General features: G+C 34.1%; 1 protein-coding gene across 1 annotated transcript; it reads left to right on the top strand.

Moving 5' to 3' along the window:
- Positions 1 to 20,208: 20,208 nt before the first annotated feature.
- Positions 20,209 to 36,345, top strand: LOC128552671 (uncharacterized; the record flags this gene model as incomplete). Its single annotated transcript, XM_053533714.1, has 9 exons — positions 20,209 to 20,359; positions 25,294 to 25,558; positions 25,987 to 26,106; positions 31,006 to 31,227; positions 32,106 to 32,309; positions 33,301 to 33,544; positions 34,777 to 34,926; positions 35,592 to 35,658; positions 36,221 to 36,345. Coding segments are annotated over exons 5-9 (747 nt in total), but the record flags the coding sequence as incomplete, so codon positions are not given.
- Between the last annotated feature and the right edge of the window lie 35,744 nt (positions 36,346 to 72,089).

A 72,089-nucleotide genomic window follows, 5' to 3' on the forward strand; every position in this document is an offset into this window, starting at 1 on the left:
TATTGACAATGAGGCCCGTATGCTGAAAAACAATTTGCTGTTCACTGGTCACCCCGAAATGATTGGAGACGATTGCATGTCGATTGTGAGTAATTTATTGAAGAATCGCCTCAAGCTGGATACCAGTGATATACATATTACCAAGGCCTATCGTGTAGGTAAAAAACAGACTGGTCGTTTCCGTGCGGGGGTCAAGCCCTACCACCGGGCAATCTTAGTATCGTTCAGCGACCCATTTGTTACCGATGCTATCATTGAAAAAGCATTCCTCTTGAAGAACACGACGTTTGGTATCTCACGGGATTATCCCAGAGAAATTCGGGAGGCCAGGCAGGAACTTTGGTCGGACTTTAAAAGTGCCAGGGACAAGTACGGCAAAGGAAACGTTAAGCTAAAATTCCCAGCGGCATTGGTAGTAAATGGTAAAACGGTGAGGGACCTCTTTCCTAACTGGTTCGAAGTATTGCGTGGTTCTCGCAATTCCGACGTCAAAGCACGCATCCATGAGAAATTTAAGCGATCTGTAGAGGAGGCATCGCTTGCGAGCTCATTTTCTCACGAACCTGACATCCCTGAGGAGGATTTAAGCGACAGCGAACCGGAGCCTAGTAAGGAGACGGCTTCGAATCCGAAGACAGGTCTGCCGTCACCAAACTCAGCCAATTCACGGCAAAATGCTGAAGCACTTTGCGAGGACATCCCACCTTCGCAAGCAGGGTACCTGTTGAATGTACATCCTCCTCTTAACCAGCTTGAAATGTCTACTCTCAACGAGGACGAGCCGGCGCCGACGGACAGTGGTAAATAGGGAGGTGCGGGTATTGTGTACTTATGTGACGAATGCCTAAACTTACCAAGTTGTTCTTCGTATACTGTTTGTAAACATATAAATTTAAAAGTAATTGCCAGAATAAACGAAAATGTTGAAAACAGTCGAGTGGATTTAGAAAGTGGTGAGAATCTGAATTTTGATCAAAACCTAAATATGGATTTAAAAGATGGTGACAATTCAAATATTGTTCAAAACTTCAATGTGGATTTAAAAAGTAGTGCCAATTTGAATACTGTTAAAAACTTTAATGTGGATTTAAAAACTTGTGATAATTTGAATACTGTTCAAAACGCTAATGTGGATATAAGAAATAGTGAAAATTTGAATACTGTTGAAAATTTTAATGTGGATTTAAAAGTTGATGGCAATTTGAATACTGCCCAAAACTGTGTTAAGGATTCAAAAGATAGTGACAATTTGAATATTGCTCGAACCCAAACTAGTCTAAAAATTGGTAGTTTAAATGTCTGTGGGCTAAAAACTAGGGTTAAGTATCCCGAATTTGTAACATTAGTCAAACAGTACTCAATTTTGTGTCTATCTGAGACTAAGGTCGATGAACATGATATGTTTAACATCCCTAATTATACATTTTTGTCAAAACCAAGGTCAGAAAAGTTTAAACGTAAATCAGGCGGTATTGGTTTTCTCATACATGACTCGTTAATTCATAGAGTTAAAGTTCTAGAATCGAACTGTGAATACATTTTTTTGGATAAAAGTTGGTAATTATATTCGGAACAGTGATTTTGTAATCGGTTCTATGTACGTTCCTCCAGAGCAGTCTAGATATTTTACGGAGGACGAATTCTTTGAACTTGAAAATGACATATCAGTAAAGCGTAGCCAATATGACTATTTGTTGGTCACGGGCGATGCGAACGCTCATACGTCTAATTTACCAGATTTTGCCGAGTTCGATGACTTTTTGTCTGATTTTCTTGACGTTGATGAGGAAACGCTTAGTTCTTTTAATGAAATCAATAGTTTTCAAAAAATTAATATTCCCCGTAATCGTACGTCGAAGTGTAACAAGGTGAACAAAATAGGTCGAAAATTACTGGATATATGTAAAAATAACAATATATTTATCGTGAATGGGAGAATTGGAAATGATAAATTTATTGGAAAACTGACATTCAGGGATAGCTCAGTAATTGATTACTCTCTTTGTTCATTAAATGTATTGCCTTTGATATCTAATTTTGAAATTATAGAAGTAGACCCACTTTTTTCCGATGGTCACTCTCTTTTATCAATGACAGTAACATGCTCTCAGTGCTTACCAAAGCCCGTTGAGCAAAATGAACCTATTCAGTTCCAGCCGTACAATAAACCCCCAAAATGGCGCGAGCCTAATAAAGAAGCCTTTATAAATAATTTGAATATGCAAATGGTAAATAACATTGAAACAATGCTTAGAAATCCACCAGAATCTGATTTGAAGTCATATATTAATGATGTAACTAAAAAAAATTCTGAAGTCTTCTCTAAATCAGCTAATATGAGTTTCCCGGTTCGCAAAGACGTCCCCCCACTGAAGCCCAGCACCACAAACGGAAAGTTACCCTGGTACGGGCCTCAATGTAAGAAAGCCCGTAACCGGTATAATACTGCTCGTAAAACTTATCAGTTACATAAGAATAACATAAATAAATCTAGACTGAAAGCTGCTAGCAGGTTTTATAAACAGACTATGAATACATATTTAAATAAACATCGCTTTAGAAATGAACGAAAATTGCGTGCAATGTGTTCAAATAAACCGAAGGATTACTGGAGATTTCTCAATAGTATTTCACGCACGAAATCCGAAAAAACACCGAGTATTTCAGATTTTTTACGTTTTTTAAAGACTCAAATGCGTCAAACCTCGACGAGAACGATTGCGATGTGTCTGTAGGTGGTCATGATATTAACATTAATAATAATTCTATTTCAGATAATTCGTGTCTCAATCGGTCAATTACTGAGGCAGAAATAAATAAAGTTATTCTTAAAACTAATAATGGTAAAGCTGTTTCCCAATTTGATTTTATTAGTAATGAATACCTAAAAACTACACGTAATATAATGGTCCCGTTGTATTGCTCATTGTTTAATATTATTCTGAACTCTGGTATGCTGCCCGACACTTGGTTAATAGGTTCAGTTAAACCAATATACAAAAATAAGGGCTCTCCTCTTGACCCTGCAAATTACAGACCTATAACTATACTGAGTTGTCTTGGAAAAGTCTTTACAGCAATATTAAATAATAGAATATCTGAGTTTTTATCTGATAATAATCTACTACATGAAAATCAGGCGGGCTTCCGTGCAAAATACTCTACGACTGATCATATATTTACTCTCCATTTTCTCATAGAAAAATTGCGTTCTAAAAAGAGAAAGCTGCTCTGCTCGTTCATTGATTTTTCTTCAGCTTTCGACTCCTTATGGCGTGTGGGTCTCTGGAGAAAATTGTTCGAAATAGGCGTCACTGGTAAAATTTTTAATGTCATTCAAAGTATGTACTCTGATATCAAATCTTGTATAACAGTGAATGGACAAACATCAGCTTTTTTTCCAAGCTTCAAAGGGGTACGTCAAGGGGAAAATTTGTCTCCTGTACTTTTTTCCATTTATTTAAACGATTTGGAATCTTTTCTCTTAAGACCTAACAATGGTATCTTAATTGATATACACGAAAACGACGCCGTCCGTTTTCTTAAAATTCTTATTTTGCTTTATGCAGACGATACAGTCATTTTAGGCGAGGAAGAAGTTTCTTTCCAATCATGTCTTGATAATTTTTACCTGTACTGCCAAACTTGGAAACTTAATATAAATTTCTCAAAGACAAAGATAATAGTTTTCGGTACAAATAAACCTAGCAGATATTCTTTTAGCATAAATGGTCAAATTATAGAGGTAGTTAAGGAATACAAATATTTAGGGGTAGTTTTTTCTGCTTCTGGGAGTTTTTTGTCTTGCAAAAAACATATTGTCACACAGGCGAATAAGGCTATGCACCTGTTATACATGAGAATAAACAACCTTGACCTCCCCATTGATCTCCAAATAAAGCTTTTCGATCATACCGTCCTACCTATTCTTACATACGGAAGTGAAATTTGGGGCTATGAGAACATAGACTTAATTGAGCAAATACACGTTAATTTTTTACGTAAAATTACAAAAACGAGAAGAAGTACTCCCCGGTATATGTTATATGCGGAGCTAGGTCGTTACCCCATAGATATTATTATTAAGTCCCGAATGGTTAAATTCTGGAATAAGTTAATCTTGTCTAATGAAACAAAGATATCAAATATATGTTATAGATATATGATACAGTCTGACCATGTTTTTAAGTGGACTAATTTCATAAAAAAATGTTTTAGACAAAACGGGTAATTCATATCTCTGGCATACTCAGGAAAATATACGGGGATGTAATGTCCATAAACTTGTTAAATCAACGTTAACGGATCAATTTAAACAGGAGTGGTCCTCAAAATTAGAAAACTTCTAATAAAGGTAAAATGTACAGTTGTTATAAAGACTCTGTTGACCCGGAGAAATATCTTACTTCGTTACCTAGTTTATTAAGACTGTCCCTGATGCATTTTCGTACCGGCAACCATAGGTTCCCTATTGAAACCGGCCGCTGGGCCCAGTCATTTGTCCCACATGAAGAGCGCAAGTGTCGACTATGTCACTTTAACAGTCTTGGTGATGAAATGCACTACTTATTAGAATGTCCCTTCTTTTTTGATAAAAGATCAAAGCTTATACCAAAAAGATTCTATCAAAGGCCGAATATTATCAAGTTTAAAGATTTATTATCAAGTACAAGGGGATCTATTTTGACAAATCTTGCTTACTTTGTTAAAGATCTGATTGAACATTTTAGAAGGTTTTAACAAATTGGGTTAACTCACGTTCTTTTTAAATCCATTATCCATAGTAAATGTGTATCGCATTTTCATGAATTAAATCATTCTGAAATAGTATTTTTAGCCAATCAAATCGCGCGACTGTAATTCATTCATATAAGTAGATCGTCTAATACAAAGAAATTCTCGTGCGAAAGTACTTCTGTAGTCACTCTGTACTGAACTTAAGAAAACATTGTAAATGGTATAACTCTCTTCTCTTTTGTTAAAGGATTAATTTTCTACAACAATACCCATATGACATGTTAATTGATAAAGTGAAAATGTTTTTATCATGTATTACTATTTAGATATTCCACAACCGATTGTCCATACCCATAATATATATTGTTTTTCTATAATACTTATTTGCTCACATGTTATTGCAGAATACTTGTATTTTGTAATCTGTGTCTTCAAAATAAAGAAAATGTTCTGTTCTGTTCTGTTCTGTTCTGTTCTGACAAGAGCCCATCGCAAATGTACACTCGTTTACTTTTCTTTTTGTTGTTTCCATGCTCTAATTGTCTGTCGGTATTTTTAGTTAAGATGCAATTTATAAGTCTCCGGCAAAATGTTGAGTAAATTGCCCCCTTATCAAAGTATGTCGTTATATTTTTTATATGTATTCAATTTAATATGGATAGCTGAAAACGAGAAGTACTACATTACAAATCAATAAACGAGCATATTTTTGAGGATTTCAGGAGTTCTGATATCATATTAATTTCTAGCTCGGCTCTTATTGTATTAAAAATGAACTGTCGAATTTGATAACATTTGTAGATTATAAACCCGAAATTATCTTAAATGAATAAGAAATAGTATGTCATCCTTAAATCTTTATATCTAATATATCCACTGTCTGAGGTTGTTCATTGTTTTTTTTATTATTTGTGAAGTAGCTAGAGTATCATTTCTCTCCGATATTAATATTTCATAGATCTAAGCGGTGTCTGTTCATGTATTATAATAAGATGATAGTGTCACTTATGATGTAACAAATGTATTATACAAAGTCGTCTGTAAAACCATCTCGTTTTGATCTCGCGAGATAAAGGTTGGCGGTGTTGTGCGAACTTACTGATTTGTAAAGCATATCATAATTCTTTATCTTGTATTCTACGCTTTAGAATAAATTTAAAATGCTTGAGAAAGCCATTAGTAATTCGAAATACCGTATCAGTATTATATATGTATAAAACTAGTGTATATATAAAATTGTCACATATATTTCTGTATAGAAAAGCATACGCATTTTAAGATATTTGAATAATGTACTATTTTATCATGCTGTACGTATGAAAAAAAAAACATAAATAAACTATCTGACTTTAATCATCTAATTTATTAAGGACGAAGCGCAGCAAGTTAAAACATTTTTTCCAGCTAAGCAATTTTATCACTATTAATGAGTTGGATGCATTCTTTTTTCTCCGTAACAAATTTTAAGTCCATTTATCCTCTTTTTGAAAGAGTTTATTAGAAACGGTGTAAATAGCGCATTGTAATGATTAAAATGTTCGAGCCTTGTTCCGGGCCTAAAGAAAATTGCGTTTTCATTTTTTTTTCGAATAAATAAGTTTTGAAAGCTATGGTTTGAGAATGTATGACTGCAATCAAGGACTTTAATATATACGTCAATTCTTGTCTTTGCGATTTTGTTATATCCCACAAAGTAATAAAAAGGTATCGTTCTAAAAAACCAAATCAATTCCTTTATTAACTTTTTAACATAGTCATGAATATTATTGTGTGATTGAATCTAGCTATATAGTTGAAATAATGTTGGAAAACGGCGTTCAGCTCCAAACAATGATGTGATAAATATTTCGCAGCAAATATGGCATGTATTTTACACATAGATAACTATTCAAAAAATCATATTTCCTTTTGTTTAGTAAATTAACGTAAATTAAATATTCAATATATATTGCATAGTTTGCATACAATGTGAAGTCAGGACCTGCCATGATCAGTGGACCAAAACCATTTCTAACTTGTCATTGGTCTAAATGTTTGAAGGGCGGGTACTAACCTCCAGTATCTGATAAGAATATTGATTTTTTTATAGTGGGCGGGCTTAACAGCTACTATTTATCGATTCGCGCATAATTTATCAGATATTAGAGGTACCGAAATACAACTGTAGTTTCAATTTTCATAGTTCTATTCGTTATCTTTTTTAATTAGACCAATCTTAAGGTAATAAAGTTAATATTTATATACAGTGTATATACAAACTGTTTAGAGGTAGTTTACGGCTTTTATATACGTCAGACGGCTTTTATATACGTTATATTCGTTATAAATGATATAGTAACGAAAATTCATAATTTATGAATTAAGTTAACTTCTATGTTCTCTTTTAACATTTTTAATAATTATAGTAACTAGTAGTAATAGTAGTAGTAATAATAATAATAATAATAATAATTATTATTATTATTATTATTATTATTATTATTATTTTCATCATCATACATCTTTATTTATAAATGGTAGCACATGAAGATATAAATCAGTACAAAGTACAAGTCATACATCTTATTTTTAAATATGGTCTTCTGAATAACGGCAACAACCCAATACAATTTACACTATCACATAACCTAATTAAAATAACATTCATTCTTAGATATTTATACAATCAATAAGTCAGGCATAATTATATTATAATGGCATAGTGATAATTAAGCTGATATTAACATAGAGATTCTTTAGACGGTCAACTGTAAGATATACTTTTTTTTGGAATTACATTTGATATCTAATTCAGAATGTAAATTTTTGTTATACATGGTTTTCAGCTGCGATCTTATAGAGTTGCACATCGAAATGTCAGCACGGTACTGCCTCTGTTACCAGACTCTCAAGATTCCAGACGACAACCATTTTTTTTTTGCATTTTAAAATGTGATTCAAATGCAAGTTCAAAGGAGCGAACCCACTTGGATTTCTACGGAATAATACACTATCAGTAAAAATGTTACATAAATAATGTCTTTCTGAGTCAGTGTTTTAAAAACATATCAATACTGAACATTTTTATAAGTACCATTTAGGTATGTAGACTAAGAGAGTCATATAGGAAAATAAAAATGCCTGTGTCTATTCGCAGAACTATTAAGAAAAACAACATGTAAAATGACAGATTAATATACAACTGATGTGACGATAGTTTGGCATTTCAGATAATGAAATAGACTGCTATGGTATTGATGTAAAGGGTAGCTGTAAACATTTACTTTTAATAGCTTGAAAATTATGAATATATTTATCGATTATCGATCTGCAGTTACAGACGTATCACTCAAAACGAACACGATGCACTACCACACGTACTGGGAAACAAATACTGACACTAAAACGTTAAGGAAAGACTCATTTTATAGGATGCTTTCCAGGTCCGGTTCCAGAAAAATAAGGGGCGCCAGCATGTCATCGGCGGGATATGAAAGGGTACCCACAACTCTCTCCTGAATTTATTTGAAATTAAGGTATGAAATGGTGGCTTCTGGTGCATTTTAAGTGCAACACTATTAAGTATACTTAACCCCTCAACCGACTGGGGTAGGAGGAGGACACGAGCCTTCTGGGACCGGCCCTGGATCCGAATCTGTTTTCACTGATTGCCATTCATTACCAACTTTTAGTAACATCTCGAAACCGATAAAGCGGGACAGATCTACCTATCATAAAAATCAATAAAACCAATAATCCAATATCATCGCTACCGGACGAATTCGTTGATTTCCGTACTAACTGTTGTTGTTGTAGTAACACGGGGGGGGGGGGGGGGGGGGGGGGGGGGGGGGGAAATCGATAATTAACAGCTTTGGTCATTATCTGATGCATTACATATTATACATCGAACACATAGATTTACTTTCTTTTTAATACATGAAACATCATGCTAACGTATATCTATGTACAGAAAAGAAATATTTACGCACAAGAAACTGTCTGTAAATAAAATAAATATTCAAGAATATGAATGTTTTATCTAAAATAGTTAGAAAGCGTAAATACTTCCTCTATACGCGCTTTCTTTCACATATTATGAACATTAGAATATGAGCTTTTGTTTCTAAAATATTTTCAAAATTCTGAATCACTAACGTTTTTCGATTTTCATCGTTAAAGGTAGTAAAAACAACAAATTCTCATGTATTTCCATAACATAAAGTTTGTCAGTAATTAGTTTCGAAGCCTTCATAAGAAATATAGCTTTTTTTTCAAGATATCTAAAAAGTATTTTTGTTGTCGAACGATCTGGAAGCCGGTCGCTTTAAAGAAAAAGAAGTATAGAAATAAGACTTATACTTTTAAAAGGAAATACTTAACCATGCTGGACACGATTTGTTCTTCCTTTGCAATCAGTGTAGATCATGATGAGCCTGCACATCCGTGCAGACTGATCATGATCTGCACTGTCTGCCATTCAGCCAGTAACTTTTTGGTATGCAACCCTTTTCATAATTAATAGTACTGTCCAATTTGAAAGATAGACAAGTTCATTATTGTAATTTAGCATGGTAAGGATTAAGTTTCTTATATCGTGCCTAAATAGAAATATCATATTTGCGTGACTTGAATAAGTACTGCTGACAAATACTACTACCATAGTATACTTTAACTATAAATATACTGTTACAGGGAAAAAAACACATTAAATAACAATAACTTCGTCAATATCTCAATTTTAGAATAGCAGACTTAACTAAGTAATAACATAAGATTTTTCGTGAAATTTGGGCCAGGATCTTTACTCAGTAAATATGTACGGAACAACTCTATTAACGATGTGAATTCTAAAATTGTACTGATTCTTCCTACTGTCATACGATTCATAAAATAAGGGTAAAAATCGTAAAAAAATTCCTGAAAGAAAGGGAAAAGACTATATAAAGACAGAAGAAAGTGAAAGACATATATTACAACGCAAAAACCATAAACCATAAAAATACCTATCACTTATAGTAAGTGGGGTAACATATCTTTTATGACCCGCCTTGAAACAACACTGACCGGATATTGTTTACCCCTAGACAATATTGTAATACACAATAAAAGTCAAAGGGTAATTTTAAGATATTTGTTACAATTAAATTATTTTATGCTTAAAGACACTGATTCTGGTATGCCTGGTATGTTGCCTATGGAGATGATAAGGTCTGCGTATTGGCGATAAGGGCCAATACACAAGTCAGGACCATTGGTAGACTTGCTTCTGTTTATCATAATAAGCTACTGTATAGCTACTGTGCAGGTGATATTTCTCACCTTTATAGCAAATCAGTTCTCACCTTTATAGCGAGTTTAGAAAGCTTGATTGAATTAGGGCTAAATAAACAAAGTGATAAGATACAACAGTGTTTTATCATATTTTTAATAAAGTAAGTTTTTTAACAATTACATCTCATTATTGCTGTTTTTTATTATCAAAAATATAAATAATGCATTCAGGCACATAACTTTTAGAAGTAATAAATTGTGTATTTTGAACAATGATATATCTTTATTGCTGGATTTTATTATACATAAAAGAAAGTTAACATTATTTAGACAACACAAGAGGAATTAAGCATTTTTAATATATAACATCCTTCTGTCTATATACCTTCTTTATCTATTAAAAATGCAACTGAACGCTTCTTTAATTTCTAATAAAATCAGCAATTATCTTTTTTTTTCGTTTTTATTTTGTTACTTTTGATAAAAGATCATAATCATTGAATAAACAAACTTGTAATTTCTCTTATTAAGTTTTGAATAATTATTTTATAGTGAGAAATGCTTTGCTATAAGAGTTATAATTTAATTGGCCAGGACATTACTCAACATGACTGAGCAATCAAAATTAGTATCTTATCAATTAAAATAATTTTGTGTACATGCTGAAAAAAGACTAAAAAAACAAAAGCATTTCAATTAATAAAATGCAAAACACAGGAAATAACCAATTTACCTGTAGTCAATAAAATATATGATTCTCTGACAATAATTAGGCTACATGTCAAGTCTACAGGGGTTTTATGGACCCTTATCAGACTGGACCAGACAGGATCTTGTATATTGGGGATTAAAAAGTCTGGTATTTGGGGGGGGGGGGGGGGGGGGGGGGTCACTTATATAGGAGATTTTCTTTGCCTTTAACACTGATTCTGGTATGCCTTGTATGTGGCCTATGGAGATGACAAGGTCTGCGTATTGGCGATAAGGGCCAATACACAAGTCAGGACCATTGGTAGACTTGCTTCTGTTTATCATAATAAGCTACTGTATAGCTACTGTGCAGTAAATAAATTGCAGGTGATATTTCTCACCATTATAGCAAATCAGTTCTCACCTTTATAACGAGTTTAGAAAGCTTGATTGAATTAGGGCTAAATAAACAAAGCGATAAGATACAACAGTGTTTTATCATATTTTTAATAAAGTAAGTATTTTAACAATTACATCTCATTTTTGCTGTTTTTTTATTATCAAAAATATAAAAAATGCATTCAGGCACATAGCTTTTAGAAGTAATAAATTATTGTGTATTTTGAACAATGATATATCTTTATTGCTGGATTTTATTATACATAAAAGAAAGTTAACATTATTTAGACAACACAAGAGGAATTAAGCATTTTTAATATATAACATCCTTCTGTCTATATACCTTCTTTATCTATTAAAAATGCAACTGAACGCTTCTTTAATTTCTAATAAAATCCAGCAATTATCTTTATTTTTTGTTTGTATTTTGTTACTTTTGATAAAAAGATCATAATCATTGAATAAACAAACTTGTAATTTCTCTTATTAAGTTTTGAATAATTATTTTATAGTGAGAAATGCTTTGCTATAAGAGTTATAATTTAATTGGCCAGGACATTACTCAACATGACTGAGCAATCAAAATTAGTATCTTATCAATTAAAATAATTTTGTGTACATGCTGAAAAAAGACTAAAAAACAAAAGCATTTCAATTAATAAAATGCAAAACACAGGAAATAACCAATTTACCTGTAGTCAATAAAATTTATGATTCTCTGACAATAATTAGGCTACATGTCAAGTCTACAGGGGTTTTATGGACCCTTATCAGACTGGACCAGACAGGATCTTGTATATTGGGGATTAAAAAGTCTGGTATTTGGGAGGGTCACTTATATAGGAGATTTTCTTTGCCTTTAATGTGATTGTGTGCAATCTTGAAACTAAAACAAATAATAGATATCGCATTTTTTTAAAACGAATGATTAAAGAATATACCAAAAACATTAATGTACCATTAATTTAAGAATACAGAATAATATATACAAAGTAGGTTCGGAAAGAAGCAGAATTATCAGTTCATCAAGGCTATCTTTCAAATTAAAGTTTGGTCATATTATAAATAACAGAAAATGATTTTTTTTTTGTTTCAAAATTATTAAAAAATCCCATATGAAGAAAAAAAGATGACCGCGTCGGAGATCGGACCCGGACCGCCGCGGCAATAAAAAAAGTCTCCTGATCGTTCAGCAAAAGTAATATAGGTATCTGGAAATTAATCATCGCTATATTTCTTAAGAATGCTTTAAAACTCAATTACTGACTGACTATATTTTACGGAAACACATGAGAATTAGTTGCTTTAGGTATTTTTTGCGATGAAAATTAAAAGCATTTGTATATTAAATGCGAATTGGACACTAAATCCTCCATAGCGTCATTTTAAACGACAGCGGATCTAGGTTTCGGCGTTTCTGAGTTCAACAATTAATTTGTTTTAATTTGTCTAATTACAATCTCAGTTGATTTTTTTTTGTCAATGTGAAGTTGCCTACAATTCATAGGCTTTGAGCTATAACAATTTGTACCGACAAAGTCAGACTAGCAGACGACAATATTTTCCGTAACAGCTTCCGAGTACTTACGGATAACGGCGGAAAAAGCCGACAGCTATTCACGTGCGCACGACATCGACATCTTATCTCCTGCGCACGACACTTTATCTCCTGTCATGGCCCTAACTTTATGGCAGCTCGTTTGACAGATGCTAAAGACATTGAAACTAAAATAAATGCATGTGTTTGCATTAGTCAATTCTGGTGACGCATTTTTACCAATAGTAATGAACGGATGGTATAATAAACACATGTACATGTACATAGTATAGTACACTTTGTATTAAGTTTCTTTTGCGCTGGTTCGGTGATATTTTGGAATCTTGCAGTTAATATTTCAATATAATTATGGATGTTAACAATTAATATATAATTTAACAAAAATCCGTTAAGATATAATTATTTCAATATTCCACCATACTAAAGTTCCTGACTTTTCTTTATGGGTTTTTAAAGACACCATGAAATTTTATCCACTCTAGTGTGATTGCTGATTCTTTGTCCAAATCAACTGCAAGTCGAAAGATTTCATATAGCCGGAAATTAAATAGACATGCCCATGTAGGCGTTCACCCACATATTTACGCACATGCGTTTAAAATATATACAAGTGGACGTCTATATTAAAGCGTGTACGCACAGTCTAGCTGCACTTGAATATACGAGATCCAGCTGGCTTACGGAAGGTCGGTGGTTCTACCAAGGTGCCCGCTCGTGATGAAATAATGCTCTGAGGGGCACCTGGGGTCTTCCTCCAACATTAAAGCTGGAAAGTCGCCATATGACCTATCATGTGTCGGTGCGAATATACGCGTGTATTTATACATTAACAAGAATACGCATAAATACATACGCACACGTATGATTTGACGCACGCAGGTGTAATTCTAGGTGCTTGAATATATTCGCGTACACCTATATATTTACCATGGTACGCGTATAATTTTATGCTTGCACGCTTTATTCTGAGTGCTTGTATATTTACAAATATGCGTGCAAATATGGACGTGCACGAGTAAATTAATATATAAGCATGTACCTACATACATGTATTTACATTTGCACATACATTTTTATTGATGTTTAATGTCGTGGGAATGAAATAAAGCTATTAAAATACTAGTGAAATACAGTTTTGACGTTGTCGTCGTTTTAAGTCGGATTCACTTGGTCAATAATAGATATTCTAGCATAAAACTGCTGTTCTTGTCAGTTTTTGGGGATGTTTTAACAAGAGAAAAAAAACATGTGTTAACAGATTCTCGCGCTCAGGTGATATTATAACACCTTTGCATGTCCTATATGCGTTCCGTTGCAAATTGTTAACGTATTACGGCCCCAAAACGGTATCGTCAACGTGAAAAAATAACGCAGATATTCCTGGCAGAAATTATACAGACATAACCATGTTCGCGTGCACTCACATATTAACGCACGGGTGGACAGATTGACGTATTATTTTTAAGCGTGCACCCACATTCTAGCTGCACTAGATATACGCGTTTACTTATACATTAATAAGTGTACGCGTAAATATCTACACACGCGCATAATTTAACGCGCGCATGCGAAATTCTATGTGCTTGTATATATATATACGCGTGCGCATACATATTTTCCATTATACGCGTTTAATTTTATGCATGCACGCTTTATTCGGAGTGCTTGTATACTTACAAATATGCATGCACATATGAACGTGCACTAGTAAATTAATATACTCAGCGTCACTGAAAAGTTACCACCCTAATGACCCTTATATTTTAAAAATCGCATTGAACTGTGTTAAATGCATAACACGACGACCTCTCTGACACAGCTGAGACGTCACTAGTGTAAAGATTTGTCAAATTTGAGTAACTCCGTTTGAGGCACGGGTTGCACGTGCAAAATGACTTTTTCCAGCAATGTCGACATGTACGAATTTTCTATCGCAAATAATTCATCGCACTTGAAAGTTAGTCGACAGACTAAAAGGAATACGTTAAAAAACCTAGAATATCCTTGCTAAGAATGCCACGTTTAAGGCACGATCAACGCCATCAGGCCATTGGCATGGTTGACGCCGAACTTTCATGTCGTGAAATTGGACGTCGTATGTGTTGTTCTCACCTGGCAGTCATGAAATGGGTTAGGAAACATGATCAGACAGGGCCTATGAGTAATAGAGCGCGCACAGGCCATGAAAAAGTGACGTCGATATTGTATAAAATAGTAAAGAGGTATATATTAGGTGGTAACTTTTCAGTGACGCTGAGTATATATAAGTATGTACCTACAATTTTGCAATTACACATAATTTTTATTGATGTTTTGACGTCGTGTGAATGAAATAAAGCCATAAATAAACCAGTGTAATACAGTTCTGACGTTAGCGTCGTTTTAATTCGGATTTACTTGGTCTCTCGTAGATATTCTAGCATAAAACTGCTGTTCTTGTCACTTTTCGGGGATGTTTTAAGAAGAGAGAAAACATGTGTTAACAGAGAGATTAACGTGCTGTTATAAAACATTTTAATATATGCACGTTCCGTGGTAAAGCGCAAAGGTAGAACGGACCATAACGGATAATTCAATGGAAATGACGTCAACGTGAAAAAAGCAACATATATCCCTGCGCATTTCGTTGAAATTAAATGACGTTGAGGTAGAGTATATTTATTCATTCTGCATTCGTTTTATGCGCTTTATGCTTAAATAGCTTTAACTCATGTCCATTTCGTGTAATAACATATTTAGAACACCTCGAGATTCTGCATACGTTGTAACACGAAAAACATGCGTTATCTCCACAAAGAAAGAAGAAATGTTTATGTTTCAGCATAACAAATCTTGCATGTGATAAAAATTCTTCCCACAGAGCATTTCATGTTATTATTTTATTCAAATCGTGTAATTAAGGGTGATATAGTTTACTGAATACATGTTTCATACTTAAAATGACATTTACCAAGTTAATGTACTAAACTTGTCGCAGTGGGTTAGACTGAACGCCGAACACCATGTCTTTGTTGTAGGTATGGGTTCGAATATAGGATTCAAAAACAATAGAAAATGATACGTACTAATTTAATTATAATTGCTAATACACTAAAAATCATCTTGGTTTCGAACCTACATGTTATGCGCATTCTGTGAATGTGTGTCAAACACTCTTACTAATAAACTGTGCAGTCTTTGTTAGATTTTCTAAAGTGAATCATCAGCCGAGATGATCCGACTACCAGATCAATCTTAGTATATGAAATCGCCCAAAAGGTCATTTTTGAAGGTGAAAGTGTATTTTACCCCCAATAGAATTTTTTTTTTATTTTATGCTACCTAATGAAATACTGTATTCTATCAGTTAAATATTCATATCTCATGAAATCTATATTTTCACACTGTGAGAGATATTAGCTCCGACCCTTCATACATTGTGTATGAATTTTAAATTATTTGCTTAAAACAGGATGAAAATTATTGTCGCACTTTGTTCTTTATAATATATTTCTCGATTTATTTAAGGGAGCCTAAAAAAGGGATTAAATTTATAACACTTTTGCTTTTAGACACAATGTCTTTAATCAAATCGTAATGGAGAAGATAGTGCGGATGACGCCTCGACCGAGGACCGATCTCACGAGCACGCGATTTGTAGATTTGCGCTGTCCCTTTTGAACTAAGCAGGCGGGCTACATTTTCTTGCATAACTATTCCCTAGGGAAAAAATTCCTACAGGAAATATTTCCTATAGGAACGCATTCCCATGGGAAATGTTTCCCTAGGGAACAGTTTCCTACAGGAAAGTATTCCCATGGGAAACTTTTCCCAAGGGAACAATTTCCTATGGGATTCCCAAAGGAATTCTTTCCCATGGGAAAACTAAATTATCTTTTTTTTTACAAATAAACTAGCCAGTGCCATAAAAGTATTTTTATAAAACAGCTATGATGTTTTTCTAATAGTTTATATGAAAATAAAAAAATAAGGTTTTCCCATGGGAAATTCCGATGGGAAAGATTTCCCAAATGTTTCCCATGGGAAAACGTCGTCCCATGGGAAAGCCATTTTCTCATTGGAAATGACCGTTTCCCATAGGAAATCGGCCATTTCCCATGGGAAACAGAATATTATAATAGCAATATTTATTAAAATAATAAGACTAGAATGATGAAAGTTGTTGGCTGGTATATGGTAGATATGGGCTATCATTCAGTACTATTTTAAAGTTCAAAGCCTTTGTAGAAGTACTTGACGTTTTTGCCAATTATTGTCCGTGGCAAATTAAAATTGGCGGCAATTTATTGTTAAAAAAGATATTTTAGTATGTTCTTGTCTGTCATAGCCATATTGATCTATTAAATCAATGAATAGTTAAATAAGTTACAATACATATTCTATATTTTGTACTTTGCTGTACATGTTAAAGAAATAAAACTTATCATGTGAATTTGCTTTGCTTTTATATAGCCTGGCCTGTCTCACAAATTTAGATTATACATTACTTTAGAAATACTAGATTTTTTTGCTACAGAAAAATAATGGAAAAAAGTGAAAGTATGCAGGACTGTTCCTCTTGATAGATATGTGATTTTTCTATGCCAGCTTTTTCGCCCATATGTATCCTTGCAGTCATAAATGGTGGATTTTGTCCCAGTGTCTATCTGTTCATCCGTCAGTTACAGGAAATGCCCACTGTTTTAACAGTGAAAGTACAAAAAAATAATGAAATCTGTGGGCAGGTTCTTGCCAGCAGTGGGATTTCATATGCCCTGCAATGAAAACGTTGCCTGTTGGACATTTTACCCGTAAATTAAATGATAGATAGATAGATAAGATGGGATTCTGATAGGACATTTGCCATGCCAGCCTTCCCAGCCCAAAGTGCTCATTTCTGAATTGCATAGATTCCATTTTATTTACTTTCACACATAACACATAAATGTTGTATTCATATTAATCTTTTTTTTTTCAATAAAATCTATCAGCACTATTGGACAGGTTGATAGGGTGTGGACGTCCATTCTAATAAGAACAGAGCAGAATATACTTTTTTTACAAAGTGTTTCATCAAGTTCAAATACATCTATATATACACACAGTCAGTTGAAAAGAACATTGTGACATATAACATTCTCATTTCGTAATATTGTGTTCAAGTGAGGATGGCTAATACACCTAGGTATGAAGTAATATAAGAAGCAATGAACTCATTGGGTGGGGCTGAAGTTGAAAAACTTGGTTTTGTGATTTTTATGATGGGTCTTCATTGTAATACATGACTAAGTTTGGTTTACATTCAAAGTTGAATAGTTCACAATAGATTATTATAATACTATCTAGATTTACTGTCTGTTATTGTTTCACAACTTAAATATAATCAAATTTATTTTAACGGGATAGTTAATTTAACTACTGTTGCAGTAATTGCCAATGATTGGAAAAGGGTGTAAATGTCAATTATGACAGAAAGGAAGTTTATTGTCTTTTTGGTAAAGGTATAAGTTATGGCTTTACAATCAAACAGGAGGTGTGAAAAATGCAAAAATTTGCATAGACACCTTATTTTTGAATAATTAAAGGTGTGTCTATACTTATTTAACCAATAGGAAGAATGAATCAATAAATTTGAATTAAAAATGGAAACTATAAGAAGCAGACTCTAGTTTATTTATCCATATAGATCTGATAATTCTTTCAAAATACGCTTTGTACCACACTACTGGAGTCTATGCTTTAGTCATTCTAATGATGGATCGTGTTAAGTTTGAGGACAATAGGTGTTTAGTGAAAGTGAATAAGAAATGGGTGATACGCACTAACTTTTCAATGAAATTTAGACACCATGTTGTTAGTGAAAAAGAGGATGGTTACATTGTTGAAATTACCAGGTCAAGTGATGGTGCCACCGGGTAAGTGAACTATATAATAATGGTTAATCTTCAACTTGTTAACTGCATATGATTAACAGTGTTTGCAAATAGGCCTAATTAAGTATTTGAATGAAACATATATGCTAAAAACTATATGCTCCCCAGGTTTTAGAGGGAGCGCAGCCCTCTGTGCGCCCCGATGCGGATGCATCATATGTACCATTGCTCTACAATTTAAATTTTTCGTGACGTGACAATTTATACGTTATAAATTATTCAAAACTGTTAAATCTTGTAGTATGCAACCCAAAGTTTTTCTTACACTAGATCTCAGGGCCCACACTGGGCTGAAAAAAGTTGGAGCCACCTTTTTTCTCGGGAACGGTAGGGAGGGTGCTGGAGAGGTTTCCCTTCCCGCGGCGCGTTGAAAATTTTTGTTACTTCCCATAAGCAAATGGTGATATTCTAGCTATATAGGGGGACTTTTGAATGAAAGTGGGTATACCTCTAAAGCAAGTTTTGTATTTTAAAATGTTGTTGGATGTTTGAAGCAACCTGTCTGAAATATTTTTCCATTACAGCTTCTTTTTGTTGTGGGCCTACTATGTAAATGCATGGCCCGGGGGCTGTGTTTTTGGTGCTCTGTGCTTCCGAGAAATCTACCCTGATACAGGATTACATTTCAAATCCATTCCTAACTTTTAAAGACATTAAAAAAACTTGGCAAACACCTTTACTAATTACTTACTAAGATCACAGACACGGTCCAGTGTATGTTTTTTTTTTTTTTGTTTTTTTATTGATTAATATAAAAAAACAACCTTTTTTTCACACAAATATGCTTTCTATAGGTTAGTCAAATGAAAAAAAAAAAATGATGACAAAAATCCGGTCACAGTGTCGTGTATGATATTGTGACCGGATTTTTTGTCATCATTTTTTTTTTCATTTGACTAACATATAAAAAGTATATTTGTGTGAAAAAAAAAGGATTTTTATATTAAACAAAAAATACACTGGACCCGTGCCTGTGACTAAGATACTGACGGTGGCGACAACGTTAAAAAATTCATCTAACCATTCATTATTTTGCCGATTTATTTATTAATTATTTGATCCATGGAAATTAAAGGCATCAATCATTTAATCTGCCGTAATGACAACAAAACAAAACGATTATTTTAACCCGATAATCGGTTGCTAATTGATTGCAAATTGCATCTTCTCGCGTGTCAAGATGTTTATTACACATTGTTATATGTAAAGTAAACGCAGACTGGGTAGTACTATCCCGAAATAAGTTAATTTTATAAGGTAAAATTATCGGAACCAGTCAACAGTTTTTTAACATAATTTCTCGGAGGTTACGATTTAGAACGTCTGAAACAAAATTGCGGTCCAAATTACGATTTTCGCCACTCGCGATTTTTCTTCGCCACTTTCATCGCAGATTCGCCAAATGGCTCGAGTGGCGAACGACAGCGTGGGCCCTGGATCTATACTAAGACACTAAGTAGGAAAATGGCGCGAAACACCACCCCCAATTTTATTTTGCTTTTATTCAACACTGACAATATTCTTAAAGAAAACCTTCTAACTTTTAGTCAGTATCGTGTAGGCTACACTCAATACATGCGTACATCTGAAATATGTCAAGAAGAACAGCTATTTAGTGTGATGAGACCTAGATCTATTTATATGTATTATGATTCTTACATACAGTTGCATAAAGTTATTTCCCCTTAGCTTAAGACTTTTTTCAAATTCGTTGCTATTATTATCTTTGATGAAATACGGATGAATATTCCTGTTAGTAATTTGATAAATCAATATATAGATCTATTATTTTATAAGAATGGTTATAGAGGTATGAACTGATGCATGTCAGTGTTTTTCTTGTTCACTTCAAATTTTTAAAAAGTGGGTGGGATAAGGAATTTGAAAATTATTTTACATAAAACTATTTTTGGCCCTGTAAAATCTTATTGTATTCTGGTACCTTTTCTTCCATGTCAGTTAACAGAAATGTGGAAGTAGGCCAGAATGATGACTAACTTAGTAACTAATTTCTACTTCTACGGGTTCAGGCTGGGCACAGGTGTCTGAAATTCTTTCAGTAAGACCATAGAAGTCTGTCTTTACAAAAAATACACCCTATACGTATATATATATATAAAACTATATATAGGGGGTATTTTTTGTAAAGATAGACTTCTATGGTCTTATTGATAGAATTTCAGAGTCCTGTGGGTTGGGGAAGGAATTAAATTAAATTTAGCTTTTTATAGCTAATATAGCTATCTAGTATATGGCTAAAAATTGAACAAATGAACTGCACAATTCCATTAATTACTCTTAAATTGTAAGTAGGTGCATATTAGTTACTTGCATATTGACAGAAGTTGGCATTTGTAACATAAATTTCAGAGAAATAAAATAAATTATTTACTGATGCATTTTTTTCAAAAATAATTTCAATTTATCCTTTCATCGCACAAAGTAAATCATCTGATAAGTACACAAAACAAACATTATTTTTCTAATTTTCATCTCTTCTTTCCTAAGCTAAGCTTTCCTATGATCAGAAAGTTGTCATTTGTGAAAGATCTGTGATATCGCACAACATGTTTTATAGCTTGCATGTATAATGTGTAACCAATCCAAGGGAGGTGAAATGAATTGAATGAAGATTTAATCTTGCACATTTTTCATTGAAATTCCATGCAATAATAGTTTCAAATGATTTCCTCCTACCAGCTTAATGCACTATATAAACACACAAGTCTCTACGAGCGATATATTTTAGTTATCCCCGGTGATTTCATTCCGGATAGCGGACGTGTTCCTGGTTTTTATCACTTCGTTTGGCAGCTGAAATCGCCGGGGATATTTGAAATATTTCGCTCCTAGAGACTTGTTCTGGGTATTTCAAAGCAATTTATGGGGTCAGTTTAGTATTTATGGATGGCTTTAAATGTTTCAAAGGTGCGATCATGCAGGTAGCGGCTGCAAGTGTATAAACTCCGATTTTGAAATATTCCACAAGTTTGCCGAGTAGCTTCCCATAGCGTTACGCTTGCATAGTTCACCTTTTCAATGTAAATGACACTATGACCGGATTTTTTGTCATCGATTTTTTTTTCATTTGACTAACATATATAAAGTATATTTGTGTGAAAAAATTATTAAACAAAAAAATATACACTGGACCCGTGCCTGTGTATAAACACTGCATGGTCATCACACTGTTGTTAGGCTAAGACAAGTTGTTTTTGTGTTCAGTGTTTGTGTCAACAATAACTAACTGACATTAATTGCAATCAAACAAAATTGTGCATACTTGTAACATAAGATAAATTATCAAAATTCTTAGAAATTGATCTAGTAATGGTCAGACAACTACCATTAAGGGATGTTAAACTTTGATTCTATTTACATTAGCCTTAAAGTCACTCTAGCTGTTTAATACAGGCTATTGTGGTTACTTGCATAACTGGGCTTAATTCTCCAATTAAACAAAGCAATTAACAATAACTGCATCGGTAAATGTTGTACTTGCTTGATCAATTCTGTGTAGAAAATTGTGTGGAATAGATTGACACAGTGACAGGATGCTCGTGTTACAATTATGAGGAAGGGTGAGAAAAATATACATTTCTTTTGTTCACTTTTTAGCCATGTGTAGCTATATAAGCTAAATTAAATACCTTACCCAACCTGGGGTTACACCCAACAGTCAACAATTAGTATAATTCAGAGAAATGAAATTTAGATAATGCAGAAAACTAGGCAATAGCGACATCAACACTTTTAGCATGTAGCGAATGTTCAGACTTTAATGAATTTTAAACTTGCTAACAATTTGAACTTTAGGCATATAATAAATATTTGAATTTTCTTATGTTTGAAGTAAGAAGAAATTTTCAAACCTGTCCCAATCACCAATAGGAGAATTTTTTTTACCAATAGGGGTTCACATAGTTTATCATATTTTTAGAGATGGCAACAAATATTTGAACATTCGGATATTCATTCATTATATAAATATATTCGTTTACTGTTTCACTATTCGAACTTGTCCGAATAATAGAACGTTTCGGGACAGCGTGGTAACTTTTGACTATGGCTGTCTCTGTCACCTACAAACTTATTCTGCACATTTCTGTTTGGAAATCCCACATTAAATCGTTTAATTTCTGAATCAGTAATTTAGTGTTATCAGCAGTCTGATATTATTGAAACCGACGTCAGGGCAGAAATAACTTCGCACGTGTCACATCATATTTTCATAGAATTAAGTCTTTTATTTAATTTTATGGATTAACTTCAACCCATATTAAGTTTCTACATGAATATTAATGTTTAAGTGAGTCTGACCAGTATTATAATTAAGTGACTTTTGGATTTTTAAAATATTCGTTTTCCTAATAGTAAAATGCAGAAAAGAGTAGGGCTTAGAGGGATGACATCTAGAAAAGAAGTCATCCAGATGGGCAAAATGAATTAAGGCTATATTCGAACATTCCAAATAAAACATCAGAGAAAAAGTCAAATGAAAGGACCAAAGTGTTCCTTTATCTCGTTTTTTTTTCATTATAAATACGCCCTAATATTGCTTCTATCTTTGTCAGACATGTCATTTTAATGCAGGTTGAAAATTAGGGCATGTAAGACAGATGATAAGATTTTGAGGTATTTTGTTGATCAGTTGATGGCCAAAAAATGATATATTCGAATTTTCGTTTCTAAGGTTAATATGATATTATTTATGTATCTAATTTTGCCAGTTAACGACAACAACATTAAATCAAGCATCAGTTTGCATTTTTAGCTCGACTATTCAAAGAATAGTCTTGCTATTCTACTCACCCTGGCGTCGGCGTCGGCGTCGGCGTCACACCTTGGTTAAGTTTTTGCATGCAAGTACATACAGCCATCAATTAAAGGCATATAGCTTTGAAACTTATTTTTTCTTTTTCTAGGTCCATAACCAACCTCTCTGGGACAAGTCCCATAACTCTGACATGTATTTTGAGCAAATTATGCCCCGTTTTGGACTTAGAAAATTTTGGTTAAAGTTTTACATGCAAGTTACTATCTCCAAAACTAATGCAGATATTGATTTGAAACTTCACATGTGTCTTCGGGCTTATAAAACTAGTTAATAGCAGCAAGTCCCATAACTCTGACTTTCATTTTGGGCCAAATTATGCCCCCTTTTGGACTTAGAAAATTCTGGTTAAAGTTTTGCATGCAAGTACATACAGCTATTTCTAAAAGGCATATAGATTTGAAACTTATTTTTTCTTTTTCTAGATCAATTACCAACTTCACTGGGTCAAGTTCCATAACTCTGACATGTATTTTTAGCAAATTATGCCCCCTTTTAGACTTAGAAAATTTCGGTTAAAGTTTTACATGCAAGTTATTATCTCCAAAACTAATGCAGATATTGATTTGAAACTTCACATGTGTCAATTTGGTTTTAAGTCTGTATCCGGTTGAGACTGTACCAGACCTGGGTCCAATTACAATTATAATTTAATGATGGACAGTCACATACTCAAACTAAGAGTTAGTTAATAGCATCTGTTCAGTTGTATCACAGTGCCCACATTATGTCATGGATTTAAACATCGCACTGCTTTCCATCAGACAACTCCAATAAAGTTAGATAACTACTGGTTGTATTAAATTTTATTGTGACTTTATCAAATTTAAAAAAAAAGTTTGCATACCGACCAACTGTATAATAGGGGTAAATAACTACATAACAAAATGTTATATTATTTGAAAAATTGTTTTCTGTACAACTTGATGTCCCAGATTTAGAAGGGTGTAAGTGTTAGTTACACCCTTTTATGAATTATACATTTTTTGAAACTACATATCAAGGGGCATTATGCTATTAAAAAAAAAGTTTTTGTTACAAACTGCTGTGTTGACCAAATTCACCAATAAGAAAAGGGTGTAAGTAAAAAAAGTTCAAAATCATAGTAAAAGAGGGGCGTATCTGCACGTAAATGGTATACCAGAAGGGTCCACTTAAACCCTTATTATTTCTAAAGAACTAGTAGCCTAAGGGCATATCTATCATAGACAGTGTTTATCGTTTTGCTGAAAACTATGATTTTCCACTAACGCCCTTCTAATTCTGAGGCATCAAACTGTATTATAGTTGCAGCTTCATAATAATATTGGATTGAAACTCCTTCTCATCAAACGTTTACTGTTGTAACTAAGAAAGCTTTTAATTGAAATTAATTCAAATTATGGCATTTATTTAAATCAAAATGCAACAAGTTTAAAATTTTGCATTATTAATGTTAATATTGCCCTGTTAAAATTTTAAAACATTATGAATTGAGATAAAATCTCTGTCTCTTAAGGTAGCTCTGCAGATAAGACTGAATTTTTCAACAATGTAGCATTTGATTTAATTTTAACAACTTCAGAATATACCTAGAAAATTTAGCAAGTCGTGTGCTTGATTTTTTTGCTAGACTGATTCGAACAAATATGGACCATATTTTGACTTTAGATAAATATAGCAACAGTGTTATTGTAATAATTTAACTCACAGGTTGCGATTAAATTATAAAATGATTTTCATTTCTGAACACCGAATCCAGGCTTTATTCTGTGTTTTCTGGATAAATGACGTTAGCCATCACTTCCGTTTTATCAAACATGCAGAACTACCTTAATCTCAATATCATTACAAGTTAATGTACCTCACAGTTGTGATATTTTCAAAAAGCATTTCTACACAAGTGTAAAGTTTGTTTTATTGAATTTCAGGTTGGCTCACTTCCGCTCCAAGGACCTCTCTAACTCATACGCATTGCAGACTGCTCTAAATAACAGCTTTGTCGAGAAAGGTCTATTATGCTACTTCAGAGCAGAGGAGCTATTCATGTTGAATACAATGTTGGATGATGAAATGCGTCTGAACAATGAAGGAGTAAAGAAGACCCTAATAACAACTGCAGGGTACCAGGAGGGTGATCCGGAACTCTATTTCTTGAATCCAGACCAGGTGTTTGAGATGAGAAGTGGAAAGCTGGTATGTTTCAAAACTTAATACCATTGATAAACCTGAATTAGAAAATGTATTAATGAAGTAAATGTTTTCAATCAGGATTTACTGAAATTCATTTCATGGCATCTGTGGAAGTTTAAGTTTAATGTATTCTTTTCAGAAAGTAATCTGTATCTGCCTTATATGAAATCAATAGTACAACTTATTCTCCTTGGAGATAATTTAAGAAGTCAATAACTACCATCAAACAAGTAGTTAAATGCTGTTTTTAATGGATTCCTGAACTGCCATACCATATACGGAAAGTATAGATCTGCAGAGAAAATGCAAACGCAGTTATTTTTGGTTGTATGGCTACATGTTAAGAAGACATGACATTGTAGACTTATAAAAAGTCGCTATATGTTGGTAATCATCTCTTGTTTGATAAATGCTATGTATTATGTTTTAAGGTTGATCCAGAAAGTACATCCATGATCTGGATACCAAACTGGAATGCTGTAAGTGCAGGCCTACCTAGAGCAGAACTGTGCCATGTGATACAAGTGCCAACCTCTTTGGGACCGTTCCAGGTAAGCATATTTGTATTGTTGTTGTGGGTCACACAATTTTGACTGTCTCCATACACACAAGTGTACAATTGTGAACACATTCCTCAGTTTTCCAACCTGATTAAAGGAAAAAAATGACATGCATTGCTGTAATTGTCCACAACTCTGGTGTGTTTCTGCGCTTTATTGGCAGTCCGCAGGTGATGTCTGTAAAATTCTTGTGACCAAGAGATCTATCAAAATCATATCAGCAATATGTCCTCATTCGTAATGACTGTATAAATCTGTTGGAATTCGTTATGCAGCATACAATGAATTAGTTAATTAGGTCAAAGTTGATCTCAGGTGGGTGATTTTTAGGCCCACTTGGGCATCATTTTTAAGATACAACCTTGAAATTTTGATGACATGTACAGTTTTGCACAACAATCCTAAAACTGAGTTTCAGTGACCATAATTGTGACATAGAGACCTATTTTCTTAAAAATTTTGCACCAACTTGGCTTTTGAAAAATGTAGCTCATACTACTCAGGTGAGCGATCCAGGGTCATCATGACCCTCTTGTTGATTATGCACTAGATCAGAAAATGTATCACATTTAGTTAGAGTTACATTGCTACATTGTACAAATTTGGCAATGGTCTTTAAATTTCTAATTTGGGTCCCCTCCAAACTTAACATCACAATTTCAAATGTGATGCAACACGTTTTAAATTCATTTTCAACATTTGTTAACATGTATAAGTTATAATGAATCTGTATTTTGCATACATTTATATAAAATGTAATGAGCGCAAAAACTGGATAACTGACATTTTTTTCAAAAATCATTTTTAGCTCAAATTTTCGAAGAAAAAGTATAGGTATTGCACTCGTGACGGCATCGCCGTTGGTTAAAGTTTCTGATAAAGTCAAATATCTCTGTTACTATCAAAGCTATTGACTTGAAACTTAAAATAACTATTAACTATCAAAGTCTACACCAGGAGAAACAATCCCCATAACTCTGATTTGAATTTTGACATAATTATGCCCCTTTTTAACTAAGAATTTTTTGTTAAATTTGTTGATAAAGTCAAATATCTCTGTTACTATTAAAACTTTTGACTTGAAACTCAAAGTTGTTATTTACTATCGAAGTCTACACCAGATGACACAATTTTCATAACTCTGATTTGAATTTTGACAGAATTATGCCCCTTTTTAACTTAGAATTTTTTATTAGTTTTTAATAAAATCAAATATCTCTGTTACTATCAAAGCTTTTGGCTTGAAACTTAAAATACTTATTTATCATCAAAGTCTACACCAGGAAAAATAATCCCCATAACTCTTATTTGAATTTTGACAGAATTATGCCTCTTTTTAACTTGGAATTTTTTGTTAAAATTTTTGATAAAGTCAGGTATCTCTGTAACTATAAAAACTTTTGACTTGAAACTCAAAGTAATTATTTACTATCAAAGTCTACTCCAGGAGACACAATTCCCATAACCTGATTTGAATTTTGACAGAGTTATGTCCCTTGGAACTTTTTACTGGCAAAGCTCTAATTCAGAGTCAAGCACTGAGAAAAGTCGAGCGCGCTGTCTTACGGACAGCTCTTGTTTTGCATATTGTAGACCAAAATGATGTCATACATACCCACTCCCCATTTATTTTTTCATATTTTTCATTTAAAAAAACCTTTTTTCAGAAGTTTGCAAGAACCTGCTATCTGCAAACCAATTTTTAATAAGAGCAAAAACAGGACTAGTGAACTTGTTCCTGCAGCTATGATTTGTTAAAAGGCAATATAACAGATAGGTAAACAAAATAGTAAATTTTCAGTTTTATTATAATCTTAACATTAAGTGAGTTTGAACACCAATCAGTACTGCTTAATGATCTTAGATAGATTTTTTTCTCAAAATATTTTTGTTATACTTATGTTATTCAAAGCTAACAAGCGCCTTGTACTAATTTGCCTAAGTACACGAAATAGCTAAATGCAAATCTCTGTGATTTAGGGGATAGTAACAAACTTCTCTAAGGAAAAATGTTGAAAAAAATGGTTTTTAATTTTCATATACATTAATTATATGATTGATACCTAAAAGACCAAATCCTACATTATTCTGACTTTTAAGAGAAACTCATTTCTGTTTAATAAAAGTTTCACAAGATAATTGTTTCACTGGAGGAAAGTTTGTATTTTAAATGAATATTTTTTTTGGTAAACAAAGAAAAAATCAAAACAATGAAGGGTGCTTGTGAATCTGTTCTGTTTGACAGTGAGACGTCTACAGCTATGGGCAGTTCTTGATGACACAAAGTCAGTAGATTATTTTTCAATGACAACAAATGACAAAGTTCTTAATTTACAGTTCTAAAGTTAATGAAATTTTACACAAAGTTTTTTAATCAGTTCATCACTGTTTGTCTAGTCTGTGTGTCTGAGAACTATTCTTAACAAGAGCTGTTTGTATGACAGCTAAAGCTCTGCTATTCGAATTGTTGTCCCAGAAGCAGAAATATTATCACTGATGTTAAAATATCTACAGAGTTTCATTCTACTCACCCTGGCGTCGGTGTCGGCATCACACCTTGGTTAAGTTTTTGCGTGCAAGTACATACAGCTATTACTAAAAGGCATATAGATTTGAAACTTATTTTCATTTTCTAGATCAATTAGCAACCTCACTGGGTGAAGTTCCACTCTGACATGTATTTTGGGCAAATTATGCCCTCATTTTGGACTTAGAAAATCCTGGTTAAAGTTTTACATGCAAGTTACTATCTCCAAAACTAATGCAGATATTGAATTGAAACTTCACATGTGTCTTTGGGGTTATAAAACTAGCTGATAGCACCAAGTCCAATAACTCTGACCTTCATTTTAGCCACATTATGCCCCCTTTGGACTTAGAAAATCCTGGTTAAAGTTTTGCGTGCAAGTACATACAGCTATTACTTAAAGGCATATAGATATGAAACTTATTTTTTCATTTTCTAGATCATTACCAACCTTTTTGGGTTAAGACCCATAACTCTGACATGTATATTTGGTAAATTATGCCCCCTTTTGGACTTCTGACACCAGTTTTACATACAAGTAACTATCTTCAAAACTAATGCAGATATTGAATTGAAACTTCACATGTGCCTTCTTGGTTATAAAAATAGTTGATAGCATCAAGGCCCATAACTCTGATATGCATTTTGGTCAAATTACATCCCCCTTTTGAACTTAAATTCTTTTGATATTTAACATTTTGGGTAATATTTTCCAGCTTCTGGAACAATATTTCGAATAGTTGAGCTTGGCTGTCTTACGGACAGCTCTTGTTTTTTTCCAGCTGATCAGTTCTGTTATTTTTTAAGTATGATTATAATTAACAGTAAATGCTATTGACTTTTGTGTAGCAGAAAGGTATTTAGTTTGTAACTGTAATTTCCTATCAACTGAAATCCTCTCAAAATTGGTAAAATGATTGCTTATATTTTGACAAAGCTCACTGTCTTTGCCGTTTGCCAGCTGCTAAAAGGGCAAATATTAAAGACTCAGTTTAAGTAAATTTCACTGGTACCACCAGTTATTAAGTTAATACTCTAAGAAACACGTCAGAGAAATTTGGATAGCTTTGACTTATTAAATTGTTGGCAAAATTAGATAAACCAGGTACACTGGACGTTATTAATAATACCCGGCCCAGCCCAGACCGGCCCAAACACTACACTGGACATGTTATTGTACAAAATTGCTCCAGTTCACGTAATTTAGCGGGGAAGAGAATAGGGGTGAACTTAAACTGCGTAGCTATAGCTGCTGCTGTTGTAGGGAAGTGGTAGAGTGTCTGTCTTAGGTGTGAGAGGTCCTGGGTTCGAGTCCCGGTCAGAGTTTAAATATTTGCATTTTGCTTTCCGCATGTTTTTGCTGTTATTAGACTGTTCCAGATGTTCTATATTTTTAGTGAACAGTATCATGGATCATTATTGAACAATCCAGATCACAGCTGATCTGTTAAATGCACCCAAATAGAAAATATTCAATATATTATGTCCCTTTGATGTTTCTGCTTTCCATGTTCAAGAAGAGTTACATTCTCTTGATCACAATTTTCTTTTACATGAAAATCTTAAATGCTCATAACCCTACGCTTCTGGTTAAAATATTGTCAGTATATCTATTTTTGAGAAATATATGTACATTCCTTCATTTCAAAGCTTTTTAACTTCATATCTATGCTTTGAAAAAATTTGGTACTATCTCTACCAATTGTAACTGAATGTAGGAAAGTGAAACACACCCCACTATACAACATAGTATCTTTAATCATGCAGATGCTCTCCGACCACACTGGTCATGAGTGTCAATTTTGATATTTACTCTTTTTATTATCTATTAAAAGCATATACAAAGCTTTTTTTTGAGCTAGGTTGTGCAGTTATGCATTAGGGAAGTGCACATAGCTACTTTTTGCACACACAAAAATGATAAAAGAATAACTGAAATAGCTAACTTAAAACAGTCACACCCCTGACTGGTATAAATTCATGTATTTTCAACTGTTGGAAAATTATACATTATAAAATAAACACAAATTAAAGTAGGAGTTATTAGTTTTTTGGCTCTCCTGAAAAATTATGAAAATGTCAGTTATCTAGTTTTTGCGCCCACATGATGAAAAGCTGTTAAAAAACTAAGCACTTTAGAATTACTGCTGTTCTGAATTTTTCTCATGATTATTTACAAATACATCATTTGAAACATTTAGGTATCAGTAAACATATTCATAATTTAACATTTTAATGTGACTGAAAAGCTTTTCATCTTACAATCTGGTTCTTTTTCACCAGCAGCAAAAATTTCCTTTTACCCTTTACATATATAGTTTAGTCAATTAAAGTATCCACAACAATTTTGTTACTTGTTACAGGTGTTCCTTGACAAAGCCAGAGATGTACTGTCTAACAACTTCGCTTCCAGCATTGCTAGCATGGGCCTCAATGCTAATGTGTTTAGGTACTCTTGGACAATGAAACATATCCGTCACTTCAATCTCCCCAAATGTTGTTTGGGGTTCCCAGTGTTGGAAAACGCTAGTGGCTACATGTGGCGCTTGGCTAACTGGATGCCAGGAGACACAGATCTCTTCAAGGTAACTGAGCTAATATTTTGCAGAACTTTATATTTCATCAGTATATTGTCAGCTGCATTTGTGCTATATGAACAACAACCACAGCTGCAAACCCAGGATTATATAATGATATTTATCACATTGTTGACGTCGCTGAGTGTAATAAAGCCATTACTTAAAAAAATGAGTATAATTTAGGTAAAGTCATTGTTTTAAAGGCAAGATAATTAGATATGTAACATATCTTAAAATACATGTACTGTTGAAAAACAGCCTTAAATACAAAACAAACAGACACTCATGAAGGTACATAGGGTGTTCACTCAGTGTAATATATGTTGCACTAAAACAAACAAATTTATATATATTACGTTTTATTAGTACTTGCTTCAGGTAATATGCAGATAACCTGTCCTAATGAACTTTTGTCTGTAAAGAGAAATTATTTTATCCTGCCAAGATGGTTTCAACTATTTTAACCATAGTCATTTTAATCCTTTTGAAATTTTTCTTTAGTAATCACACAGTCTCCGCAACACAAATTTCAAAACATTCTTTTGATAGATGTGTGTGTATAAAAGTTATATAAGTCAAGCTTATATTTTGTCAAAAGATGTGACAGTCCCATTTTAACACAAATTGTTTTGATTGGATGAAGTCGGGCTTCTAAGAACTACATACATGTAAATGAATTCTTTCGAACTCAACACACAGAGACATCATAAAATGACCATTCGTAACAAGGTATCATATCTCTGACTTTTTCTGTTGTCAACTTTTGCAAAGCTTTTATGTGTATTAGACAATTGTGTGAAGGTTGTTAGCAGACTGCAGCCCATGATTTACTAGAACATTATTTACTAACTTCAAATACATAGAAAATAATTGATTTTCTCCAGATGCACCTTACCCTTCCTCATACAGAGGCTTATATCATCATCCATGCCTTTCATCTGGGACGACCCTACCAATCCAGAAGAAGTCGGACAACTGGCTGTTGATCTTGGCAATGGTGCAGTGAGAGGGAAACTGACTGAAATGCCGCAGGTCCCACTTACCGGTTGTCTGGTGACAGCCAATTTTGATCTCACTTCAGTTGCAAGGTTAGATCTTTATTATTTGTTATTTTTATTATTTGTTTTTAGTTGTATGGCAGAAATTCCAGAAAAAGTTTATTACCAACATTCATTTCAAAATTACATGAAAAATGTAAAAAGAAAATTTCTGGATGTTTTACAGACAACATGAATGTTTGCTTTGAAAAGAAAATGTTTGCTACCTGTATCCCAACCTACCCATACTTTGCCTGATCCTAAATTCTTTTATGGAGAAATTTTCTTCAACTATTTCAACAAATAAAGTGCAAAACTGCATATTATGACTTAAACATGGTATACACTGATACTATGAAGGCATATCCTCCTTACTTGTCTATTGTATTAATTGTTCATTATGTAAAAGTCACATTTATTGAAAGAATATTTTAGGCCTTAAAGGTATACTAGACCCAAATTTCATATTTGAAAACATTAAAAAAATACTACCAGTAGTCTATGTAAACATAGATTAAACATTTTTGTGTATTAACACTGCTATGAATTTTGTTAAAAATAGTACCACTGTATACATGTACAGCTGAAAGTTTTTTTACACAGTCAGCTGTTACTGCATGACTGTTACTGCATGACATTTGGTTATGAATTTAGCTAAATATAGACAATTTATTTATATATTTGGTGAAGTTAAATATAATTGATGCATTTGAAGTAAATATCTAAATAAAAGATATTTCAATGAAAGATGAGCTGTATACATCTTTAAATGAATAAGTAGTAAAAACTGACTGATGCTCAGAATATTTGTTTAATCTTAGTTTTAAGAACACATTTTTATAAACTATTAACAATTATAATGTTGGTAAGTAAATGCTCATATGCCTGACTGCGCAAAAAAAAACTTAATTACTGTAAGATTTAATACAGGACTGGTGCTTTTTGGACATAAAAAAGCGTTTGTAATATTTTCACTTGTTTGACATATTCATGATCACAACTGTTGTTATTTGGTACAATATGTTAAGTATGTCTTATACAGGTATAGCAGCAGGCTCTGCATCTTGAAGATGAACCCAAAAGTTGGCCCAAAACAACCAGGGGTAGCGAGTGAATTAGAGGCCCTAGCAGTGTCTGCGTCAGCTGCGTTGCCCATTTTATTACAGACTGTGTACACAATGACACCAGGGGAGATACACGCAACCACACGAACATTAATGGACACCGTGCCATGTGACCTCCGTGTGGTGGAAGGTCTGTCAGTGCCACTGACAGCCGCGAAGAAGGTACTTTAATATAGTAATTTAATAGGAATAATGTTGGTTGTAATAAAAATTTTTTTTAAAGAATTTCATATGACAGTTATTAAAATATGATCCAAGCGGTTTTCCAATTGTATCACTATTATCTGATAAGATAATTGTTAGTCACAATAAATATGTAAAAGCATCAAACATTGATGTGGTGTAATCAAAATAAATATAGTGAATATTGAAAATAGTAATTATGACTGTTGTGTAACAATGGAAATGGTTAATCTCAGCTGTCACTTGTTCCTGGATCACTTCTGAACGTTTATGGTGCATGTGGTGCACTTGTAAGATAGTCTAGTTCAGATGTAATGTTTGTGATCATATACATTTTTTTAAGGTTTTAGACCCTTAATAGAGTACTGCCTTTTTGAAGAGATTTCAATTTCTACCATGAACCGATTTTGACTGAGAAGTTCAGGGGGGCGTTGGTTCAAGCCCGACTTTGACCAATTTTTTCCCCTTATTTTACTTTTTGTAGTAAGTTTTTAATTGTTACAATATTTATAATTCATTTATTATACAGAAGTAGAAAATTTTTATTTGATAAGCGATATCTTGCTGTTTAAATTGAATTTAGAAGGGGTAGAGTGAAATCTTTAAAAATACTGAGTAACATGCAGTAAAAGTTCTCTATTTTGCCTTCATTCTTAAGATTATCTATTGTGGAAGAAATGTAGGTTGGTTTTACTTCTGCCCCAATGTTATTTTTGAATGCTAATGATGTTTAGGTACTCATTTTTGAATGAAGTGAGCAAAATTCAAAACAGACCTTGATTTTTAACGTTGGAGTATGAATTCTGTCTCATTCATCTGTTTACTTGAGGCACCCCCAGAGAAACGATATTGACAGTTTTATTTTGTGTTTTACCAATAGTTTGGTGTTTCTTGTATTGAAATAACGAAAAAAGGAATTCTGCAAACGTTTTGGATAGGGTCATCACTTTGAAATTTGTCTCTACTTGAGCTTGAGGAAATATCACGAATTATATAAATTGACAAAAAACAGCACAGTAAAAGTTGTTTAAAAATTGCAACACAGTGCAAAACATAGTTATCTTTAAGAATATAATAATGCCAGTGCAAATGCCAATATTTAAACCTAACTTTCTGGGGTCCAATACCTTAAAACCAATACTTTCGTATACAAACATTTTGATAATTATAGGTTCACAGATTCTATGTTCAATGGTACATTTTAATTTCAGTTACTTGAGAGAGCAGGAAGATCTGAATTACTTCCGGATGTACAAGTGTACCTGGAGCAAGTTCTGTTTCCGTACATCAGTGATACCATGCCTGGTAGTGACAGTGTGCCCAACATTATTATTGAGAAGATGTTAAACTATGAGGACCAGGTAAGCAAGAGATGAATATGGGGAACTAAGCTGGACTACAAACAAAATGGAATTGGGGGTTGAGAGAGTGGGGGCAAGACATGAAAGTTAATTTCACTTGCAACCTGTTTAATATGTGTACTGGGTATAAATTCTTTCAATCTTGAATGAAAAAATATGTAAAATAATATACAATTATTGCCTTTTGGTGAGGTCGATATGTGGATTTATCGACCTGATAAAAGCGATAACGACCGAGGTCTATAAATTCTCATATTGACCATGTAAAAGGCAACAATTGTTTTATTATTAAATCCAGACTACTAATAAGTATAAACATTACATACAAATTTGGTCATTTTTTGTGGTAAATTGTGTATTACGTCGTATTGTTTTGACGTCAAACCGTGTTGACATCACAGTTGGCGGTCAATATGTGTTTTTGGCTGTGCCTTCGAGTCAACTTTTTATCATTGATCATGTGACTACATCTAGACCAATGGATAGGACTATAAATTTAGATTTAGTAATAATGGTTGATGTTAGAAGTAACCCCCTTAGAAGTAACATAATGAAAGAGCTTTTTTGTGAGCTAAAACTGCTTCTCTTAAAATTTTGATTAAATCTGTCAATGGATTTCCTTGTTTATGTACAATGACATAACATGTACATACATTACTTTTCAGATCTTCCAGAACACTGACTTGAAAGGCGATGAGATCAGGGTCATCAGGGCATTCCTCGTGGAAGTCTGTGGAGTGAACGACTCCCCACTTGCCAGGCTTTAGAAAAGAAAGATTTGGACAACCTTCTAAAGTAGTCAAAATGAAGGGATCGTTAGTTAGGGGCCCCTGTACTTGATTTCAGTAGCTTGAGAGAGGACCTCAAAAACACAATTACAACTTGTAAGTTAAACATGTTTAAAGAAAATTAAAATGATTTAATAAGTGTATTTAAGATAGATAAGCACAGTAACCTATCAATCAGATTAAGTAAACATTTCTGCTGAGGATGTACACCTGTAATTTCAGAGAAAAATGTTGAGAATCCAGGAACACTGAATATCATTTGTATTTGGTGATATACATATATAATAAAAAAATGCATATGAAAAAAGGCTTGCAAATTGATACTTAATAGAATTGAATGCCTGTTGTTTCTGTCTATGTACATGTATTTATTTAAAATAGAAAAAATGTTCAAAACAGATTAAAATTTTTTTTACAGGGTTGGAAATGATTAAGACTAAATAAATTCATACAACTGTGAGACTAAACATTGTCATTTATGAGATGTCATGAATTGTATTTTCCAGTGATGTCCAGGGAAGGTGTTGAAGAGGTGGTAGAGGAAGCTGGTGTAAACATTGCAGGAGATGAAAATATAGTCACTGAAGCTGCCACGGATGCAGTCAGTCCAGAGTTACAAATTCAGAGAAGGGTATACAAACGGCGTATGCCAACTTCACGATCTAACCTGAGACAGACACGCATCAGAAGCAGGAGAAATTAGTGTGTGTTTTATGTTAAACCAAAATTAAGACAAATATAAGATATGATTCGATAAAATGATTGACAATAGTAATCTGGCCAGCGGAATAACAGTGTGAAAAAAAACAAAATGACTAGGATAATTTGACTTAAAAGTTTATTTGCTGTTGTTATAAATTTATCATAATACAGAACAGAGTGAAAAAATAACATCTGCATTTGTATCTGACATGGACTCATGGGTAATTCATATCAGTACTGTGCCGTTTCCTTGTTTTTTTTTCATTTTTTAGCTCCACTACTTGGAGAATAGGGGTGCCCAGCAGTGATGTTGAAGTGAGCTTTCTGGGTTAAAGTTTTTTGGGAACCTTTGTTTTGCTAAGTTACAACTGCTTATATCTTACAGAGTTTTCATGTTAACATTGTTCAGCATGTGATAAAATGTGCAGGGGCTGAACCCCATTACCTCTTAGGTCAAGGTAACCAAGGTGTTATACTTTGGTTATTTTTTAAGATTACCTTTGTTTTTCTGTTTTATCTTTTTTACCATTGCCTAAATTTTACTGTAACTTCAGATAAAAATTGTAAAGCATACAAAGAACGTATGTGCTTGTCAAGATCACTAAGGTGTTATACTTTGGTCATTTTTAAAGTTTTTGGCAATGTTTATCTGTCATATCTTTGTTACTATTGCTTATATCTTTCTGTCACTTCACCAAAAACATTGTTCAGCATACACAGTATGTGCAGTGGCTATGCCCATTATACCCAAAGTAAAGGTCATCAAGTTGTTTTGAATTATTTTCATTTTGATTTTTTTTCAAAAATGTTTCTAGACAAATTTTATACTTTAAAAGTTTATGACTTGAAATTGGAAATATTACTTTAAAATCATCATTTGCATTGTTGCCTTTTCATAGTTTTTTTGGTAATCTTTGCCTTCTGAAAATAACTTATGGTATCAGATAATGACTTGAGACATAAAATATGCTTCTATCATTATCTTCTGCAATTGCAATTACTCTGAATTTGTATTTTTGACCAAATTATGCCCCTTTCATACTTAATTGTTTTGACAAGCTTCGTTTTTTCTGGACATAACTTTAGTACTATGAAAGATAATGACTTCAAAATACATCTTTGTTATCATCATCAGACTTTGTGTTTTGCACATAACTTTGGTATAGGTCTCTTATTGAGACAAACTCATTTATTGTCAAATTAACAAATAGTGGAGTGTGCTGTCTTACGCACAGTTCTTGTTCAAATTAGTTAATTATAAAAAGTTCTTATCAATTTATATTTGTTACTGTAATTTTAAGTAATTCTATATTTTTGTTTCATATAAGTTAATTGAACAATTTGACATTTCTTGCTGTTTAAGATTGTTAAAGTACTTATTTGAAAATAGCCCATTTTTTTTAATTGGCAAAATAACAGTCTCTCACTAGGTTCACCAAAGTTAGGTTCTGTAAATAAAAATGTATAAAAAATTTCCACTGTTTCGGCTGTTTTTCGAAGAACCCTGAGTCTGAACCACACACGGTCTTCTATGCACACAAGCTTTCCCATTTGTTTTTACCTGCAATAGATTTATCTTGTTTCCAGATATGTAATTTTTGTTTAAGTTTTATCTTTGCTGTAATTTTTGAATGTTCATATGCTAATATAATAGAATAAAAAGGACAGCATTCATTTTATCTCATTTCTGTCTTAATTTGGAGAATACAGTACACAAGACGAAATGGAAAAAATGGTAGTAGGCACAGTTTTGCAGTAACATAGCAACTGTCCCTCTTTACAGCTAGTACCTAGATACTTCAGTTCACACATCAGCTATTGGAAGTCTCGCCATTCATATGTGCTCAGGGTTGTGTACAAGGATATAACATGGATGTTACTTGTGTCTGAGGAAAGGCGTCGAATTGTAGTCAAAAATTTTACGCATGTCTCTCTTCCCCCCACCCCGCTTGCACAATTTTTAGCTCACCTGTCACGTAGCGACAAGGTAAGCTTTTGTGACTGCTTGATGTCCGTTGTGAGTCAACATTTTGTTTAAAAAATCTTCAGAACCATTGGGCAGATTTACACCAAACTTCACAGGAATTATGCTTGGATGGCCCCTTTTCAAAAGTGCCAAAAGAATTTAATTCCGTGCAGAACACTGGTTGCCATGGCAACCGAAAGGAAAAACTTTGAAAATCCCTTGTCAGAAACTGTTAGCCGGATTTAAAAAATATTTTGTAGAAATGATCTCTTGGTGACCCTATTGTAAATTTCAAAACCACTGGGCAGATTTACACTAAATTTCACAGAAATGCTCCTTGGGTGCCCCCTATCAATATTGCTCAAAGAATTGAAATCCATGCAGAACTCTGGTTGCTATGGCAACCAAAAGGAAAAACTTTAAAAAACTAGTCCAAAACCACAGTAGCTAGGGCTTTGATATTTGGTAGTTTAGTTCAAACTATCCCCCTAGGATCAAATAAGGCCACCCTGGGGGTCATATGGTTTACATATACTTATATATGAAAAACTTTGAAAATCTTCTTGTCCAAAACCTAAGAGCCTAGGGCTTTGATATTTGGTATGTATCGTCATCAACTAGTCCTCAACCAAGTTTATTCAAAGTATCCCCCTAGGGTCAAATATGGCCTCGCCACAGGGGTCACATGGTTATTGTAGACTTAGATAAAATTTTGAAAATCTTTTTGTCCAAAACCACAGGGCCTAGGGCTTTGATATTTGGTATGTAGCATCATCTACTGGTCCTTTACCAAGTTTGTTCAATTTATCCCCCTAGGATCAAATGTTGCCCCGCCCAGACCGGGGTCACATGGTTTAAATAAGACTTGTATAGGGGAAAAACTCATATGTTTTGTATGTAGCATTGCCTAATGGTCCTCTACCAAGATTGTTCAAATTATTACCCTGTGGTGAAGAGGTCCTTCCCTGGGGGTCCATAGTTTTACATTATATTTATATAGGAAAATTTTTAAAAATCTTCTTATATGAAACTGGAATGCATACGCTTTTGATATTTGGTATGTTGCATTGCCTTGTGGTCCTCTATACCTTGATTATTCAAATTATGCCCCTTAGTTAAAAAGAGGCCCCACCCACGGTGTCCCAAGTTTTACATAGACTTATATAAGGAAAAATCGAGGCTGAAGGCCTTTGATATTTATGTCTCCCACCACACAGTGGCGTGGGAGACATATTGATTTACTCCAGTCTGTGTGTGTGTGTGCGTGTGTCTGTCTGTCTGCCTGTCACAAAGCTTGTCCGCACTCTAAGTAGAACATTATTTCTCATCTGATATTAAATAAAATGTGTGTGACCATAAGACCTTTGCCAAGTTCGATAAATAGCCAAATCGGTCCAGGCATATTGGAGTTACGGCCCTTGAATTACCAAAATCGGCCTTTTAACTCTTGTCCGAACTCTAAGTAAAACATTGCTCATCTAATCTTCACTAAACTTGAACAAAATGTGTTTGACCATGAGACCTCAGCCAAGTTCAATAACTAGCCAAATCGGTTTATGCATTTTGGAGTTACGGCCCTTGAATTACCGAAACATCGACCTTTTTGCTCTTGTCCGCACTTTTAGTCGAACATTTCTCATCCTATCTTCACCAAAATTAAACAAAATGTGTTTGAACACAAGACCTCGGACAAGTGCGATAATGAGCCAAATCGGTCTAGGCATTTTGGAGTTCTGGCCCTTGAATTGAGTAAACAGTATATAAAGACAGACTTGCTATTTAGATAGTTTGGCAGTTGTGGGAGACATTCGCTATTCTCAAAAGCAGCTCTGGTTGGTATGTATCATTGCCTAGTTGAGTTCTAACAAGATTATTTGAATTATGCCCCTAGGGTGAGAAGAGGCCCTGCTATCTTGTTACTTTAAGATACAGCCTTGTATCTTATGTACATGTACATATGTACATGTACAGTTTTGCACACTGATCTTAAAGCTGACTTTCAGCGACTATGAATGTAACCTACTGACCTACTTTTTAATATTTTAGCATCAGTTTGACATTTGATATATGTAGCTCATATTACTCAGGTGAGCGATCCTGGGTTATAATGGCCCACTTGTCTTAAAATTGGGTGACAAAGATTCATTGCAAGCGCAGAACGTAAACAAGCCAAATATTAGCAGACTGGGTATGATTGAGTCTGTTAATAAGAGATAATATGCAACACCCTTCACGCCCCAACTAACGCCAGCTTAAGCGGAATTCAATTATTGTAAGTGTTATATAGATGTAACAAGGATGTTTAATGGATGTTACTTATGTTACGCGTGTCCCAGAAGAGGCGTCATTTTGTAACCAAAATGTTACGCATGTTACACCTCATTTCTTAAATTTGGCCGAAATACGTCTTTAGTAATGTTATATAGATGTAACAAGGATATTACAAGGATGTTACATGGATGTTACTTATGTTACGTGTGTCTGTGAAGAGGCGTCTTTTTGTAGCAGAAATGTTACACATGGTACACCTCATTTCTTAAATTCGGCCGAAATACGTCTGAAATAGTGTTATATAGATGTAACAAGAATGTTACAAGGATGTAACATGGATGTTACTTATGTTACGTGTGTCCAAGAAGAGGCGATTTTTTATAGTTAAACTGTTACACATGTTACACCTCATATTTTGAATTCGGCCGAAAAACGTCCTTAGTAATGTTATATAGATGTAAAAAGGATGTTACAAGGATGTTACGTGGATGTTACTTATGTTACGTGTGTCCGAGAAGAGGCGTCATTTTGTAGCCAAAATGTTACACATGTTACACCTCATATTTTAAATTCGGCCGAAAAACGTCCTTCGTAATGTTATATAGATGTAACAAGGATGTTACAAAGATGTTACGTGGATGTTACTTATGTTACGTGTGTCCGAGAAGAGGCGTCTTTTAGTAGCCAAAATGTTACACATGTTACACCTGATTTCTTAAATTCAGCTGAAAAACGTCCTTAATAATGTTATATAGATGTAACAAGGATGTTACACGGATGTTACATTGATGTTACTTATGTTACGCGTGTCTGAGAAGAGGCGTCTTTTTGTAGCCAAAATGTTACACATGTTACACCTCATTTCTTAAATTAGGCTGAAAAACGTCCTTAATAATGTTATATAGATGTAACAAGGATGTTACACGGATGTTACATTGATGTTACTTATGTTACGCGTGTCTGAGAAGAGGCGTCTTTTTGTAGCCAAAATGTTACACATGTTACACCTCATTTCTTAAATTAGGCTGACAAACGTCCTGAATAATGTTATATAGATGTAACAAGGATGTTACACGGATGTCACATGGATGCTACTTATGTTACGCGTGTCTGAGAAGAGGCGTCTTTTTGTAGCCAAAATGTTACACATGTTACACCTCATATTTTAAATTCGGCCGATATACGTCTTTAGTAGACTAAGTGTTATAACGATGTAACAAGGATGTTACACGGATGTTACATGGATGTTACTTATGTTACGCTTGTCTGAGAAGAGGCGTCATTTTGTAGTTAAAATGTTACACATGTTACACCTCATATTTTAAATTCGGCCGAAAAACGTCCTTCGTAATGTTATATAGATGTAAAAAGGATGTTACAAGGATGTTACGTGGATGTTACTTATGTTACGTGTGTCCGAGAAGAGGCGTCTTTTTGTAGCCAAAATGTTACACATGTTACACCTCATTTCTTAAATTCGGCCGAAATATGTCTTTAGTAGTGTTATATAGATGTAACAAGGATGTTACACGGATGTTACATGGATGTTACTTATGTTACGCGTGTCTGAGAAGAGGCGTCTTTTTGTAGCCAAAATGTTACACATGTTACACCTCATTTCTTAAATTCGGCCGAAATATGTCTTTAGTAGTGTTATATAGATGTAACAAGGATGTTACAAGGGTGTTACATGGATATTACTTATGTTACGCTTGTCTGAGAAGAGGCGTCATTTTGTAGTTGAAATGTTACACATGTTACACCTCATTTCTTAAATTCGGCCGAAATATGTCTTTAGTAGTGTTATATAAATGTAACAAGGATGTTACATGGATGTTAGATGGATGTTACTTATGTTACGTGTGTCTGAGAAGAGGCGTCATTTTGTAGTTAAAATGTTACACATGTTACACCTCATTTCTTAAATTCGGCCGAAATACGTCTTTAGTAGTGTTATATAGATGTAACAAGGATGTTACAAGGGTGTTACATGGATGTTACTTATGTTACGCTTGTCTGAGAAGAGGCTTCATTTTGTAGTTAAAATGTTACACATGTTACACCTCATTTCTTAAATTCGGCCGAAATATGTCTTTAGTAGTGTTATATAAATGTAACAAGGATGTTACAAGGATGTTACATGGATATTACTTATGTTATGTATTTGAGAAGAGTCGTCATTTTGTAGTTAAAATGTTACACATGTTACACCTCATTTCTTAAATTCGGCCTAAATACGTCTTTAGTAGTGTTATATAGATGTAACAAGGATGTTACAAGGGTGTTACATGGATGTTACTTATGTTACGCTTGTCTGAGAAGAGGCGTCATTTTGTAGTTAAAATGTTACACATGTTACACCTCATATTTTAAATTCGGCCGGAAAACGTCCTTAGTAATGTTATATAGATGTAAAAAGGATGTTACAAGGATGTTACATAGATGTTACTTATGTTACGCTTGTCTGAGAAGAAGCGTCATTTTGTAGTTAAAATGTTACACATGTTACACCTCATTTCTTAAATTCGGCCGAAATACGTTTTAAGTAGTGTTATATAAATGTAACAAGGATGTTACAAGGATGTTACATGGATGTTACTAATGTTACGTGTGTCCGAGAAGAGGCGTCATTTTGTAGCTAAAATGTTACACATGTTACACCTCATATTTTAAATTCGGCCGAAATACGTCTGTATTAGTGTTATATAGAGGTAACAAGGATGTTACAAGGATGTTACTTGGATGTTACTTATGTTACGTGTGTCTGAGAAGATCCGTCATTTTGCAGCCAAAATGTTACACATGTTACACCTCATTTCTTAAATTTTGATGAAATACGTCTTAAGTAGTGTTATATAGTTGTAACAAGGATGTTACAAGGATGTTACATAGATGTTACTTATGTTACGTGTGTCTGAGAAGATCCGTCATTTTCGGCCAAAATGTTACACATGTTACACCTCATATTTTTAATTCGGCCGTAAAACTTCCTTAGTAAAGTTTTATAGATGTAACGAGGATGTTACAAGGATGTTTCGTGGATGTTACTTATGTTACGTGTGTCTGAGAAGAGGCGTCTTTCCACAGTTAAAATGTAACGCATGTTACACATTATTTGTCTGAGAAGGCGCGACTGTATAAAAAATGTTACGCATGCTACTGAACACTATTTAAACGTCTTTACATGTTACTTAATGTTACATCTTGTTACTTGATGTTATTCTTGTAACAAATGCAAAGTGTGTCACCAAATTGGGCCAATTTTATGCCCTATCTCACGAGATAGAGCATAAAATTGGCCCAATTTGAGGCTTAATCTGGGATTTATTTCTCTGTTCCTTATTCGCGTTTGAATAAGGAATAAGGAATAAGTAACAAAATGAAACTAGTTACTTATTCCTTAATCGACTTATAATATTTCTAGGCGAAAAAAGACATGGCATGTGTTCAGAACACATTTTGTAGGTCTTATAGTGAGTAATTAAGTCACGTTGAAAAAATAGTGAATGCGATGAGACTTTTTTTGTTGTTAATTTGTCTGTTACTAATTCGCGTTTGAATAAGGAAAAATTAACAAAATGAATCCAGTTACTTATTCCTTATTCGACGTATATCAGATCTCGGCGAAAACGATATGACATGTGTTCAGAACACGTTTTGTAGGTCTAATAGTGAGTAATTAAATCATGTTGAAGAAATGGTGAACGAGGTGAGACTTTATATGGTATTCATTTGCCTGTTACTTATTCGCGTTTGAATAAGGAATAAGTAACAAAATAACGCCAGTTACTTATTCCTTATTCGAGTTTTTTTCATTTCTCGGAGAAAACAATATGACATGTGTTCACAACACGTTTTGTAGGTCTAATAGTGTGTAATTAAATCATGTTGAATAAATGGTGAACGAGGTGAGACTTTATATGGTATTCATTTGCCTGTTACTTATTCGCGTTTGAATAAGGAATAAGTAATAAAATAACGCCAGTTACTTATTCCTTATTCGAGTTTTTCATTTCTCGGAGAAAACAATATGACATGTGTTCAGAACACGTTTTGTAGGTCTAATAGTGAGTAATTAAATCATGTTGAAGAAATGGTGAACGAGGTGAGACTTTATATGGTATTCATTTGCCTGTTACTTATTCGCGTTTGGATAAGGAATAAGTAACAAAATAACGCCAGTTACTTATTCCTTATTCGAGTTTTTTCATTTCTCGGAGAAAACAATATGACATGTATTCAGAACACGTTTAGTGGGTCTTAAAGTGAAAAATTAAATCATGCTGAAGAAATAGTGAAAGCGATGACACTTTATTTTGATGTAAATTTGTCTGTTATTTATTCGCGTTTGAATAAGGAATAAGTAACAAAATGAATCCAGTTACTTATTCCTTATTCGACTTTTATCATTGCTTGGCGAAATAGATATGAGATGTGTTCAGAACACGTTTTTGTAGGAGATGAGACTTTATCTGGTGTTAATGTGTCTGTTACTTATTCGCATTTGAATAAGGAATAAGTAACAAAAAGTACCTAGTTACATATTCCTTATTCGAAAAAGGAATAAGGAATAAGTAACCAACTTTCTCGTCATCATTATCCAGCCTCGTTTTACCTTCTGAATTGGTTTAATCAGCAGTGACGTGTTTTTCATTACTTGCAAAACATACCCATGTTTTAACTTAGTGCTTCATCTGTTGGAGTCAACTTCTATGCTTAGGGTGTTCACTTAATGAGATATGTGAACATCAATGTATTTACTATTCCCTTGCATGAAAGAGGCCTTTACCAATTACATCGCAAAATACAACTGTACAATAAGTAATGGCTAATTAAAAAAGTGTATACTTACGGGCGATAATAATTACTCAGTATTCGGCAAAATGTTATAAGAGTTATCACGCTTTAATCAATGAAAAGAGAATTAAAATATTTTAAAAATGATACACCACAAATATTGTACCCTCTAGTATCTACTTATTTAGCATTTGTATTTCAATCGGAAGGTGATCTCTTATATAACAGTCATGCCATTTGCGAAAGGCCTCATGTTCGGCACTAAATACTACTAGTATAGTGTGTTTCTTAAACAGTTAAAGTGTATTGTTTCACCTCATAAATATGACTACATGTAAATAAAAACCACTTTTTCGGCTCTCCCAGATGCTAGCTTTCATGACAAAATTAATGGAACTGTGCAAAATAGAAATACACTAAAAATGCCTTTAATTGTTGTTATACGGATAAATCAGGGTTCTAGTAACTCATGGTAGACATCAAACAGGCAGAAAGATATTTAGTCTGATGTACCTGTAATGCAAGGGCATACTTAACTTATACATTAATGTATTATTCATCTAATTTGTTGTCAGTTATAATTGATAAACTACTAATGAAATTATTAACTATTGATTTTGTATCGTTTCACATTATTCTTAATTTGTTGGTACCTCCACGACCGCCTGTTTATGGTTGCTGGCCGAATTATTATTATATTGTATCAGATTTATATAGCACCCTTTTCATGATAAACACGTTCAAAGGCGCTTTACATATAGCAAACGCAGCCACACAGGGCGAGAAATTCATCCTCTACTAGTACAGACACAGATCGATCTGAACAGGCGAACAGAGTGAGATAAAGCCCCCAGAACAGATAGAGAGAAATCCTTTTTAGATACAGGCCTGTCCGGCTAACTTAACCTAGCTCTTTGCGAATAGACAGTCTGGTTCTTTAACGTGTCCGGTGTATAGCATGTCTTGGGAAGAACCAGTACAGTCCTCTTAGTTAGGTGGGAGACACTCAAGAGCATCTCAGAAATTTCCAGTGCCTGGACCGGGATTCGAACCCCGGACCTCTGGATTGACAGTCAAGCGTGTTACCACTAGACCACCGGTCTATCACGGAAATCGCTTGCTCCTCACCGATGTGGGTTCGAAACCTCGCTTGGGGTGTCAAATTCTTTATATGGAGAAGTCATTGGGATGTTGTTGGTTCTGCAAAGTCACAAACTTAAAGGTGCTCACCCATGTCCGAAATAATGACTGGAGAGGTCGATTTAAGACATAATTCTTTTTTATTTCTTTCAACAATTTATATCTAGTAATTGTAAGGTGATATCCTCTAACTGTGCAAATTTACTGCTAAATATCTGAAGTTAGGTTATTATCTTCCAGTAGGGATCGTTTCAAGACATGCAAAAGTTTACCATGAATTACGAATATAACAATCACAAATGTCTACCAGATGATAAATAGAAGTAAAACAAAATGAAATATGTTACTTTTAAAAAGCTACAAATATAGAAAATAACAAAACTAACATTATTATTACTCTGGAGAAAACCCCTATGCGTATCTTTCTCCAGATGACATGACAAAGTTAGGTGCAATTGATCATTTACGTTATTGGTACTATTTTTGGACAGTGCGTTTAGTGTAATAGTTTCACATAGTCAAATATAAAGGTTTGATTTTATCTCGTGATATTTGTTTTGTTCAAATTGTTTCATGTCTCAGTAACACTCTTGTGAGTGTTAGGTCAACCTAAATACTAAGAAACTAAATACCCTTACGGAACAATGATTTTGACGTGATCACGCAAAAATGAGATATACCATGCTACTCCAATTACTATGTTGATAATCAAGATACCATTCATCACTGAAATATCATAACAAAGTTAGGTGTTTAAGTCACCTACAGGTTGGAAGAAAATTGGCTAAAGTAAATAACTATTTTAATGTCCAAGTCAAACATATACCATGCTGTTTTAGAGAAAAGAAACTGCCTCGATATTCAACATAACTGGACTCAATGCGTACAGCACCGGTGGTGCATTAAATACAACGAACTTATATTATGGCTTAACTGTCGTGTCCAATGCGGCGTTTTATATTTTCACTTAATCATGGGGAATCAGTGATACTCGTCAATGAACGCCTCTCGCGGAAATTGCAGAAGTTCATTGAAGCACTGTAGTTGGTAAACACTTGTCAATCTATTATATTATACATGGCTAATCGTATTGTCTGTTATGTGTTGTTTTTCACGGGAGTTAGAATGAGAGGAAGAAATACATTTTTAATAACAGTATTTTTCTGCGCACGCATCTGCTTTCCATACCCGCACTTTCCTAAGTCCACTCTTACGAGTTAGACGTTTTTCATAGAGAAGCCATAGTATAACTTAGTTTATTTCAATTTCTATTAAAATAACTTATACAGACGCTGTGGTAAGATTTTATCCAGTGAATTGATATACTATTATGTATGTTGTATTTGATCGTGTTGATTATATATATGCAATACTGTACTGTTTGAATTATTTTTATGTCTGTCTAATATAGGTTTATATGTATGTTTTAGGCCAATTAATTATGGATAATAAATAAATAAATAAGAACAACGAACCTACGCCAGAGTAGCGAATTATTACACCATTTAACAAATACAAATTGGAATGCTTACAAGTTATATGAATTTATTAAACATCGACTTTGAAGACAGCTTAATATATTATCTATCCTTGTCGCAGGTAGCTTTCAAACGATACAACTTAGCAATAAGTCTACAACGCCACTAGCATGTACATGATTTCAGGATAAACAAGTCAAATGTAGCAGTTACAGATGTGTGTAAGTATAGATAACATATAAAACGAAACGGACAGAAAAAAGCTGAAAATAGAAAACGGCCATTAGTCCATGTAAACGATACACGGCTTTTAAAAGCGTTTAGGGCATGACAGCCGCTCACTTGCCCTATTTTCAACTAGTTAGATGAGACAGTGCAAAAAAAAAAAAAAGATTCCGAATTGAGGTAAACTCGAACATAAGTAACAAATACCAGACTATATATAGTATAGAATAACATTCAAGTAGGTAACCACGAAGTAAAAGTACAGCAATGTACGAAGTCAGAGCACACAGAGCACCACTTTTATTGGCACAACTAGGCAATTTTGCAAGATTTAAGCATATCAAAATCTTATCCTAAATCTATTGAACGCCGTAACTGTCTTCTGTTGTTGATATAGCATTTTATGATGTACATATACCGGTATATGAAATGCCTTTACCCGTATATACGGTGTTTATATGTGTATATAAAGAGCTTAACATTGTATAGGCGCTGCTTCCATTTGTATTTGCGGTGATTTTAACTGTGTATATGGTTGTTTTAACTGTATATTTGGTGCTTTTAATACTATATGCGGTGATTCCATCTGCATTTGTGGTCTTTTTAAATTTTTATGCAGTTCTTTCTACGTTATATGTGGTGCATTTAATTGTATATGTGGTGCTTTCAACTGCATATGCTGAGCTTATAACTTTATATCGGAATTACTTTATGCGCGGTGTTTTCAGCTTTCATCTGTATATGAGGTACCTGCATGTGTATGTGCATTTGTTTTAAATCTACATGTGGTGATTTTAACTTTTTATGTGGCGCATTATGTTGTTTATGTGATGCTTTCAATTGTATATACGATTCGTTTAACTGTTTATGCTGTACTTTTATATTTATGTCCAGACCTGTGCTTTCAACTTTATATGCGGTACAAAAAACATTATGTGCAAACTACATTATGAGATCGGAATATTACGAGAGTTGACGAGTATTGCCGAAAACATCCGACATATGATATTATTCGAGGGCATTCTGCCTCTTCTACACCGGTCCACCTGTCAAGGATGTCGTCTGCACTGAAAGCTGCGCTTGACGAAGTAGAGCTTGGCGCTATTTTCCAGCGCTTTGTGGATGAACAAATAGATGACGATGCTCGTTATTTTTCATTATAACAGGATCTCAAAATGTTGTTTAACCATAATGAAGTTTGCACCGCATATACACTTGAAATCACCGCAAATAAAGTTGAAAGTACCAAATATGAAAATCGAACCACTACACATAATGAAAAGAGGACCAACGAAAGGTGAAACAACCGCATATACCGTTAAAGCACCGCATACACATTAGAAAGCACCACATATAAAGCTGAAATCACCACATGTGCAGCTGACACCACCGCACGAAAATGTAAAACAAATCCATATACAGTTGCAAGTACCACGTATACAGTAGAAAACATATCATATAAAGTTAAAAGCATAACATATAAAGCAAAAACCACCGTATCTATATAATAAGAGCATCCCGTATACAGTTAAATCCTCATATAGTTAAAAGTACAGTATACATAGTTAAATGCACAGCATAAAGGCGACGCATACATGTATAAAGTTGAAAGCACCACATAAACAGTTGAATTGATCGCATACAAAGTTAAATATACCGCACATTGTCAATCAGATGAAAGCATTGCATACTTATACATCTGAAAGGTCTGCATATAAAGTTAAAAGCACCGCACATAGTGATGAAAGACACCGTATACAGTGTTAAGCGCATCATATACATGTATAAACACTGCACATACAAGTATAGGCACTTCATATACTGATATATATGTACAGCAGAAAGTGCTATATCAACATGAAAAGACATCTATTGTTCCATAAAGCTATAGAAAATGGGATGTATACTTGATTATAATCATTGTTATTATTATTATAGATTGTTACTTTTATGTCACATTCAATTATACTAATACATCTAAGAAAGATATTAGCACTTTTAATCAGAGCTAGACCCACGTCCAAGAAAAAGATTAGTATGAGAATTTGCGGTCGTGATCCAAGAGAGGCTTTCATAGCTTTGAATATTGCATAATCATCCCTTGGATATGTTGTCTGCTTTTTGATTTTGTCTTTTGGCAGTTTTTGTGATATGCAGGGTCCATAACCTGAGATCCCCTTTCTAAGTTCCAGTTTGTTCAGTTTAGGGAAAGCTCATTATTTTAACTAGGGATCATACGCCGATTTTCATAGAGTTACACATAAGTGTATCATGGAAGGCATCATATATATCGCCATATGAACACATCTGCGGATGTCTCTAGATTATATTTGGTACTTGTAACGCTCTTCACACATTGGTTGTCCTTATATTTCCATGTCAAATATTTTTTAATAAGATTTTCTAGATTGAAATCAATATACATGTATAGTGTAATTAGTACTGATACAGATTTCTTAGAGGCACTTAGCGAAGATTTTCACTTTCTGCATCATAAAGCTGTATTATATTGAACCTCAGGTCTGAATGTTAGTTCTACTTTCTATGAGATTTTAACATATCTTTTACACAAAAATCTCATGCTAGTTTTAAAGCATACTCTCTAATCCTTTGATATGCTTTAATATGCAGTAAGCTATCAGATTAAGCTTCCTCTAGTATAATTACTGATAATAATGTTGCAAATCCAAACAAGAAAATATTCCACTAAATTTAAAAGTATCTTGCTATAGGGATCAGTGACCATTTCATAAGACATTGTTTGTTCAAGTAAACACTTTCTATACATAATTTCACAATGCAATTATACAAAAGCATTTATACTGATAATCTGGTTCAGTCTGATTGATTAAATATGATTATTCCAATTATGTAAACAGTGTTTGAACTATTTCAAGAGATATATTAATGTGTTTAGAAATGCAGCTTCTATCAAGAAGTTCCAGTATGTGATCATGTGATCTGATTTTATTGTGATATTTCTGTTACAGCTTCTAGAGTTTTAAGATGCAAAAGTGAACCAATCAGTGGTAGAGTTTGTTTCTTTAAATTACTTTAAATATACATGTTTAAGTTAGTGCACTAAATCTGTTGTACTCAATAGCTAAGTTCTAAATTCTAAATTTGGGTTTCAGCCTAAACAGATATAAAAACAATTATCTATTTACAATTACTAATATTTTGCATGAAAAAAATACATTTACCAATTTTATTGCAAAGCAGAACTGTACAATAAATAATTGAAATCAAAAGAAAAATTCTACTGATTATAAAAGTATAGTTTTGTTTTAAGGGAAATAATAATTGCTCTGTTTTCGGTAGATTTTATAAGAGTTATACCGCTGTAATCATTAGAAGATATAATACAGTCAGACCTCATGTGAATAATACCTCATAGGCACTAAAAACTAAACTCTTTGTCTCACTTTCTAATTGAACAATTAGAGTGTATTTTCTTACCTTTTTATTACTCTTTTTAGAAACATGTAAACATAACTGCATTTTCGGCTCTACTTAGAGATATATCTAATATTAAAAGTCATTAATGCAATATCAGACATTGCGTTAGGATGAATTTGGCCTCGAGTAACCCATACAACAGTAAACATCAAATAAGTAGAGAAAAGAAGTTTTATCTCGTTTACTTGCAGATCAGTGCTACAGCGCATACTAGCTTGCCAGTAAGTAATTTTTTCTTCCAGTATGTATATGGTTAGATAACGCTTACATGATAGGCCTAAAAATGTTTGTTTCCGGTAACATGCTAACCAAATAGGGTAGGTCGATGATTTTTAACATCACTGACCATGTTCAAAGCATAAATAGTGCAGTTTTGCAACGTTCTGTTTATAAAAAATTGAAAACAAATTCTCCAAGGCCAAAAAAACATTTAGGGTCGGGTAAAAAATTTAGGGTAGGACGGGATATCAGACACAAACAATTTTAGGCATTATCTAAAGTTGTAATTGATATATTAAGAATATTAATTTCGTATTGCTTTACTCAATTTGTTGTGCTTTCAATATAGAATTGAAATAGTTCATACATATGCACTGGTAGAATTTTAATTGAATCTCTTATGAATTTTGAATCTGGATTCAAACTAACAAGTTCATAAAAGTGAAAATAGGTAAAGACATTTCTTTATGCGTATCGCCCCTTTGTGTTCACAGGTTCAAGCTGTGTAATAAAGTCGGGGTTTCACTGAATGCCAACACTGGCGTTTTTATTCAATAATATTGTAAGGTAATATCCACACAGATATCGACAACCTAATGTACAAAACAGCTGACAGTTAGGCATTCTTTCCAATAGGGACCATGTCAAGACATACAAAAATAAAGACAACTGTTTACAATAAACTTCAAACATTGCACTTACAAATCTGAAATAATTGGTTTATGTAACCCAAACACTAATTACATGGTACTTTTAGAAAACTAGAATTATAGTACAAAAAGCTAGTTACATCAAAATACTCTTGCGAAAACCCCCGTATATACTGTCGCCAGATGATATAACAAAGTTAGGTGCAATTAATACTTCCTTCTTGTTTATTGATTTACAACCGTTTTGCTACTATTTCAAGGATATTGCGATTGGAGTATTTGTTCGATTTTATCTTGTGCACGTTGCTTTGTTATATTTAGGTAAAGCTCAACAACTTCCTTGTAGTCCCGTTTTGTAAACCTGCTTATCAACCATATAACCTTAGCAAACAAAATATGATCATGCTAATAATTGAGAAACCTTGAAACTCAGAAGACAATGTTAGGCGCTTATATTTGTACCATTTTAAAGACTACATTTTGTGCATTAATTCGGTTAAGACGTAAACAGCTATTTAAAGGTCAAAATCATATATGTGACAATTATTAACATGTTCTGTCATGATATTTTGACTTAAAACTTGCATCGATATATAAATGACTGGATTCATGATAAGTGCACGACCAATGTTGCGTTAAATCCAAACTTTTATCAATAGACAAATAAAAATAAAAAATGATACGTGATATGAATTTATTACGAAAGCTAACCCTATCCCCAGTAGGGTTCAAGCTAGACGATCGGTATCCCACGTAGGGTTCAAACTAGACAATCCGTGTCCTACGTAGGGTTCAAACTAGACAATCCGTGTCCCATGTAGGGTTAACATGTCAGCAAGTTAAGCTCTATATTTGAACACTTCTTTTCCGTTACTACTTTGGATTTAATCAATAGGGAATGAATGTGTATATTTCTGTTACAGTGGCGTAGGAGTAAATTCAAAGTTTGAAGGAGGGAGGAAATAGTGTGTCCGGCAAGCTATCCCCTTAACATTTTCGTACAAGACAAAATATCAAATTCACAAAGCCATATCTGTACATCTAAATGTTTTTTACCTTTATCTACTGTTTTTGAGCTTTGTCGATATCATGCTTAGCTCCGAGATATTGTTTGTTTGTTTGTTTTGGATTTAACGTCGTTTTTTAACAGTATTTCAGTCATGTAACGGCGGACAGGTAACCTAACCAGTGTTCCTGGATTCTGTACCAGTACAAACCTGTTTTCCACAATTAACTGCCAACTTCCCCAAATGTATAAGTGGTGGAGGACCAATGATTTCAGACACAATGTCGTTTATCAAATAGTCACGGAGAACACACGTCCCACCCGAGGATCGAACTCACGACCCCACGATCCGTAGACCGACGCTCTACCTACTGAGCTAAGCGGGCGAGCCTAAGATATTGTCAGTCTGTCATCTTTCACAACAGATCAGAGGTGAATAAAGATTAAAGATCAAGAGGTATGCTGCGTAAACATGATTTTAAACTAGACTTTCGGGTTAATCGGTCCACACGTTACAGCTTAGGAATTTGTGGACAACTCCGATAACATGTACAGTTATAGTTTATTAATAAATTAAATTTCCTTTCAATACATATGGCACTTTGGGACCTACCCACCGTTTTAGAACTTGCTTTTCGCGTCAGATTGTTTAGATATCCAAGCATGTATCAAATTAAAATGTAGAACAAGAAATTAACTATATGTCAGCTTTTATATAAAATGATATAAAGTTATATTCAAATAAAAGTATACCAGATTTCCTGGAAGAACTGAACAACTCAAAGAATTTCACTTTCTACAAAATAAAAAATATATTTATCATTTTTCCAACCTTAGGTGTGCTTGTAAAACATACCACCTTAGAATTTTAACATGGATTATGTTATAAACAGAAAACTCTTACTATTGGTAAAGTGTGCACTATAGTAGTAAAAATGATCTACAGGAAATTACATCTTCATCTGTTACAAACCGAGATGAAAAAATATGCCAGTCAGGGCGAGTATAGATAGGAGTCAATGACACGATCAGGACTTATTCAGAAGCAAAAGTTTTCAAAATATGTAATATTTGTGTCAGAAATTAATTCAGACGCATTGCATTAGATAAACTTATTTAGTGTTTTGTAGTAAATGTTTATATTGCGATAATTACACCAATCATTTGACGAGCTTTATAGTAACGCTTATTTCAGCGTGTATTATATAATAGCTCCTGTCCAGACGTTTGCGTAGGGAACATAACATCGGTTGTCACTGTACGATATAATGAAAATTCATTAAAAAATCGATATAAATCTAAGAATCATGGAAATCGTAAGACTGCACATTTCAACTGAGACATGTTTCTGATCCCTTAGCTTGTAAAGAACTAAAATATTATATTCCTAAGAAATTACCGGGTTAGATGGAGTATCAGACAAGTTTTAAATCCTTAAAATTTAGTTAAAGTTAACATCTTTATAAACAAAGTCATTAATGATTCTTTAAAGATTCAAACATTACCTATATTTTAATGAATTCTGGGAATGTTGGTTGTTATATGCTATGTAAATGATATGATGGTAAGAGTTAAATTGATTGATATTTGTTGATAAAAGTGATATTATGTTATTTGCACAGAGAGATTCAGGAATTATATTAGTATCTATTAAACTTAGTACACAATGTTCATCATGGTTGGTAGACTATATACTGTTTTTACATCTTGGTAAATTGTTGCCTGGCGGAACTGTGATGGTGAATGATTTTGTAACTTAAATATACCCATGTCTTCATTTTTACATGTACATAGGCAAGCTTAAGTATAAGATTTCAAAACCTGCAATTTGTCATTTGCACTTATACAGTGTCACTTTTGATTACACACCTTATTTTCTTAGTACTACTGGTCTAACCTTGAAAAAGAGTGGATGGTAGTCACTTTTCCTATTTGTATATTTCTGTTTCAGTGGTGTAGGAGTGTATTCAAAGTTTGAGGGAGGGAGGTTAAACCTACCCTGAATTCCCTTTAACATTTTTGTCAAGACATCATATCAAATTCACAAAGCCATCTCAATACATTTAAATGCTTCTTACCTTTATCTACTGTTTTTAAAAGTTGGAGGGGTGGCCAAAGATTTTTCACAATAAATGTCTATCTTAAGCATCACAGGGTTGCCAATTCTGACTATACAAGGCTGATCCCCACTCTCAATATTAGTCATGCAGAATCTTAAAACATAAGATTGTAGTAATATTGTTTTGTTTATTGTATACAGTTTTGAAACACAATAAACAGAAACATCACATTTCCACAACATTACCTTTCAACCATGACCTTCCACCTTGGTCATGTATTGATATCCATGATATTATAAAATTTAATCAGGTTCCATGTGTTTTTATTACACTATGCACCCGAATTTGGAGATGATTATGATAGAAATGACAAGTTCTTATTACTCTTAATATAAACAGAAACCTGTGATAGTATTTTACTATGAAAACTTCTATTTCTAGGATAAAGTAAGGAATTGATGTAATCAGCAGTGGAGTGATTTCAATTATTTGCATTATCCATGTTTTAAATTAGTGCAATATAACAGTCATACCATCAGCTAAAGGCCACATGTAAGCAGTGACCTCTTCGGCACATAATACTATACTAATTAGTATAATTTGTTATTCAAACTGTTACAGTGCTTTGATTTACCCTTAAATAATGACTACATGTAAATAGTTACAATTTTTTCGGCTATCTCTGGTGTTGTCCTAAGTGACAAAAAAATGGACTGTGCGAAAAAATATATTAATAACTTTATTTGACGTGCGGATGAATAAGGATTCAAGTAATTTAACCCATAATACAAGTTAAACATCGAATAAGCAAAGAAAGACATTTTGTCTCATGTACCTCACTATGCTATATGTAACGTTAGTCTATCACTCGTCCAATTTATGTTTGTAATAATTCATTTAAATTATTGATTTTGTGTCGCTTTATTTTAGTACTTAATGTGTTTGGGACTTTACATATGGCGGAGTGGTTAAGGTCACTGACTTTGAATCAGTTGCCCTTCACCGATGTTAGTTCGAAAGGGTTAGTTTAGATATTACTGTTTGTTCATAGGCCTTTTGCATTGATAAACCAAGATGTGTCATAACAATGGAGTTTCAATGTCATGCAATGACAACAATTTACATCAAGTGTGTTAATCTTTGAACACTGTAAAATTGTACACGCTGCACAAAACAGATCGAAGTTAGGAAATTGTTTTCCAGTAGGGTACGTATCAAGACATGCGAAAATGAAGACAACATTTTACTGTGAATTTCGAAAAATACATTTAAAAAATCTTACTTGATGATTAATAGAAATAATATAAAATGAAACAAGTTACTTCTAAAAAGCTAGAAGTTTAGAAAATAAGGAATCTTACATTAGTAATACTCTGGAGAAAACCCCTATGCATATCTGTGTCCAGGTGATATGATAAAGTTAGGTAAAATCAATACTTCCTTGATTCATAATTTTGCGCTTTGTGTACTATTTTAAGGACATTTCGAATAGCGTATTAGTTTCACATAGCCGAATAAGAAGGTTTAATTTTACCTTCTGCTCTTTGCTGTGTTCAAATTGTTTAATGCCTCAATAACGTCTGTGTAAGAACCAATTTATCAACCTGTTTAACAACTATGTAACCCTACGGAACAAAATACCTTTGACCGGGTCATGTTAACCGAGATAGCATGTTTCTCCAATGACAATGTTAATAATTGAAATACCATTCAGCACAAAAATATCATGTTAGGCGCTTACAATCACCTATCATCTACAGATTAAAAATATTTGGTTAAGACGTAAATAACTAATTCAAGGTCTAAATCATACATATCAGAATAATAAAAATATCATGCTGTATGGTCCGATATTCAAATATAAGGGCTTTATATATCCATGACAAGCGCTGCATTAAATCCAAATATAAATTGGAAGGGTTACGTGATATACAAATCTATAATTAAGATCAGACATAACATCTTTAAAAACACGTTACAATTTGTCTCGTTACTTCTGTTTTTTTTTTATGCGCAGTAGTTAAAGATTAACTATAAGGTCTTAAACGGCGAAATTTCACATTTTACTTGATAAATTATTTCATCCATTAATAACCGTTGTATAAATATGTTTCATGTTAATGTTCGTATGTAATACATGTGTATTACATCCACTGTCATTAGGTGATTCAAAGATATAGGTGAAATTACATTTTGCAGAACACTGTTTCGAAAATAAGAGCCGAAAAATTTTTGTTTATTTTTCAATAATTTTAGATAATGATTGTGCTTAAAATCTGGTATCTGGCTCCGCTCTCGTTAAGCTGAATGAATATTGCACAATAATACGAACAAATAGGACACACTGGTTCTGTCTACAGCCGTGGCAAATTGTATTTGAGATCTTATGTTTTTCGTTTTCCATCAGTTGCTTGCAGACAACAAGTAGTAGTGGCATGCAGTCGAATAACATTTGTAAACAGCTAACAGAAGTATGTAACTAAATTGTCACAAATACAAATATGTCAAATCTTTCATCCTAAGAAGAGCATATAACAAGCAGCTAATGCCTGACGTCATTTTGGCCGGGTTTTCCGAATAAGGTGATAATGAGTTAAAGTTCTAATAAAGGCATACAAAAATAAGCCCCAAATTAATAAGCACTATTGAAGGAAAAGGGGAAAAAGAAATGGACAGGTAGAAAATAAAATTTAAAAAAATAAACTAGTGTAAAAATAAAGGTAAGAAAAACACCATTTTCAATATTTATACCCTTGTGACCTTACCTTTGACCCCGAAATCAATAAGGGTCATATACACATCAAGACCAACATACGTTTCAAGGTCCTAAGTGAAATACTTGTCCAGATATTGAGCGTAAACCATTTTTAATGTTCAGGTCCCTGTGACCTTGACCTTTGACCCAGTGACCCTGAAATCGGTAGCAGTCATGTACACATCAAGACCAATATACTTTTGAAGTGTCAATGTCCTAGGTGAACTATTTGTCCAGATATTGAGCGTAAACCATATTCAATGTTTAGGTCCCTGTGACTTTGACCTTTGACCCAGTGACCCTGAAGTCAGTAGTGGTCATATACACATCAAGACCAACATACCTATGAGGTTTCAAGATCCTATGTGAAATACTTGTTAAGATATTGAGTGAACAAAAAGGTAAACATGAGACTCATTTTTCATCCATCCATCCATCCAGTAGCAGTCATGTACACATCAAATCCAACATACCTATGAATTTTCAATGTCCTAGGTAAAATATATGTCCAGATATTGAGCGTAAACCATTTACAATGTACAGGTCCCTGTGACCTTGACCTTTGACCTAGTGACCCTGAAATCAGTAGAGGTCATGTACATATCAAGACCAACATATGTGAAATACTTGTCAAGATATTGAGTGAACAAAAAGGTAAACATGAAACTCATTATTCTATCTATTCACCCATTCAACCATCCGTCGATCCAGCAGGGGTTCATGTACACATCAAGACCAACATACCTATGAAGTTTCAATGTCCTCGGTGAAATTATTGTCCAGATATTGAGCGTAAACTATTTTCAATGTTCAGGTCCTTGTGACCTTGACCTTTGACCCAGTGACCCTGAAATCAGCAGTTGTCATATACACATCAAGACCAACATACCTATGAAGTTTCAAAGTCCTATGTAAATTACTTGTCAAGATATTGAGTGAACAATAATGTTAACATGAGACTCATTGCAGATCTAATCCAAAGCCGGATTTTTCTTCGAGAACCCGGCCAAAGACCTGTTGTAACCTTTTATTTTATTTTTGGTCGTATGTTCGAAAACAGAACTGAATATTTTACTGCGGAAAATAAAGCTTTGAACTTAATGTCATGTGATATTGCAAATTGTTAAGAAATATCCAATCTTAAAATCCGAGTAATTGTAACACATTAATTACTTTGTGTTATTGAATATATGCAATGTAGTGTGTCATAATATCAAACTTCAGAGAGCTATTTCCTTCAGATGGACTGGTCTGTTTTCAATACCAGTCACCTCGTAACGTAATGTACTCGGATCTTTAATAATAATCAAAGCACTGAGAGTACTGGTGGGGCGATAGTTAAAAAAAAATAATTTAGAATTTTTGTTGATCAAGGACAGATAACTATGTAACTACTTGTTCGATTATTACGCACCAAGGATATGCAAAACTAGGCTTGGTAGTAACAAGTGTTATATCAATGAAATCCGACCAATAGATGTTGACAGAAAGATAGACGCAACTACAATGTAGTACCCATATACTTCGTATCTTGGGGTGTAATAAAGCTGCTGTGATAACTCCGTGAGAATGTCTACTAAGTTGAGGTAAATGCAAGTAATGAAATGCTTTCAGCAACATCACACTGTGTTTAATAAACACACATGCCCCCCCCCCCCCCGTCAACTCACACACCCAGCCCCAGCGCTTTGAACGAACACTTTACAAACATCACCACTCCCATGTTATTTCTGAATTGAAATGAGGTCACGGTCGAAGCCAGGGTGTGTGACTTGGTTGGATGGTCCATTGCTGATTCTGTGTGAATACCAAGATTCCTGGCAATCGAAGTTGGTGCTATACGAAACAGTCCAATCTAGTTAGCCGGAAATCCAACCAGTAGGAGCACACCATGCTACTTTCTTAGTCCAAATGTCAGTGCGTGTGTAATTATCCAAGGTGCCTGACAAGCGGGCTTGGTACAAGAAGAAGAAGTCCAAACATAGTAACCTTTGTACAGACAGACGGACGGCCTAACAGACAGTTCAATCACCATATGCCATCGTAAACATCATCTGGTGGTGGGAAGAAGACAAAACATGCAGTAAGTACAAGTCATATATGAGCAGTTTGTAAAACTTTATTCTAAAATAAACACATCTCTTTAGAAAAAAAGGATATTAAACAAGTGAATGAAATATTGCCAAGCAATACAAAGTCCCCTACTGGAATGCACCTATTTTTTCTGCTGCAGTATAGTATGACATAATGAACTGATATCTTTCAATGATATATAATTAATATTGTACTATATATACAATATGTTATAACAAAACACTTGGATGAAAATTTGCATATACAAAATCCTATAGTTGTTTTCATATATTTTTGGCAGATTATAGAAAAGTTACCATATAGGTTATTTATAGTAATGACAAAGGAAAATCAAAAAAAAATCTATATAATATATGTCAACTAGAAACTATTTACCAGGTAGAGATAGGTAAAAAAACACCGAACAATTGGATGTAACATGCATGTTGTACCACAGAAAAGTGGTCTTGATTTTTCCCTACGGCCAGAAATACAAAAGTTACAATGAAACCTAAATATAGTAATAACAAAGGGACGTTATTCTAGCAACAAGTGTGTCTCATGATGGTGAACATTTGTGCTAAGTTACATAAAAATCTCTCCATGCTTGAAGAAGAAATGCTGCAGACAAAGTCATTCTTGAATTTGACCTTAGACCTAGGGATCTGGTTCTTTTACAAAACAATCCGTCTTTTGGTGGCGAACATTTGTGCCAAATTACATCAAAATCCCTCCATGCATGAAGAAAAAATGCTCCAGACAAAGTCATTCTTGTATATGAGTTTTTTGGCCTCTAAGTGTGACCTTGACCTTAGACCTAGGGATCCGTCTCTTACACATAAAACTCCGTGTTATGGTGATGTACATTTGTGCCAAGTAATATTAAAATCCCTTTAAGGATTATTGAGTTACAGACCAGACAGGAAAAAGCCCTTTTGGCCTTTGACTTCGAAGTGTGACCTGGACCTTTGTAGTTAAGGGCCCGGCTTTTTTGCTCAAGACACGCTGTCTCATCCAGCGAAATATGTGTGCAAACTTATCTTTAAATTCTGTTTTGCATGACAAAGTTATAGACCGGACAGGAAAAAATCCTACTGACCTTTGATCTCCAATGTGACCTTGACCTTTGAGCCAAGGGATATGGATTTGCTTGTCTTGTCTTGTCAAGTGTGACCTTGATATTTATGCTAGGGTTCTGGGTGTTGCGCATAAAACTTCGTCCAGCCATGGGGAACATTTATGCCAAGTAATATTGAATTCCCTTGATGGATGACAGGAGTTCTGGACGGGACAGGAAAAAACACCCTATTGACCTTTGACCTCCAATTGTGACCTTGACCTTTAAGCTAGGGGTCCAGGTTTTGCGCAAGACACGTCGTCTCATCATGGTGAACATTTGTGCCATGTAATATTAAAATCTCTTCATGGATGGTAGAGTTATGGACCGGACAGAAAAAAGACCTCTTGACCTTTGACCTCCAATTGTGACCTTGACCTTTGAGCCAAGGGATATGGATTTGCGCATGACATGTGGTCTTGTCATGGGAAACACTTTTGCCAAGTGATATTAAAATCTCTTCATGAATGACAGAGTTATCTACCGGACACGAAACAAACCTGTTCATGCCATGTTAACATGTTAACAAGTGTGACCTTGACCTTTGAGCAAGGAATCTGAAAGTAGTGCACAAATTGTTATATTATAAGGTACATTTGTGCCCAGTTATATTTAAATTCCTTTCGTGGATGGCAGAGTTATGGTCCCGGCAAGAAAAAAAACCCTGTTGATCATTGACCTCCAATTATGACCTTGACCTTTGAGCTAGGGTTCAGGGTTTTGCGCATGACACGTCGCCTCGTCATGGGAAACATTTGTGCCAAGTAATATTAAAATCCATTCATGGATGACAGTGTTATGAACCGAACACGAAATTGCGGACGGAATGAATGACAGAACAAGGACTGGGTTACTCACTGCAATATTCAAACAGAATTAGAAGCCTGGTTACTGTTTCTGATCGCAGAATGATTAAATTTTAAGACACTTCATTAATTTTGAAAGCAAAGGCCTGTATCTTTATTTGACTTAGAGACCTAGGTTTAACCCAAAGCTACTCACATGTAAACTTAATCTAAAGTTCCTTGAACTAATTCTAACCATTTTAGGTATTGTAGAAAGACAGTGTTTCTCTTCAGAAATACAGAGCTGTCAATGCATATACTGTATTGACAGAAAAGAATGAGACAGATTGGTCACATGAAGATGGGATTCAAAGGCTCTGTACTGATATAAAAAGTTTCTACTGATGTTCTTTACAACACTTTAAGAAACATGGTGTTTAAATTGAGAAGGAAATATCACTCCGTTTCAATACAGATATTGTCATATAAATATTCATACAGAATCAAGACTAAAATCTAGCACTTTTGTACATAGACTGTGAATATCACAACGAAATTACAGCATTGACATCTTTGTACTTCTGAAGATTAACACTGTCCTAGTCAATATAGCATAGAATAACACTATCAAACACTCATCAACAATGAACTTTTTTGCTATACATCAAAGTATTCAGCCAATGTTTAAATTTGCAATACACATCCGCCATGGCCCCAAGTCTGGAGTATTTTGTTAATCCTTCCGCACAGAAATGTAGTCCTGAAAAACACAGACGAAACAACTGTTACTGACATCAAAAATGATAGAAAATGTACACAGTGTCAACAGATACATAAGGTATTTAAAAGTCAAGGTAGGGACAGCTTCAAATTGGGAAAACAAAACTACTACCTAGGATACAACGACCGGTAAGTACTTCAGTACAGGAGTGATACCTGATTATTACAAATGTTTAATATTGCCAAATTTTGACAACAAAATCTTGTAATTTAGTATCTTTCGAGAACAAGACATTCTCATCGCAAACAAAATTCTATACCGCAGAAACATTTCAAACATTAGACCTACTTTGCAGTTAAATTGGCTTTGAAACTGGAATTCTGAAGGAAAAAGATATATGACAAAATTTGCCTTTCTTTCTGAAACTTTCAATTAGATTTTCATGAAATCAACTGTGATGTCACTAGTAGGTCTTACAGCATGTTTTATGTAACTTTAAGCATTTTATTTTGTAAAATGATGTATCAAGGTAAGTATTTACTTAAAAACATGCACTTTTTACGTAAAAAATGCACAATTTGCCGACTACAATTGCAGAAAAATGGTTATTTTAATTATTTAAAGACCACAGTACACAAGCAAAGACACATCATATCATAGACAATTCCATCCATACATCACAGCCCACCTCAATATGAACTAGAGTTGTCACAGGAGTGACGAATTATATCCCCACAAAACGGCCCAGTCACAGAACTAAGACAATGTCAAAACCGAACTTGCTTGACCTTTGACCTACAGACCTCAAACTAAATAGGGGTCATTATCAACATCCCTATGAAGTTTCCTCGGTCCCAGCGTTCTCAAGTTATTGTCTGAAAGCGGTTAAAATGTTCCTAGGTCACTCTTACCTTTGACCTTTTGAACTCAAAATCAAAATGGGTCATCTGTCATTACCAATCTCCCTATTAAGTTTCATGATCCTTGGCCCGAACGTTTTGAAGTTATCATCCGAAAACTGTTTAACTGTTCCGGGTTACTGTATCCTTGACCTCTGTCCTACTGGTCTCAAAATCAATAGGCGTCATCTTCTGGTCAAGTCCAACTTCCCTACCAATTTTTATGATCCTAGACCTAAGCGTTCTAAAATTATCATCCAGGAACCGTTTAACTGTTTCGGGTCATTGTAAGCTTGACCTTTGACCTATTGACCTCAAGTGGAACTTGGTCTGTATTTTATCATGTTACACATGTGTACCAAAACTTATGATCCTAGGCCCAAGCTTTCTCAGTTATCATCCGGAAACCGTTTAACTGTTCCAGGTTATTGTGAACTTGACCTTTGACCTACTAAACTCAAAGTCAAACTTGACCTGTATTTTCCGTTTTCAAGTTATCATCCAGAAACCGTTTAATTGTTCAGGGTCATTGTGACCTTAACCTTTGACCTACTGACCCCAAAGTCGTACTTCACCTGTATTTTGGATGTTACACCTATGTACCAAAAATTATTTAAATCTGTCAAGCCTTTCATGAGTTATTGTCCGGAAACCATGAAAACCAAGACCGACCGACAAGCTCACTCCTATATACACCCCTAAACTTTGTATGTTGGGGTATAATAATTTTTTCGACTAAACCAAGCAATGCCTATAACTTCAAACGCCAAGCCGATCCGCATCATCTTGAAAGCAGGCAAGTACGGAAGGCCAGAAACTCTAACGTTACTGGAGCCAGACACAGCTCGAGGTACACTTGAAACTGTCAAGCAGTTACAGACAAAATCACTACAGTTCTGGCTAAAGGCATTAGGAGCAGACATAAAGCTTTCATAGAAAAATTTGTTCAGAGCGAAGTGCCGTTATAAAACGTGTAAATCGCTTACCGTAAACTAGCTATCACTCTGCGGTGATACTGACATACAGACACTAATGGCGGATACAAATAGTCCTCAGATTGTTTTGCTCTGTAGGGCTATTTTCCTTATTTTCTTTGCATGCATTTTTTTGCTTAAATCACATGACAGATCCATGCTTGACATGTAGGTAGCATTTTCATAATGAAATAACAACATGACATGGAAACGTAGATTATGCACCACCACTAAAATTTGGAGTCTCATTTTTAGCTGATTTTGCAGTTTGTGTGTTTGACTGAAAATACCTTTCTTGCATCAAACATGATCCCCACTTTTCTTTTAATTTTTGTTCAGCACTGACAATATTCTTCAGAAGAACAGCTATCTAGTGTGTTGTAACCTACACTGGAAATCGCAGCTTCTGCCCACACAACTTAAATAGGTTGGCCTGGTTTACGAGTAGCTGCAGACTGGTGGTACATTTCTAAGTATTTACTAACGTATAGAATTCATCGTCTGCAAATGACAAAAGAATGATCGCGAACCAATGTCTGCCTTTCTTGAGAAACAACTGAGAAACACACCCGTTGTACACCTTAAAAACAAATCAGGATAGAAGCATCACGCCCAAGGCAGAATATCTGAAGATGGCCTGATGTGGACTGAAACATGTTCTAAATGGAAAAAAAATGAATAAATAAAATAATATACAAACTACAACAACAACAACAACGACAAAACAACAATTTTATCCAATAGAAGCAAATCTCAATGTAATTTTCTGTAATAAAGCCAATGCTCTGTCAGTTTAAAGAACAAGAGGGCCATGAAGGCCCTGTATCGCTCACCTGACCTATTGACCTAAAGATCAACAAGATTAACATTCTGACCAAGTTTCATTAAGATACGGTCATAAATGTGGCCTCTAAAGTGTTAACTAGCTATTCCTTTGATTTGATCCCCTCATCTAGTTTTTGACCCAACATTGCACAGATTATCAAGTTTAACATTCCGACTAAGTTTCATGAAGATACAGTCATAAATGTGGCCTCTAGAGTGTAAACAAGCTTTTCCTCTGATATGACCTAGTGACCTAGTTTTTGACCCCATCTAACCCAGATTTAAACTTGACCTGAAGATCATCAAGATTAACATTCCGACAAAGTTTCAATAAGATATGGTCATAAATGTGGCCTCTACTGTGTTAACTAGCTTTTCGTTTGATTTGACCTGGTGACCTTGTTTTTGACCCGACATAATCCAGATTCAAACTGGTTATAAAGATCATCAAGTTTAACATTCTGACTAAGATTCATGAAGATACAGTCATAAATGTGGCCTCTAGAGTGTTAACAAGCTTTTCCTTTGATTTGATCTGGTGACCTAGTTTTTGATCTCACCTAACTCAGATTTGAACTTGAGCTATAAATCATCAAGATTAACACTTTGACAAAGTTTCATTGAGATATGATCATAAATGTGGCCTCTACAGTGTAAACTAGCTTTTCCTTTGATTTGACCCGGTGACCTAGTTTTTATTCTAGATGACCCAGATTCAAACTGGACCGTAAGATCATCAATATTAACATTCTGACCGAGTTTCATGAAGATACAGTCATAAATGCGGCCTCTACAGTGTTAACAAGCTTTTTCTTTGATTTGACCTGGTGACCTAGTTTTTGACCCCAGATAACCCAATATTGAATTCGTCCAAGAGTTTTTCAAGGGTAACATTCTGATTAAGTTTCATTAAGATTGGACCAAACATTTGACCTCTAGATTGTTAACAAGCTTTTCCTTTGATTTGACCTGGTGACCTAGTTTTTGATCCCAGATGACCCAATATCAAACTTTTAAAAGATTTTATTAAGGGTAACATTCTGACCAAGTTTCATTAAGATTGGGCCAAAATTGTGACCTCTAGAGTGTTAACAAGCTTTGCCTTCGATTTGACCTGGTGACCTAGTTTTTGACCCCAGATGACCCAATATCAAACTCGTGCAAGATTTTATTAAGGGTAACATTCTGACCAAGTTTCATAAAGATTGGGTCAGAATTGTGACCTCTAGAGTGTTAACAAGCTTTTTCTTTGATTTGACCTGGTGACCTAGTTTTTAACCCCAGATAACCCAATTTTGAACTCTTCCAAGATTTTATTGAGGGTAACATTCTGACAAAGTTTCATTACGATTGGGCCAGAATTGTGACCTCTAGTGTGTTAACAAGCTTTTCCTTTGATTTGACCTGGTGACTTAGCTTTTGGTTCCAGATGACCCAATATCGAACTCGTCCAAGATTTTATCAAGGCTAACATTCTGACCAAGTTTCATTAAGATTGGGCCAAAAATGTGACCTCTAGAGTGTTAACAGTCAAATTGTTGACTTAGGACGGACGGACGGACGACGACGGACGACAGACACAGGGCGATCACTAAAGCTCACCTTTGAGCACTTCGTGCTCAGGTGTGTTAAAAATTGTCATACATTAATAACACTGACAAATGCACTAGGCACACTTGTAAGCAATGTCCTTCAATGCCAGAGTTAATGCTGGTAGCACGTAGAAATGAGAAAAATAATAATTTCATACATTATTTGATATGCGTCTCATACACAAGGTAACTGATATTTACGCAATTTCTTTTATATCATATATGAGATGCCTGCTGACTGACTGGATCATCAAAGTCGCAACACAGTGGCCGGTTCAAGGTCCATGCCCAACAGGCAGGCAGTCTCTCCGATTCCTGTTATGAAACTGACCATAGCCTTGTGTATTAACACATTCCATACACAAGAGATTATTCATCTATAGTCTACTGCGGCACTACTGTATATAAGATGTTCACACATTTCTAAATATTGCATATAGGTGTCGGCCTCGTAAAATTTCCTTCTTCCCTGTATAGTAAAAAGAATGCCTTGTGAATTTCACAACAAAACAACATCGACAGCTCTGTATTTTTGAAGATTAACACTATCTCAGTACAGCATAGAAAAACGCTATCATCAGTAATGATTAAATGGACTTTTTTTGCTACACATCAAAGTATTCAGTTAATGTTAAAACTTCCTATACACTTCTGTCATGGCCGCCAGTCTGGAGTACGTTTTTAATCCTTCCGCACAGAAATGTATGGTAGTCCTGAAAAACACAGACAAAATAACTGTTTTAAAAGGATCATGTATGATAAAGCATTTGAGTCTGAGACCATCGCCTCGAATAAATTCACATTTTGGAAATCATACCTGACAGACCCGTAATATTATTAATATACAGTCGAAACTCGGTATCTCAAACTCGCTTACCTCGAAATTCCGCTTATGTCGAAGAAATGTTCAAGTCCCGTCAAATTTCCTTCTTTATATATGTAATTTAACTCCGGTTACGTCAAAATTTGACTTACCGAGACTCCGGATGTGTCGAAAGGGATTTTCAGTCCCGTCAGTAAAATTCAAGTGCATTGTAAACTCGGTAAGTCGAATTGAGAAAAATATGCGATAAAATTTCACACATCTCCTTGTGAATGTGGTTGGTTTTTAACACATGTCCATGTTATTGCCTAACCAGAGAGCCGCGATGCCGACATATCAAAGGGTGCGGCGATAATCAAAGTGAAATGATGTCATACTTGTTTGCACGTGCCATTATTATAATTGTTAGATGTAAACATTAGATTTCTTAATCAGCGGTCATTTGTTTTTGAGACGTTATGAAAATTGCTTTTCATTTAAACTAATGAAATAATTAGTTTGAACAGCTAGGATCTTTGATAAGGATTAATTAGAGGTAATCGCGATGTGAATGTATAAAAATTAACTTCTTGGGGGAATGTATCATTCGTTCAAAATGTCAGATCGAAATGCTGTCAATCCTCCGGGAGAGAAACGTGATACAAAACGAAACTTTGCTCAAAAACATTTGAGGTTAGTATCATTTTCATTCTTCAAAAAAGTGAAAACTTTAGTAAACACAAACTGTACGGAATCGTGTACGTGCATAGTGCCTAAAGCGTATACACAGCATCACGGAAACAGCGTTTATTTTTTATTAAAACTTCTCGTAACTAAACCATTTTCATCATTTCGTCCATACGTCCCTTCTCATAACTCGAATTTCGGTTATCTCGAAATAAAAGGCACGGTCCCTTGAAATTCGAGATATCGAGTTTCGACTGTATAATTGTTTAGAATAAGCAGAAGATACTTTCTATAAAGGTCATCTTGCTTGGTGACATGTATTTTGTCTTACATCACATCATGTATCTACGGTGGTATATTTAGGACATATGTTATTATTTTTTTAAGATTAAATTATCTCGTGCTCACGACATCTTATCTCGAGCGATCAACATACGATGGGCGTTCAATATGTAATGTTACTCCGTATGTAGTTCCGTAACCGCTTATCATTTTTATGCGGTTTTCGGCATATTATAGAGCAATTTATTGGCAACACAATGCTATATAAATTATAAAAATCAGTGGATTCAAAGTAAAAATATAATCATTTGAGTGAGGTATACTCGGGTATACTAGGCAATTTTATGTCCAAAATATTGAGATTGTAATATGCAATTCCTTGATTCTACTATTCAACAGCTAGAACTCTAGTTTATTTTTCAGTTTAAACAGATAAAACAAATCATGATCTCCACAAACACATGTGAAAACTAAAATACAAAAGTTTATAACAGTTTTAAATTGAGTGTGTATATTTTTACTCGAAATATGATAAGGTGAGTACAATAAGCCTCTGCAATTTTGTCAGGCGCGATAATCATCGTTTAAAAAAGTCTTGTATTTTAAGTTGATACTAGTATCTTAATTCTCGATTGCGAAACTAGTTCTTACAACTTTGATTAATCGCTCTTAACACCCATTCTAGATGGAATCAACCTCGAGTTTAGAATTTTTTAGTTCTGTTGTAAAACTAGGAATGCAATAAATAGTTTAAAACAAAAGCAAACTCATCACAATTGCTGTGCCTCGTAGAAAAATGATAGAATTTTGTGATTTTACAAGTTATTCTATTTTTCTGATACTCTGGATGCCCAGGACAAACCTAAATTATAATTATAATCCAGTATACCTGAGCACACCTCATTAAAATGATTATATTTTTACTTTGAACATGCCGAATTTTATAATTTATATAGTATTTTGTTCCCAATAAATGTCTTTATAATGTGCCGAAAACCGCATCTAAAAATGATAAGATGTTACGGAACTACATACGGAGTAACATTACATATTGAACGCCCCTCGAATTATCTTGTGCGCACAACATCTTATCTTGACCGATCAGCATCTTATCTCGAGCGATCAACATATTATCTTGAGCGATCAACATATTATCTTAAGCGATCAACATCTTATCTCGAGCGATCAACATCTTATTTCGTGCGCACGACATCTTATCTTGAGCAATCAACATCTTATCTCGAGCGATCTACATATTATCTTGAGCGATCAACATCTTATCTTGAGCGATCAGCATATTATCTTGAGCGATCAACATCTTATCTTGTTATTTATATATATTAAGGCCCTTTGTGTGTGCATTTAGGTCAACAGTAAAACATACGGACAAGTTGTTAATTAGGGTCCCGCATTTTCCGCTGTCATTTAAACTTCCCACAAGTAAATGTACAAGTTTATCACATCAATTGGGAAAGCAATGCATATAATTGGTCATCCTATCTTCAAAATAAAATGAACATAACCAACAAACAAATTTCACTTCGACTGATAAATTCACGCAGAAAAGTTGCATGTATAAATTAAGGGAAAACAAGGAAAATCGTTTAATATATGAGCGAAGTATGGAAGCCCTGGAGAGACAATTGATTTCCTCCCCACTTCTGACTTCTAACTTTTGCACTTCTCACTTCCAACTTCTTGACTTTCGACTTCTGATTTCAAACTTTCACACTTCTTACTTCCGACTTCTTGACTTCTTACTTCCTTCTTCTAACGTCCGCACTTCTGACATCTAACTTCCGCACTTCTAACTTCCCGACTTCTGATTTCCAACTTCCACACTTCTTATTTCCGACTTCTTGACTACTTATTTCCCTCTTCTAACTTCCGCATGTCTGACTTCTAACTTCCGCACTTCTGACTTCTAACTTCCTGCCTTTCGACTTCTGATTTCCAACTTCCACACTTCTTACTTCCGACTTCTTGACTTCTTACTTCCCTCTTCTAACTATCGCACTTCTGACTTCTAACTTCCTGACTTCCGACTTCCAAGTTTCGCACTTCTGACTGCCAATTTTCCTTTTTTGGAAGACGGAAGTAAGAAGTGGGGAAGTTGGAAGTCAGAAGTATGAAGTCAGAAGTGCGGAAGTTAGAAGAAGGAAGTAAGAAATCAAAAGTTGGAAGTAAGAAGTGTATAGTTCGAAATCAGAAGTCAAAAGTCGGGAAGTTGGAAGTGAGAAGTGCGGAAGTTAGAAGTGAGAAGTGTTGAAGTTAGAAGTAGGAAGTTGAAAGTCATGAAGTTGGAAGTGAGAAGTGCAAAAGTTAGAAGTCAGACGTAGGAAGTACGAAAATCAATTGTCCCTCCAGGGCTTCCATAGCAAAGCCTACATACTATTTTTTTTGTCAAGGACTTAATTTTCTTTCTTTGCATCATCACTAATTTTTTTGCTGTCTTTTTTATCAGTTTCCGTATTTAAGTGTCTAACCCTGAAAACATGTGAAACGGTTATAAGTATAATCTAAATAAAAACAAAAACGATGGCAGCCGTATGTTTTTACTAATGATCTGAATTCACATTGAGGTCCTTAATAAGTATTGATAAGATGACCGAGAAAAGATGTTGATCGCTCGAAATAATATGTTAATCGCTCAGGATAATATGTTGATCGCTCGAAATAAGATGTTGATCGCTCGTGATAAGATGTTGATCGATCAAGATAAGATGTTGTGCGCACGAGATAAGATGTTGATCGTTCAAGATAAGATATTGATCGCTCAAAATAATATGTTGATCCTTCAAGACAAGATGTTGGTCGCTCAAGATAATATGTTGATCGCTCGAGATAAGATGTTGATCGCTCAAGATAAGATGTCGTGCGCACGAGATAA

This window comes from Mercenaria mercenaria, unplaced genomic scaffold, assembly GCF_021730395.1.
Source record: "Mercenaria mercenaria strain notata unplaced genomic scaffold, MADL_Memer_1 contig_3018, whole genome shotgun sequence".
NCBI classification, from domain to species: domain Eukaryota; kingdom Metazoa; phylum Mollusca; class Bivalvia; order Venerida; family Veneridae; genus Mercenaria; species Mercenaria mercenaria.